Source organism: Pinus tabuliformis, chromosome 3_1 (assembly GCF_031772625.1).
Source record: "Pinus tabuliformis cultivar Carrire ecotype Pingquan chromosome 3_1, CPIR1, whole genome shotgun sequence".
In the NCBI taxonomy this organism is placed as follows: Eukaryota; Viridiplantae; Streptophyta; class Pinopsida; order Pinales; family Pinaceae; genus Pinus; species Pinus tabuliformis.
In genome coordinates, this window is record NC_142301.1 from 991,832,656 (window position 1) to 991,904,744 (window position 72,089).

General features: G+C 34.5%; 1 pseudogene; it reads left to right on the forward strand.

The window, feature by feature from the left end:
* Positions 1-22,024: 22,024 nt before the first annotated feature.
* LOC149191200 (GDSL esterase/lipase At5g33370-like) lies at positions 22,025-47,696 on the forward strand (annotated as a pseudogene).
* Positions 47,697-72,089: the final 24,393 nt, after the last annotated feature.

Below are 72,089 nucleotides of genomic sequence, written 5' to 3' on the forward strand. Positions count from 1 at the left end.
ATCTTCAGGAATAACACTTCATGCATGTGGTTGTCAAGCATATTGGTTTGGTTATGCACTAAATGTATCTTCTTCTTCTCATTCTCATGAGTGGCGCATTGATTCTAGAGCTTCTTATCACATGGCCAAAAAAAAAGCCATGTTTTCTTCTTTAAATGATTGTAACACCAAAAATATATATGCTGGTGATGATAGATCTCTTAGTGTTGTAGGGATTGGAACTCTTCATCTAGACAATGGTCGGTTTAATGATGTATTATTTGTTACAACCTTATCCTACAACCTTCTATTTGTATATCAGATAACTCATTTAGGTGAAGGTAAAATCGTTGAATTTTCACCTCACGATGTTGTAATTAAGGAGCTAAGAGATCCTAGACAGATTTTAGCTACTAGCACTGATGATGATTCTACAAGGTTGTATAAGTTTAACAACTTTGGGTCATCAAATATTCCCTCGGTATTTTTTGCTCATAATGATGAAGTGAGAAAACTTTGACATGAGTGATTTGGTCACTTAAACTACCACTCCCTTCAGAATCTATGTAAAGAAAATATGGTGATCGGTCTTCCAATGGTATCTTGTAGAGATGGTGTTTGTTTTGGATGTGTACTTGGAAAACATCATCGGTATAGTTTTGAAAAATGTGCCTCTTGGAACGCCACAACCCCTTTATAGCTTGTGCATAGTGATTTATTTGGTCCACTTCTAGTTGTTTAATTCTCTGGCTACAATTATTTCTTAACTTTCATTGATGATTTCTCGAGACACACTTGGGTATACTTATTAAAACTCAAAGAGTGAAGTATTTAACATGTTATTGTCCTTTAAGGCTTTTGTTGAAAAACAATCTGGACATCAAATTCTTAAGCTAAGATTTGATAATGGAGGAGAATATGTTAACAACAAATTCATCAACTTTTTCACTGAGAATGGAATTCAAATGCAACATATTGTTCCATATACTCCACAACGAAATGGTGTAGCTGAAAGTAAGAATCGCACGTTAAAGGAAATGACTAATTGTATGATTTAATCTAAAGGACTTAGTCTTAATTTTTGGGCAGAAGAAATTAACTGTGAAAATTACATAATAAATCGCACTCCTACTAAGGTTTTAAAGAATATCACTCTAGAAAAAGCATGGAGCTCAATTAAACCAGATGTAAGTCACTTTCGTGTTTTTGAAAGTGAAGCATGGGCCCATATTCTACATGAGAAACATAAAGCTTTAGAACCTAAGAGTGAAAAATGTATTATTGTTGGATATTTTGAAGATGTCAAAGGATATAGATTTATTCCACTTAAGACCAGAAATGTTATCATCAGAAGAGATGTTAAGTTTGCTGAAAATATATCGGCCTACGAGCCTAGCTCAGTGGATGTGCCACCTCTCTCTGTCCATTCTAATTTTGAAAATATTTCTTCTTCAAATGTTGATAGCGAGGATGAAATTCCTCCCCCACCTTCTCAAGATCCTTCTTTAGCTCCTCAGCTTCCAAAATGGTTCTGTGCTACTCGGGATGCAGCAAGTGCTCTTTTCGATGATCCTACAGATCAACGACTTACACATTCTCAGTTCGATAGGGCCTCTTCTTTACTGGCTCAAGCTTCAGTGAATTATAATCCCAAAACCTTTGCAAAAGCTTTAGGCCATCCAGATTGGGATGTAGATATGAATGAAGAATATCGCTCATTATTGGCAAATGATAAATGGGATGTTGTTCCTCTTCAAAAGGGATGAAAACTTGTTAGATGAAAATGGGTTTATAGAACCAAGTACGAACCAGATGGAAAATTTGATAAACATAAAGCTTGTCTTGTTACTAAGGGTTTTTCACAAGTTGAAGGCATTGACTATACTATAACATTCTCCCCTGTTGCAAAAATGAAATCTATCCGCCTTGTTCTTTCCTTTGTTGCCTCTTTCAAATGGGAAGTTCATCAAATGGATGTTAAATATGCCTTCTTGCATGGGGAGTTGAATGAAGAAATCTATATGGAACAACCTACTAGCTTTATACAAACAGAATCTAGCCTTGTATTTCGGCTTAAGAAATCTCTTTATGGTCTCAAGGAAGCCCCTCAGGCTTGGTATGCCAAAATGTATAGCTTTCTTTGAGAAATTGGCTTTTGTAGGTGTCATTTTAACAACATTGTCTACACCAAGAAAGTGGGAAAGACTCTTATCATTCTTGTTCTTTATGTTGATGATCTTATCCTTACTGGTAGTGATCCCAACCTTATAAACCATGTGAATTCTAGCCTTAAAAAGAAGTTTGAAATGAGAGACGTAGGACACTTGCATTATTTTCTTGGTCTTCAAGTCTTGCAATCCAAGGAAGGTATTTCCCTTTCCCAGTCCAAGTACGCATGTGATCTTCTACACCATTTTCACATGGAAGACTATAAGCTATCCCCTTTTCCCTTCCAGTCTAGAGCCAAACATTCAATCACTTGTACTTCCCCTGAAGTTGATGCTACCTTATACCATCAACTTGTAGGAAAACTTTTGTATCTTACCCATACTCGTCCTGACCTTTCCTTTGTTGTTGGCCTTATTGCTCAGTTTATGAAAAACTCACATGAAAGTAATTGGGAAGCATCTAAAATAATACTTTGTTATGTTCGAGGTACAGTTCAGTTTGGGATTCATTACAGTGCCAACGCATCTCCTCTATTGATTGGTTTCACTGATTCCGATTGGGTTGGTGACCCTAATGATCGGAAGTATACTGCAGGTTATTTGTTCACTGTTGGTTCAGGACCTATTACATGGGCTTGCAAGAAACAAAGTTCCATTTATCTTTCTTCATCAGAAGTAGAGTATTGTGGTGTCGTATAAGCTAGTAAGGAAGCCTTGTGGCTTTGTCAGATCCTATCAGAGTTTGGCTTTCAACAACAACATCTGACTACACTTCGATGTGATAATAAAAGTGCCATTTAACTATGCAAAGATCCAGTCCAACATCAACACAAAAAACACATTGAACTACACATGCACTTCATCAGAAATCCCATTCATGACCATGTTCTTGAAGTTTAATATTGTTCAACAGATGATCAAGTTGCAGACATCTTTACAAAGGCTCTCACAGAGGCAGAGTTTACTAAACTTCAATTTATGGTTGGAGTCCAGGAAGTTGTCACTAAGGGGGGATAGGCTCTAATGCCTCCTTCCTTCTCCTATTGTGTCATATTTGTACATCCTTCAATACTTTCCCAAGTTGTTCTTAAGGGGGGATCTTAGGATATTCCGACACATAGGAAATAGTTAAGTATAACTTGGTCTAGTGTAGAGTTAGGTTAAGTGTGTTTCTTTACTATGTACTTTTGTAACATACAATCTGATGGTCATGATATGTAGTGATCCGACAGTTCATTCTCTCCTTAGTATTACCGACACTTGATCCGTGGCTTAACACTCGATTGGTCCATGATCTCTATTTAAAGAGCATGGAGGGTCATTTGTAGGGTAACCGTTCATGAGAGAAGCTTATGTAAATTTTCACTATTTTATTAACAAATTGCTTGAAGTGGTCGTGTTGGCTTAGGCCGTGGACTGTTTCCCTATTTGAAGGTTTTAACCATGTCAAGAATATTGGTGTATTGATTTGTGATCTGTTTGTGAGCGTTGTCCTCTGGTGTTCTATCTGAGGAACTTACCCTGTAAATTCCTACAGTAATCCATCTCAACCAACTAAAAGGTCCCCATTACACCACGACTATCTGGAAATGGAAAGGTAAGGGTGAAACAACTATCAAACCTGGAAAAACCCATGCCAACAACAACAAGAGAACCAAATACACACATGCATGTACCTTGCATCCATGAACCAACTAGGAAATCATACATGGAACTTGTTACCAGAAAGTATTCTCATTGTTGTTTCTAGATCCAACCTTTTTCTCACTTCATCCTTGCTTTCACTTGATTTCTTTTCCTTCCTTTTCTTTCCTTTTTCCAATGCTAGAGTGTTCCAAGAATGCTCTAAGTGTCCAAGGGTATGAGGGATAGAGAATAGAGAGAGAGCTCCAAAACAGAACGAAAAAAATGTTGTGAACTGATCCTCATAAACCTTTTTATCAATAAGACCTCTATTTTCTTCATATTCCATTATTTTTACTTCATTTTCCTCCTTACATGTAACTTGTGACCTTTCACCTTCCTTTTCTCCTATGTTCCATTATTTTCATAAATAAATTCTAGGTAATTCCTCTTTTCCTTTCTAAAGGCTTTTCTAATGTCGTTGCCAATTTCCCCTTAGCCATAATCAACCATATGAACACCCACTAAGATATTTTTTCTCAACATTCAGTTTGGAATAAATGTCCCATGACCTTGGTCTTATTTTTCCTTTATTAACATCATTACATGAAATTTTAACCTAGGGATATTACAAACCCCTACTCCTTAGGGGAAGACCGTCCTTAGTGTTTTATTACAGTTACAATCAACAAAACCTCTAAAAACCATAACATTCTGCCCATAGATCTTTATAAAAAATTTGATGCAATATTTACAATGATAAATCTGCTGAAAAACAAGTAAACATGACAACATAATAACATGACACCCATACCATTTATTGGAGCTTTATAACAAAACTCATTGTAGTATTTACATACATATACATATATACATATACCAAAAGGGTTTTGCCTCAACCAACAAATAATGAAGCATACATAGCATGCATTTGATCAACTATCTCTCATGTAGCTTCATCAGGCCCAAAGTGCTTCCATTTCAATTTAACCTTCTTGATTTCTTTGTTCCGAAGCATGAGAATATTTCTCTGCAAAATGCACTAAGGTTGCGACTAGAACTCTCCTTCTAGATCCACCTGCAATACAGACCAATCAATAACATGATCAACATCCTTTACATATATTTTAAGAAATGAAACATGGAAAACATCATGGAATTTCATTGTTGGAGGCATTGCAACTCTGTAGGCCACTAGTCCAATCCTCTCAAGGATCTTGAAATGCCTACAATATGGAGGTGAAAACTTCACACATGACTCAACCCTCAAGTAGCTCTTCTTGGTATTGATGCAAAAGTACACATTATCCCCAAACTGAAACTCCTTAAATGCCCTGTCATGATTTGCGTAACTCTTTTGGCTATCCCATGTTGCCTTTAGATTTTGTTTCATAATCTCTCTTTCTTGTTCCATCTCTACCAACATGCCCGGTCCTATCAATACCATGTTCATGGATCATTGTTGTGTTGTGTTATATTCTATCCACGACTAGCCCACATAGTTAACCAGGGGGTTAGAACGGGGGTGGAGCCCCCCCTTTGTTGCACCGATTGTGTAGTGGGGGGAGTCATAGGGGGTTTGAGGGGTGGAGGTAACTCCACTCTATGGGGTCCAGGGCAGCGGCCCGGAATTTTTTTTTTTTAGAGCCTATATTAGGTTGGGCGAACGTACCTATGGATTTTTGCATGATTTTTCGCACATGGTTTTGGACGCGATGGATTTTGGTCCATGGTTTTGGACACGATGGTTTTCGGTCCATGGTATTGGATGCTTCAACATGTATAAATATGTATTGTAACATTGAAAGGAACATAATGAAAAATCAAGCTGGTAGTCCCGGTTTTGGGATCCAGGGGAAAATCTCTGTATATATGTGTTTTATGTGTTATGCTCTTGCATTGTTTATTTTCTATGTTTTAGAATTCATATTCAGTTAATTTCTGTACAGGGTTAAAACCTACAATGGTTCCAACTGATGGGAGTATTACAATGCCACCAATAGAGTGCCTCAAATAGACTCATCCTCAATGGCTCATGATACCCATTGTTATAACCAAACTCAATCAGTTGAAGGTAATCTTCCCACTTTTGTTGCTGATGCATCACATACATCCTCAGCATATTCTCTAATATCCTGTTGACCCTCTTTGTCTGTCCATCCATCTGTGGATGATACTTATCTATCTATCCATTTGTCTATGGATGATACTTATCTGTCTTTCCATCTACCCTCATACTTATTTGAGATTCATCAAGAAGGTTCAAAGACCTCTTAAAATAATTGAATTATCATTTATTAGGTCATTCATTTATTAACATTTCATCTACTAATGAAAACATGATGAGAGCCATAACTCAATTCTGTCATAAAACCATGGTTATAACCAACACATAACTAGGATAATAAAAATGATAGAGAAACCATCAAAGGTACATAATAGCAAGTACATTTACTCATGAAGTAAAAGGGAAAAAAGAGCTCTTATTAACATATGAAAAAGCCAACCAAGTCAGGGACTTCCACATACCACCGACCATAGATTGAGATGAATTAAATGTTTCTTTCAACCAATCACCCTCGTGCCATATTCCAAGCATGAATGTGGGACTCACAACAAAACCAATTAGGGCTTCTCAAGCTTTATTGTGTATCCCACCATTACTAGTCAAGGGATTCCTAATCCCAAAACCCTCATTTATAAATTCATGCGTTATTGTATATCCCTCTGTTACAGGTCAAGGGATTCTTAGGCCCAAGCAAAGAAATTACACTACAAGATTTACCACAATCCCATTATATAACGATCAAGGGATTACTATAACCTCAACAAGCATGGATGCCTCTAGATCTATCCACCTAAAATGTGAGGAATTTTCCCATCTCCACCCTCAGTCTTTATGATGTATCTTGCCATTTACTGGTCAAGGGATTACAAGGCCTATGAAATTTTTCCGGAGACCACCCCACTCAGTTTCGAAACGATCCAGAAATCTAGCTCAACCAAGTAAAGGAACCCCATCACACCATGGATATCTGGAAATGGAAAGACAAGGATGAAACCACTATCACACCTCACAAAGGCCATCCCAATGACAATGAGAGAACCAAATACCCACATACATGTACCATGCATCCATGAACTAGCTATGGAATCACACATGCACCCTATTTCCCACAAGTATTCATATTGCAGATGCTTGATCCAACTTTTTCCTCACTTGATCCTTGTTTCCCTTTTCTTCCCTTTTTCCAATGCTAGAGTGTTCCAGGAATGTTCTAAGGTTGCAAGAGTATGAGAGAGAGAACTCCAAAACTAAATTGATAAAAGGTTGTGAACTGATCCTCAGAAGCCTTTCTATCAATGAGGCCTCTATTTTCTTCAATTTCCATTATTTTTCCTTCATTTTCCTCATCACATGCAACCTGTGACCTTTCACCTTATTTTTCTCCCATTTTCCATTATTTTCGGAAATAAATGCCAAATAATATCACTTTGTCTCTCCATAGCCTTTAACAATGCCTTTGCCAATTTCCCCTTAGACATAATTAAAAAAATGAACACCCACTAGGATGTTTTTCCCAACATTCAACTTGGAATGTGTATCCCATGACCTTGGTGTTATTTTGTCTTTATTAACTTTATTACATAAACTTTTAACTCGGGGTTGTTACAAAATCTCCACAAATGAAATTCCTTACATGTTTAATATGTTGTTAATCAAATTTTTCTCATATGTTATATAAAATAAATGTTGAGTTATAAACATGCCATTTTCCTTCTTATTGTTATTAAATTAAATGATAAATTTGGTTTAGTTAGAGGACCTAAATTAGGTCCTCACATGTGGTAGCAGAGCCTAGATTCAAAATCTAAACCTTCAAACCTACCTACTAGCACTCCCTATAAAAAACACTTGACATAAAAAAACGAATAAAATAAAATAATTTAGGTAAGTATTAAAGAAAAAAAAAAGCATAAAACAATTAAGTCGTTGTCAGGGATGGTGAAGAAACATCCGATATAAAAAAGACAAATGAACAAGGAGTCATTGAGGCTTCATTGTCTACATTTTCCAACTCATAAATGTGATGTTAGAGAAGATCTTAGTATTCTTTTAACATGCTTTGTTTAAAGAGAATTATCATATTGTATAAGACAGCTTGAAGAGAATAGGTTTTCTTTGTGACTAAACCTTTTCAATTGTATTTTTTCTATTTTACTATAAAAAAGGATACAAATTGATTTTCCATCTGGAAAAAAAAAATAATAAATAAATCAATCTCATATGTCCATAACTATTGTTTATAATAAATATGTACTTCATAGAGAAAATTTTACATAAAGAATAGTAATAAAGTTTTGCAACAAACCTAACAAACCTACCATGTAAAGTATATTTCAATAATCATGGTAATAGAATCCAGTTGCATCTTTCATCTTGCAAAAATGTAGGTGTGCGTTCATAACTCCAATTGGCATCATAGCATACCAAATGCCTAAATGGACATTCGCCATGCAAGTACTAGATATTAAGCTAAACAAACAAAAGTATTAGTACTAAATATTAAGCTAAACAAATAAAAGGGAATGGAAAAACTATGTGAAAATGTGAAATATAAAAGGATATTTAGGCTAGTTAGACAATAGTGTAACCCATAGGTTGGTCTATCCAAATTCTAGTTAGGTTACTGAATTTTTTACTATATGGCTCTCCTTATTTCTTAGACTTTTGAACTACATTTATACATCATATCAATTCTAGTAGACATCATTAATCTCCTCTTAATCAATTAGCATATTTGCTGATGATGGACTCACTTGGAAGTTTGAAACACATCATTAATCTCCTCTTAATCAATTAGCGTATCTCATGAGGATGGACTCACTTGGAAGTTCGAAACGTTAGGTTAAATAAACTCGCTAACAGGTTATTCCTCTCTTATTAAAATTCTCCCTATGTGTATGGATTCATTATTTAAGTATATTCCAATCTATGAAATTCTTTTTATTTAACTTTCCAAATTATATGAGGAAAAAAATGTTTGAATTCAGCCAAAATTTTTGTATGCCCCCTGAAAAGAAGTTGTGATTCTTATTTAGAAATAGAGATGCTTGACATCTTAGTTGCTTAATGAAGAGAAATTTTGTGAAATAAATATAGAAATAAAAACTGAACAAAATTATACAATTAATATTTAAAAAAAAAGCTTACTTTAAACGTTTTTACTTTTTCAAAAATAAAATAAAGGAAATTAAAAAGAACTCTATATTAAGTAAAAAATAACTTTGAACTAAAATAATAAGGTAAACTTGACTTGGTGATGTTACTGGTGGTTTTTGAACTCCATGTTTATGTGAACCCATTGTATTAACCCATCATATTCATGGGTCATGTTAGTTGAACATTATGCTTGAAATTGTATGGTTGGTTTTGAGGTGATAACAATAAAATGTATTGTGCAAATTAATGTATACAGGTGGTTAGACTCTAAAATACATTTGATAATTTGTTTACAATAATATTAACCTTGTTACAATGTAACTGGTTTATAAATATAACTGGTTTACTAACTCTTTGATGAGATAGCGTGTCTATTTATTAGTTATAAGTTATCAGCTTACCCTTTAATATTTCATGCTTTTAATTTTGAATTATTTTTATATATTAGAAAAATTTGTTCTTGAAAAAAGAGTTTACATATTCTCCATTTATTACTTTTATGATTTGCTAATATATATGATATGTCTCTAATAATTGTAATATTATTTTTATTCTTATATAACATTTTTTAGATAAAAAAAAAAAAAAAACTACAATTAATTAGATAAATTTAATTGAAAATTACATATACATTTAGAGATTTAAATTAATTGGATATATATATATATATATATATATATATATATATATATATATATATATGAGAGAATAAAGTATCAATGGCAAAGAATATTCATTTAGCTTTTAATTACACATAATATTTGCATCAGAGGCGCTCTATAACCCACCATGGGTAGATGGTATGGGGTATATGGAAAGCGTAAATGTTTAACATTTTACAAATTTAATCTAATGTCATTGTAAGAGCTAATTAAAAGTGGACATAATTATTATGTATAAAAAAATATAAATTCAACATTATTTTTATGGAAAGTGAAGTGGAATTAGTATATCACGCAATGAAAGTGGAATTTTGTTTGTGAGAAAGGATAGTTTATTTAACGTGGGTGGACTCTAGATTTTGAATATAATATTTCTACATTAAAATTCTCTCTCTCTCTCTCTCTCTCTCTCTCTCTCTCTCTCTCTCTCTCTCTCTCTCTCTATATATATATATATATATATATATATATATATTACTCATTTATTAGTTGGAGAGGTGCTCTCCAACCCAAGATGCTAGGTATGTGTAAAACCTTTAACTTGGTGAAAATAAAATAAAAATGACCGTGGTATTAAGAACCCATGGTATTAACCCATAATATTCATGTGGAATATAGCCTATTTAAGGGGTAATTAAACTTCCTAGATACATAATTTATCTGTATAAAATGATGGCATTGACTCCATGTAGCCTATAAAGGTAAAACTTTTTTTATGGATATGTTCGGACCTAACATTTGTATGTATTTTTTGCATGTTTTGTTTCTATCCTTGAACAGATGAATACATAATGTGTATTTGTGCATAGAATATGTAGAGCTTCCTGGAACCTATTACGTGATTCAAGAAGGTGCTTTTAAGAAGTCTAAGGTTAAACAAGATTGTACAAAGTACATAACAATAGTTGCTTCTTCATTCTAATGGCTTCTTTGAAAATCACTTTAATTTAATATATCTAATATATTACCTTAATTTATGTGTATAAATGTGTTATAGAAATAGAGCTTTTCTTGATCTAGGATGGTAAGTTTAGAAATGAATAAGCTTAACTATGGAGGTGAGTTGGGGTGATGGGAGGAGGTGGGAAAAATATTAGGTAAAATGTAATTATTACATTTTATCTAATATGTATGCCTCCCTTCATCCACTTTTTACTAGATTGCAAGAAATATTGGGTAAAATAAATACTATAATATTATATTTTACCCAATATTGCCCCTCAACTGCTTCACTTTTATTGTAATTTTCCTTTATATTGAGTAAAATGTAATATTTAGGTTGGATATGATGGGAAATATTATGTAAAATGTAATAATATTACATTTTAATTAGTAATACCTACCCCTGGCCACTTTTTACTAAGTGAGATTAGTAATAAATATTGCGTAAAATATAATACTATAGTATTAAATTTCATCCAAGGTTTCCTCTCATCCAATCCACTTTTTATTAAAAATATTCTTTATATTTTAAGTTCATAAGTAGAACTAACTTGTATGTAAAAATTTGAATATTTGAATTGGTCGAAATAAAATAAAATAAAACACAAAATTAATAATTATAATTATAATTATAATTAATAATTAAACTAGCCTAGATCCATCTTAACTCCTCATCTACCAAGCGCGAAGAGGGATCAAATTTCGTGAGATGAAAACCTCTTTCAAAGTGAAAATAGATTTGATCTCTCTTGCCCTTGATAGATCCAGAGTTAAGATGGATCTAGGTTTGTTTAACCTTAGTTGAAATTTCTTTTAGAATGTGTATATTAAGGAAGAAGCCATGATTTAAGGGTTTAACATAAGAATATAAATGTTACAAAAATTAAATAAAAGTGATAAGAGATAATATACATGTTATTTTATTTGTGATCCTTATTCAATTAAGACATAAATTTATGATGATATGAGAAGATCATTTGTGAAACTAATATTGCAATAGAAAATATTGTTTCCAGTCATATATCATTTATAGAAATTTAGTAAGAATATGATTACTAGAAAAGTTGTGATATATATATATATATATATATATACACACACACACACACACACTTTAAATGTGTTATATATTCTTTCATATTATCATCATTTAAGATGATTGGGATTTGAAAGGATGACTAAGTTATAGTAGTGTAATTACAAATAGCCACCTACTATTGATCTATGATGTCAATTGATGGATAATAATACAAGATACATTCATGGTTATTTTCTAAAACTTGCTTCAAGGACACTGCCTCTTCAAGAGGGGAGACCAATTGTTTATATGTCCTCTAGGAGATCCTAAGATTCATAAAATGGACATAAATGATTTTAAAATATATTATAAATGTTGGGGAGGGGAAACTAATCCCCATAGAAGGAAGGCATGACTGAAAGGGTATTACTCACCTTAGTATTTAATTTAATTATTTGAACATATTAAACCATTTCATTAATCAACTTTAATATTAACTATAGAAATATCTTTTATAATAATAATTAAGGTTACTAAAGAGAGTAATTTGATGTTAAGAAAAAATCCGAGTATGGTTGATAGGTACATTGCACTAGTAACCTACCTATTATCAGGAGAAAATTTGAAGTTATGTAGAGCTCACACATGAGAGGATTTATTAGATCCTTGGTGATCTACTCAATATTAGTAATGCTTGTTTACGAGCATAGCAAAACAAAAAAAATAACTTATGCCTATCATTTTATATATGTGTGTGAGTCAACTAAGAGAGGACAAGTCCTAAGTTGCATTAATAAGCCTTGTGTGTCATACAAGGCTTATCGAGGAGGGTCATCACAAGGACCTTCTACAAATGACCCATTTCCATCATTAGAGTTGGCTCTCATCTTGTGCTCCTTAGAGGAAAATAATGAGACTTTAAGAGGGCACCAAATAGTTGAGATGGAAGCAGAGCACCCTCCATCAGGTTTTGGAAATTTCAAGGGGTCAATGTACTCAGATAAAGGACCTAAAAATGAGGACATTCCTAGGGAGCTCCAGAAGATTAAGCTCCCATAGTTTGTTGGATGTCATGTCAATGAACAAGTAGAATCTTGGTTAGAGGGAATGAGAAGGTGCTTCGCACTAAAATATTATACTTCCAGTTTAAATGCTAAAATAGTGACATTCCAACTCGAATATAGTTTCATAAACTTGTGCAGTAACATAGAGCGGCAACTACACCTCACTCTTGACACAATTACCTTGGATTTATTTGAGCAAAGATTCAAGAAAAAGTGACTACCAACATATTATGAAGAACAATAGGTAGGAGCCTTCCGTTATTTGGTAGAAGAAAACCACAAAGTAGAATAATATGAGATTAGATTCATGTGATTAGTCAAGTATGTCTCCTACATGGATACTAATTAGCGCTAAGAAGATCGTTTCATTTATGGATTAAACCCTAAGATTAGGGAGATGGTGTGGATGTGGAAACCATCCGTAGTGGTAGAAGCTATTGAACATGCTCACTATGTTGAAGATAACTTACACTTAAAAGGTGGAAAAAAACCATCTTTCCACTGCAATCAAGGTTTACGTGGAAGCCCCCTCGTACCTTCTCCAGGGGAGGAATTTTGTGGCCACCACCATAAGGAAACAAGGTTGTAATAGAGTATTGACAGTGGGGATTTCAATGGTTTCCAGCGGATCTTCATGTGCAGCTTCGAGGACTCGTGCAAATCAAGGTCATACCCAAGGAACCACAAGTAGGGGAAGGGGTCCCATGGGAATGAACTCTTTCCAAAGAACTCCACAACATTCTATTTAGGGTCTACCATGCATCACTTGTTGGGGATGAATGGGACCTCATTACTGGTGTGATTTTCCTTATTTACAAACTGGTCACAACCGTAGAGAAGGAAAATCACCAATGGGGGAGGCAAGAAGCCACCATCGAATCTATGTAGTAGTTGATGAACATAAATTTGAACATCAATCTATTGTGGTAGAAACCGCGAGTATGATAAACCATGTAAAAGATAAAATTTTGTTTGATTCTGGTGCTATAGATAGTTTCATCTCACCAATTGCATTATAAAAATGTGGGTTGGAATCCTATGAGCACAATGACTTTAAACAAGTTGAAATGACTTTTGGGATAAAAGAAGTAGTAGGACATAGTATTTATCAATGTTAGGTGAACCTTGGGGTGTGCACAACACTAGGGACGTAAGCTGTAACCATTGAAATGGACTGGCTAGAGGCTCATTGAGCTTTGGTATATTGTTTCAATAAGAGGGTGATTTCTTTAAATGATGAAGGTAGGTCAATTGAGATATGTAGTATCAAGAGAGGAGTGTCCCTATTATTCATCTCCACAATGAAGGTAAAACATTGTCTCCAACAAGGTTGTAAGCTATATGTGTTCGAGGGTGTAAGTGACCAGAAAGGACCCTCCCTTGATCAACACCTAGTTTTGTCAGAATTTGAGGGTGTTTTCCCTAAGGAATTGTTTGGATTACCATCTGTGAGGGAGATTAATTTCATAATCAACCTAAAACCTAGTGTAGAACCGATATCGAAGACACCCTACACGATGAAAACTCCAGAACTTTGTGAGTAGAAGATGCAGTTAAAAGAGATTTTAGACTTGGGATTTATTAGACCTAGTATTTCACCATGGGGTTCACCAGTGATTTTTGTTAAGAAGAAATATGGTTCCTTAAGGCTATGCATATATTATAGGGACTTGAATTGAGCCAGAAGAAATAATAGGTACCTCATACCTAGAATATATGACCTATTTGACCAAATGAAGGGAGTAACATTTTTCTCAAAGATCTATCTGTTATTTGGATTCCAGCAATCGATGACTAAGGAAGGTGACATCCCAAAAAATACATTTCAAACTTGGTTTAGGCACTACAATTTCATAGTTTCACCATTTGGTTTGACCAATGCACCAACGATATTCACGATTCTCATGAATGGTGAGTTCAGGTAGTATTTGGACCATTTTGTGCAAGTCTTTCTCGACAATATTCTCATGTATTCAAATAATTAAAAGGAGGATGAAGAGCACCTAACGGTTATATTAACCTGCTTAAGGGAAAATCAGTTATATCGAAAATTATCAAAATGTTCCTTCTTTCAGAAGAAACTTCATTATCTTGGGCACATCGTTTTAGGAGAAGGGATTTCAGTTAACCCAGAAAAGATAAGGCCATAATGGATTGGCCAATACTGAAAGATGCTGATGAGGTGTGTAGCTTCATGGGGCTAGTAGGTTATTATCATAGATTTGTGGAAGGGTTTTCAAATATTACAAAACCCATCACCACATTAAAATGAAATGGGATTATACATGAATGGAAATATGAATGTGACACTACATTAACAAAAATAAATAGGTTACTAACTAGTGCATTGATACTTTGTGTACCGTACATGGAAAATGGCTTCACTATCTACACCAATGCTTCAAAGAAAGGATTGGGAGAATTGTTGATGCAAGAAGGTGGAGTAATAGCTTATGCATCTAGAAAGTTGAAGAAACATGAATAATTGTATGCTACCCATGACTTAGAGTTAGCAACAATGATGCGCACTTTGAAACTATGGAGACACTACCTCATCGGGAGAAGCTTTCGATTAAGAACTGACCAGTAGAGATTGAAGCGCCTATTCACTCAGAGATATTTAAATTCTAGCAAGAGGTGGTGCAGTGAATTCATGAGTGAGTATTATTTTCAAATCACATACATTCAGGGAAAGGAGAATGTGGTTTTCAATGCACTAATTAGGAGGCCATGGACCTTCTCCCTAGTACCCTTGAGGGTCAATTTGAGTGAACTTGTGTTGGAGAAACTCTTTGAAGATTATTGCTATATGAAGGTTATATCAGCACTTTAGATCGGGAAGTAGATAGAACCAAATTTTGAGGGTTATGTCCTTGAACTAGATGGACTATTGAGATTTCAAGGGAGAATGTACATCTGTAAGGAAGGGGATATAAAAAAAAACCAACATCGAAGAGTCACATAAAGCACCCTATTGTGCACATATTGGAGTGAACAAGATGTATGTAGACATGAAGAAGCTCTTCTTTTGGGTAGACATGAAGCATGAGATAGTCCATTTTATCACCAAATGTCTTAAATGTCAACGAGTGAAGGTTGATCATTTCCATCTAGTAGAATTCTTACAACCTCATGGCATCATATATCTAAATGGGAAGTCATTTATATAGATTTTGTTGTGGTTTTTCCACCCACTTCATTGAGGCACAATGTTATATTATTTGTAGTTGATAAATTGACCAAATGTGCCCATTTCATCCCAGTGAGAGACACTTACGATGTTACTGATGTGGCATGAGTTTTTATAAGCGAATTTATTCAACTACGTGGGTTACCCATAAAGATCATTTCTAATATAGACTCTCACTATACATCTAGGTTTTAAACAAGTTTGTAGTCATCTTGGGAGGCCCAATTGAACCTAAGCACTGCATATCATCCAAAAACAAATGTGTAGAATAAAGAGTAAACCAGGTTATGGAAGACATGCTTAGAATGTACGTCATGAATCAATCAAAATCCTATAATAAAAATTACCACAGTTCAAATGGGATGCCTCCTTATCAAGCTCTACATGGGAGGCCATGCAAGATGCCATTGAGTTGGGAAAAATTTGAGGACCGAATAATAGTTGGGCCAGAATTGGTCGAAGAAATGGAGGAACACATAAGACTCATTTGACAAAGGTTAAAGGAAGCACAAGATAGACATAGGAGTATGTCAATGCACATACTATTGATCGGAGTTATCAAGTAGGAGACCAAATTTTTTTCTTATCCAACCCAACAAAAGCACCATTTGGTTTGGGAAAGGGACGAAATTTTCATCTCAGTTTATGGAACCTTTTAGAATCAAGGGGAAGATTAGACAAATTGCCTATCGCCCTCAACTACCACCCTATTTTCATAAAACTCATTAATTTTTCATGTATCTATTTTATGACATTATTTTTCTAATGAATATCACAAACTAGATTGGAGGGAATTGCAGTATCGAATGTGGGAATCATAATGGTCGAACCATTACACATATTGGACTATAAGGTTTGACAACTCTTATGTCTCTTGGTGAACTAGGTTAATTTCTAGTGGTACAAATATAGCCCAATATTTTCTACCTGGGAGGATGCAAATACTATAGTTTGTGACTACCCCTCACTTTTTCAACATTTATGATCCCCATTTTGACTTAAAAAACTACCTATGCTAAGGCTTTGTTTGTAGTTTCATGTTTTTTTACTTATGAATGTTGTGTAATATTGTGGCATTTTAGTTTGACAAATAAAACTACTTATGTAAATGGTTTGATGGATTAGGTATTATTTATTAAAATATTTCATGTATGATTTACGTAATGTATGGCTTACTTTCTTATGATTTATCCAGTGTATGACTTATCAAAGTTATTGTTATTTGATGTATGGCTTAAGGGGATATGCTTTATCTAATGAATGACTTATCTAAGCGATGATTTATCTGATGTAAGATTTACTTCTAGTATGTTGATATGAATTACAAAATTGGAACATGGATACTAGACTTAATAACATGATGATTAAGATCTAAAAACTAACCTGTAGATTGGAAAGAATTGTATGGCAACCAAGATCTACAATTCTGATTGGGGAATGTAGAGACATCCAATGAGGAATGGTATGATGTACATTGTTATATTAAATTGTGTATCTACTTGATATACACTATTATGATATGGGTAAAGTGTAAATGGAAGGTGGCATGACTTCATGACTGGATTATCCGATGACAAATATCCAACTAGCATTGTAGTGTGGTCCATATTATGGTGCTAACACTAGCTTTTAAGAGGCGTGGAGGAATTTCTCATCGTGTAACCTCCAAGACTAGAATCGTGGGAGGAAAATGATGGACACACTCCCCTAGATGTGTGATGATGATTTCCAATTTCCTATTGGGGAAGCTAGGTCAATATTGTCTGCACTTCCTCCATATTGGTTTTATCATTGGTTAGATCGATATAGTCGATACCATAGTATATTGCAACAAAGGTTAAATAGGATGGGAGCGGAAGTAGGTTAGGGAGCATAGGAGGCTATAGGTTAGTTGGAGACTCTTGATAGAAAATGGTATCATTGATTGAATTACTTAATTTGACTACTATATCTCTCTCTATTTTTTTTCTTTCCCCCAGGAAAAATAGTAATTTCATTAATATGGGGATGAAAATTACATGTTGTATAATTCAAATACATCATGTCAAGCGTAATTGATGATCATGTCAACAAGCCTCATACTGCCTATCAAACTGTATGTGTATATATATATATATATATATATATATATATATATATATATATATATATATATATATATATATATATATATATATATATATATATATATATATATAGACACACATACATACATATATACATATACATATATGGTATAGTAGAAAAATTGTGTAAATATGGGATCTATACTGATGGAGCTAAGTAAGTACCAAGTACTATAGTGAGATGTATCAAAAAGAAACAATATGGTGTCACTGTGAATCTGTCATTAATGAGTCAAATATAAAAAAAGTCAAAAATTTCATCACTGTGTCTACAATATCCAAAGGAGCTTCGGTAAATGGTCAATGATAATACTGGTAATTCCTTGTCCCTTGATATTTTCTCACGTGCCATATACTGAACGCCTGCTGCAATGCCTCTTGTGATAATTGATCTGAAAGATAGTTCCCATATGTATAAATATGTTGACAGGAAATGTAGTCAAAATGAGTTTTGACTAGCATAAATTCATCCAGAATGCCTCTGAGTGTGTGTGTGTCTGTGTGTGTTTGTAACATGTGGATTTCAGAGTAAACCAATTAAATACCACCTTTTTGTCACCAAAAATATGTAGGTGTTAACAATTTTTTTCAATAGATAAGAGGAGAAGTTTTAAACTATATACATCTACAAAATTATTTGTGCCTTGCCCCAGTCCATCTTTTAATTCAAAATGATGTGATTCATTGAGGTGTAGTACAACACCCCCACCACATCGACCTTGCTGCGATGAGCCATCAAAATATACCCAAGGGATTGTGTGATCAATAGACTCTATGGTGATGATGTGAGGGTTGTGAGAATTTTACTCTTTATGAAGGAGGTTATATATTTCCAATATTTTTGCCACCATAAGTTCTAGAAAGAAAGAATTATTTTGGAAAATATTTCGATTATGCCTAATCCAGATGCCCTAGCATGTAAACAAAGGTATGTTCCATAAAAATTTTTGTGCTTACTCATTCCATGATTTCTCCCAACCCTGTGGGGTATTTTTTCCCTTCCATTTAATTTTTATAGATAACCCCTAGTAAAGTAGATTCCAAACTTGACATGTCACTTTACATGTTAGAAATATGTGCTCTACAGATCCCTAAGATTTTGTACATAAGGCACACCATGATGGACCATGAATGGAGAACCTTTTCATATTGCCACCAGTAGGTAAATTTTTTTCCAGTATGCACCATAGTAACTAATGATCCTCAGTATTGCAACAAGAATGTTGCAACTCCCAAGGCTACCAACTTTAATTATCAACCCATGGTTCGTACAAACTTAAGAGGTATCGACACTATATGTGCGGCATATAATGTGTCCTTCTTTCACTTCCATGAAGTAATGGAGTGAATGTAATGAAATCAAATCCTAAACTAATTTCATAAATGGAAATGTTACTTTGAGAAGAAATTAATCCTAGACAAGAACAACAATTTGTAATTGAAATTCTAAGAGAAGGAATTCAAATAAATAGGCCAAATCTACTTTTTAAAAAGACATGTCCTAATTGGTATTTATTCTTTCTCAATAATGGATTTAGAGACTAGGGGTCATAATTCAACCCTAAGGGACAAAAACCAATATTTTTGAGCAAACTTGGACAAGTATATACGTGCTAGAAGAGTTCAACAGGAAGTTACAAATGTTGCTACAAGAAGTTACAGGAAGTTACGAGATTTGCTACAAGAAGATATAATTCAACAAACGACCAAGAAAATAAAATACAAATTGGATGATAAAATTAATTTTTTTGAATAGAATATATTAGGTCTCCATTCTAATTGTAATCACTCGAAAAATACCCTTGTTAGCACATGCTAAAAAATAGCAGAAAATGACTAGTCTAAAATCTAGAAATTCGAGAAGTCGTGAGCTAGTTAATCTATCAAATTCCTAACCTAATCAAGTGAAAAATAAATGGAGTAAATTTTGTTATTAACTTGAACGTTTTTGTGATATAATTCAAGTGGAATCAACTTAATTGAAGTTCATTAGCATGTTCTAAAAAATGGCAGAAAATTACTACTATTTTCCACAATGGGCTTCCAGAAATTTAGATTTGGGAATAAGGAAACTAATCCAAGTATGTCAATGATTACTATGATATTCCAAAAATGTTCCAATGATGAAATAATTCTTGTAATCCTACAAAAGAAATTACTTCAACCATTTAACCTAATCCTACAACAAGAAATGATCAATACTAAATGCAGAAATAGAAAAAAACAAGAACAAGATATGCATGTGAATAAGAAGTGAAAAGAAGTACAATAAATTACAAAAAAGGGCTCTAAGGCTCCTGGGATGGCCATGACCAAGGAAAATCAGATTCCTATGAAGGATACCAAGATTTATCAGCTGAACATGATACCAATCTTCAATATATCCATCAGTACAATTACATCCCTGCAAGATATGAAAGTGGAGCTACAAAAATACAACTTTTCTCCAAAAGACTAAGAAAATCCCACCCCTAGAGGAAAATTAGAATTGGTACTTATAAAAAATGATTAGGAAGAATTCTCCATGAAATGAGGAATCTTTCCCCTCCAAAATCCCTCAAATAGTGGATCTGGTTCCCAACACTAGGAATTTGCATTAAATGATAGGTAACACATTCCTAGATTTTCTCAATCATTGGAGCTCCAGAATTTGTGCGATAATTTCATAATATCTTGTTGATTTATTAGCTAGTATTGATCTTCCTATAGCAGGGAGAATGTACCTAAATTATCTCCTCCTCCAAGCCTTCATAATCTGCCCAATATTCTACAATATTCCACAAAAATAAATAATATTAGGCACAAATATGAAATCATCTCTAAACCTTCCTAATTAACATATCAAAGCTAGAAAAAATTATTAAGTGTAGAATGAGAGATTTAATAGAACCTTCATGTGCCTAAGAAAGGTTACATGAGCCTTAATTTGTGTCTAATTCGGAGGCCCATCATACCCCCCTACTGAAATTGTTGCTCATCCTCCGAGCAACCTATCCATCCTCCTTGCCTTGTTGTTCTCCTTGTATGATAACATGTTTCATGCTTTGTTTTCTGGTCTATTTAATGCTCTTTCTGCTACTCTTCTTGCTACCGTATTTTTTCCTATCTCAGTTTTCCAAGGAAGCCCTAATGTAGGTCGAGGTTGCTTCTTTCTTTCAGGTCATTCTTCAATTGTAATGAGTTTTATCTTTTAGGGAAGCACCTTGTTTTTGGTTCATCTTCTTGGCCACTTGGATAATGTAAATTTACTACAAACTAAAGTGCAATCTCGTCGTCATACCCCATTACCTTTTCTTTGCACCCTTTTCATTTCCTTTGAATATTTCCTTGGTCCCCAAGGTTTTAGTGGTTGTTTTGGGTGAAATTTTCCTTCCTATAGCACTCTATTAGTTTCCTATAATAGTTTCTCTGCCTTCCTATAGTGCTACAAGATCTCCGTCTAGCAATTACACTCTTCCTGTGGCAATCCAGAGAGAGGCCAAAATTGGATTTTTGAGCTACTGCGATGATGGAGAGTGGTGAGTACATGAGGTGCACACAACGTGAATCTTGTAGAAACTAATATTTTCATGCCAAGATGTGGTGGTTCAACCTTTTCTCTTTTATTTTTATTTGTCATTGATTTTTTTCATTATTTTTTCTTTCTTTTTTTCAAAATGTTTTCTCTTTTTTTTGTTGCATGCAAAATAAACTCAACATGATTTGAGTTAACTGAGTTGGCCCTCATTTATCCTTTCACACTCCTTTTCCTCCATCACTACTAAATGATTACAAACCACTTTCTCAAGTCCTCTTCACTTTTGTCTTGTTCCTCTCCCACACATGTGGGTGTGTTGGCCGAAATGTGAAGTTATTTGCTAGATCATGCCAGGGTTGCTCTACTCCTCATTTTCTCTATAAAAAACCTTTTCCTTCATACACTTGCAACATTTTTCAAGCTAAAATAGGTTCATAGGAAAGTTTTAGAGGATTTCATACCTAAGCCTTACCCTCGACGTATTTTTGCAGGTGATATTGAGGTTGCGAATATGACTGTTGAAGATGCCTTTGGTGGTTCTAAAGCTACTAGTGATGACCCTTTAGTGGTTGCATGCTACTTATGGAAAAAGGTAATGGATGATCTGTTGGATTCTTAAGGTGTCATCTTCTTATGCTTTTTTTCTCCATGCATTGGCTTTTCTCTAAAAAAATTCTTTGGAAATGTACTTAGCTGATCGAATTTTTCATTGCAGGTCTTCTTGATGGTGAATCAAGTTATTATTGTTTAGGATGACTAGTGACCCTGTAGTAGCCCTGTAGAAGTTTTTTGGCTGCCCCAAATTGAGGATATCATCCCTCAATGCTTCATGTTGGTCAATCATGCATTCTGGTGCTTCCAAGTGATTTTGATTGTAGTTCTACAGGGCTTGTGCAGACTGCTACAAGACTGTGTGTCTTCCTATAGAAATCAAATAAACCCTCCTAGGATCATTATATCCTTTAGGGGATACCTTTAAAAATACTGATAATTCATGGGAATATTTTGACAAGGATCAAAGACCTTTTATGTGGTGGAAGGGATGGAGGAATGGGTGAAAATGAAGATGTTTCATGGACAAGGATGAAAATGAGAGTGGAGAAGAGGTCAAGTGGGGTGGAAAATTAATGATGAGACTATGTTGGACCTATATCAACCTTTCCTAAATAAAACACGACCTTTTTAACCCTTTATCCAATCATATTTCCTCCTGTAGCTTACTCTCGACCATATTGTAGCAATTCAGAACTTCCTATAGCATTTCAAGACAACCTCATGTAGCAAAATTATTTTATGCATATATCTCAAATGGTAGACTGGATTGACTTGAAATTTGATGAGAATGTTGCTATCATCCATATTCATCTAGCCATTAAAAGTATTATCCAATAAATGCATGAATCTTGAGAAAAAAATAAAAATGTTTGTAGGTGATGGAGGTCAATTTCTCGAAAATTGTGAACTAGAATTTTCTGAAATTGCTTGAACATGTTATCATCATCCATATGCATCTCCCCATGAAGCAATTCAACAAATGGATGCACGGATATTGAGAAAGAATAAAAATGGTTGTAGGTGATGGAGGTTGATTTCTCAAACATTTTGCACCAAAATTCATTAAAATTACTTGGGCATGTTACCATCTTCCATATGCATATCCCCCTGAAAAATCAAAGCCTCCTGTAGAAAAACAAAGCCTTCTTGTAGAATTTTAGGAAAACAAGGAAAATGAATGGGAAAATATTGGGAATGATGGGTGGATGGTGGAAATAGATGAGGGTGATGGATTGGCATGGCCTTCGTCCTGTTGTAGCATCTGAGCAAAGGAGGAGAAAGTCCAAGTTTAACTTTCTTTGACTAGGCTTTTGATCAACTTTCTTTTGGTAGCTAACTTATTTTTTATGCTTGCAAAGGTTGGAAAGCACCTACAGTCATCAGAGAGATACATGGAGCAAAGAATTTTTCATTTTTCATTTTTTTTTAAGCCTGCTAAGTGCCTCAAAGGATGTTTTCACCTAGGATCTTTTCTTTTTCTCCTTTTTCTCTTTTTTCCAATCCATTGACCACCTCATGGAGGTTTTCAATCAATGAGGCAATCTCAGATGCCTCAAAGGGGGTTTTAACTTCATATTTTATTTTTTCCTCTTATTTTTCATGTTTTTTTCCCTATCCAACTGTAATTGAAAAAAACAATATCATTTCCAAGTGTAGGAATACTTCCAATGGATCCACTTCCATAACTAGATGATAGATAAAATCATATTTATGCTCGAAACATATTCTTTGACATGTACCTGAATGTAAGAGCTTGAATGCTTTGACTAAGATGAGATTAGGAATTGTTGAAGAAGAGTGCATTGTTCCAACTTAACAATTTTTTGGAACCATATTTCAATATAGTTGTGATGCCCTCGTCCACTTGCTGATTTGGATAATCTTGGATGTCTTCTTCTTCCATGAAATTCATATCTTCTTCTTTTTGCTGATTATTCTCTTGAACACATAGAGGATCTGATGGTAAACATGAGGGAACTTTCTCAATCTCTGATTCTAATGTTTGCTCTTCATCAAGTGCATTCCATGATTCTTTGATCTTCTCATTTGAATCTTATTTTTTTGCATGTTGTCCTTCAATGAAATTAAGGCAATCTCATTCTTGCAAGACTCTTCCTGAGCTAAGATGAATACCATTGAGATCAAGAGGGGCTGTTAGGAAGTTTTGTACCTCGGCATTGTAAGTGGGCTGAGTTAATTCCTTGTGTGGGTTTGGAAAGGGTGGTACAGGTAGTTGAGCGGGAGTGGATGTTTGAGATGGATGTGGTATGGTGCAGGTGGATGGTAAGGATATCATGGAGTTGGGTATGGAGGATATTCAGGAAAATAATGAGGATATTGTGGATTTATCTCATAAGTTCCTTGCAGACCTTGTTACCAAGAATGGTTTTGGGGTTGAGATGCACAAGGTTGCCAAGGAAAGGGTGTGTTCCAATTACTTTGAGATGGATGTGCATAAACTTGGAATTGTGAATTATTCTCTTGCATCATACTATGTTGACTAGGTTGCAATGGTCTTCTTGGAGCTACATAACATAGTTTCTTTGGTGATTAACTTGCTCCATTGTCATCTTGGTAAACTTCCTTCAACCTTGGTAATGATAGTAAATATGTAACATCATTTTATTCTACATGGACAACACAAATATCAACATATCCTTTTTCCTTATCTTGCTCTTTTAACGTTTCTACTTGTTTACCTAGATTGCTAAGAGTTTATGTTTTAATGTTATCAAACTAAGTTCCAAGTTCAACTTGACTTACAAATCTCGATGTTGATTTACTTACTCTTTCCCTTCCTCTTGAGATGCACTTGGATATAACAAATTTCTTTAAATAATAATTGGTATACATCACCTTTACTCATAATATCAAGGAGATCAATCCACTCATCCCTAATGGTTCTAAGTAAGTGGGCTTTTAGCATGTCAGATCCTAAATGATGTAATTTTTCCCTCTTAACGTTATACATGAACCTTTCTATTAGATCATAAAGGCTCTCACCTTCTTTTTTATTCATTCTAAAATTTTTTTCCTTAAGATCATGGAATTTATATTTTTCTAGAAATATCCTTCTCTTATCATTCCATGATCTTATTGAATTAGTCCCTAAACTCATGAACCGTTTAAGAGATCTATCCTTCAATGTTGCCAGAGACAATCTCAATTTTTGAGCTTTTAATAAGTAAATATAAGATATACAAACAATTTCAAATTCAAAGACAAAGGTTTTTGGATCCTCTGAACTTAGACCATGGATGTTTGGAAGAAAATATGGAGGGATGTTCTTCATGTGCACACTAACATCAATATCTTGAATAGCAAATCCAAGAGGATCTTCCTCATTGGCATCATCTCCAACCATTTATCCTACCTTCGTTGTCACCTCTTATTCTTCTACCTAAAAAATGAATGGTGATGTGGCTCTTACTGCACCACATGATCAAATGGGGGGGGGTGGTGTTGGAGATTTGTTTTTTATGATTGAATGAAAAAACTAATGCAATGCACTTTTCTATTTTTGAAATGAAAAATGCCTAATGCATTTTTTGTGTAATTTTGGAGAAAGTAAAACAAATGAATCAACTAGGGAAGAAAACAATGTATACTTTGACACCTCCCCGAAAACAGTGCCAAAAAGTGATGAGCCTCTGTATTGCAACATGAATGTTGCAACTCCCAAGGCTACTAACTTTAATTATCAACCGAGGGTTCGTACAAACATAAGAGGTATCGACACTATATGTGAAACATATAATGTGTCCTTCTTTCAATGTCATGGTGTAATGGAGTGAATGTAATGAAATCAAATCCTAAACTAATTGCATAAATGGAAATTTTACTCAAAAAATAAATTAATCCTAGGCGAGAACAACAATTTGAAATTGAAATCCTAAGAGCATGAATTCAAATAAATATGCCTAATCTAATTTTTAAAAAGACATGTCCTAATTGGTGTTTATTATTACCCAATCATGGATTTAGAGCCTAGGGGTCATGATCCAACCCTACGTGTTAGAAGAGTTCTACAAGAAGTTACAAGTGCCGCTACAGTACGTTACAGGCTGCTACATGAAGTTACGATATTTGCTACAGGAAGATACAATTCACCGAATGACCAAGAAAATAAAATCCAAATTAGATGGGACAATTTTTTTATTGAATAGGATGTCTTAGGTCTTCATTCCAATTGGAACCACTCAAAAATAACCCTGTTAACACATGTTAAAAAATAGTAGAAAATTACTAGTCTAAAATCTAGAAATTCAAGTAGTGAGATAGTTAATCTATCAAATGCCTAACCTGATCAAGTGAAAATGCAATGGGATAAATTTTGTTATTAGCCTCAATTTATTTATGATATAATGTAAGTGTAATCAACTCAATTTAATCTCATTAGCATGTTCTAAAAATAGAACAAAATTACTACTATTTGCCACAAGGGACTTCCGGAAATTTAGAGTTGGAAATAAACAAACCAATCCAAGTATATCAATGATTAATTTATGATCTTCCAAATATAGATTTGGCAATAAACAAACCAATCCAAGTATATCAATGATTAATTTATGATCTTGCAAATATGTTACAATGATGAAATCATGCTCGTGATCCTACACAATAACTTAATTCAACCATTTAACCCAATCCTAAAACAAGAAATCATCAATACTAAATCCAGAGATAGAAAAAAACAAGAACAAGAGATGCATGTGAATAAGAAGTGAAAAGAAGAACAATAAATTATACAAAAGGGCTTTGAGGATCCTAGGATGGTCAAGCCCAAGGAAAATTAGATTCCTATGAAGGAAACTAATATTTAGAAGCTAAACATGATACCAATCTTCATTATATCCATGAATACAATTACATCCCTGCAAGAAATGAAAGTGGAGTTGCAAGAATACAACTTTTCTCCAAAATAAGACTAAGAAATTCCACCCCTAGAGGAAAATTATATTTGGTAATTATACAAAATGATTAGGAATAATTCTCCATGAAATGAGGAGTCTTTCCCCTCCAAAATCCCTCAAATAGTGGATTTGGTTCCCAACACTAGGAATTTGCATTAAATGACAGGTAACACATTCCTAGAATTTCTCAATCATTGGAGCTCCAAAATTTGTGCAATAATTTCATAATATCTTGTTGATTTATTATCAAATATTGATCCTCCTGTAGTAGGGAGCAAGTCCCTGAATTATCTCCTCCACCAAACCTTCATAATCTACCCAATATTCTCACAATATTCTACAAAAATAAATAATATTAGGCACAAATATGAAATCATATCTAAACCTTCCTAATGAAAATATTAAAGCTAAAAAACATTATTAAGTGTAGAAGGAGAGGTTTAATATAGCCTTCATGTGGCTAAGAAATTTTAGATGGGCCTTAATTTGTGTCTAATTTGGAGGCCCATTAGTAACATCCTTGTCTTGGCTGGTCCTTTTAACTTCCAGAGTTGCTTCCACCATAAGTGTTGAATTGCAGGTTCCTTTGAGGCAATGATAACTAGGTAACCCAATTTGGGTGTATATGATCCATGTTTAGAGTGTGAACACAAAAGTTAATCTTCTTGATCAAATATTCAGATGTGTGACACAACAAGCACCCCAATGTAGTTTTCCCAATCTTAGTGCCAATGCTTTGGAATTTGCAGGGCATTTACTGATAACCAACACTGCCCCCACATATCAGTATGCTCTGTATCCGCTATCTGATTTATATATTTGATTTCGTGAGAATACAAGAAAGTAACCAAATCTGAGGGGATGATATGTTGATTTCCACAACCATACCATGGATCGATGTCGAATCTAACATGATTTCCTAAGACAATTCACGAGGAAAGACTCGAGGCTATAATGTTGAAGGATTTTAGCGCTACTTTCCAGATAGTGTATATGTTGGTTCACTATTTATTTGGTAGTCAAATCTAATATTCTATGCTTAGAGGATGAATGTATTTTTGGTTCACCACTTCTATCCAGAGACTGTGTGTTGTGATAAGTCTCCATCCAACTTTTCTGTTGAGTGATTGTGAGAAACAATGAAGGTCTTTTAATCCCCAACCCACCCACTTTTTGGAAAGAGAAATTCTTTCCCATATTACCCAAGCAAAGGTTCAACCTTCCTTCACACCCCACCAAATAAAACCACAACAAAGTCTTTGTATGGTAGTCAATATACCTTTCGGGATACAAGATAAAGACATCTAGAAGACATGTGTGGCTTCCAATATAGATTAGGTAAGCACCAATATACATGCTCTAGACAACCAGGTATGGCACTAATATTTTCTTTTCTTTTCAATTTTAGCCACAAGCTACATCCAAACATCCTTATTGTAGTTGTTTGGTCTCACTTGAAATCCAAGTTATTTAATCCCTTCATCGAGGGTCTTCAATTGAAAGGGAAAAAGACTATGAGAAAAAGTTTTTTCAAGCTCCAAACATTCACAATATGTGAGGGTAGATTTCAGGTAATTTGGAGACAAACCTATTGCTACACAAAATAAGTCTAGAATCGATTTGAATTATGCCAAGTCACTAAGCGATCCATCTGGAAATATCAATCCACATCAAAGAACAGAAGGTGAGAGAGGAGTGTTTCCCTCGCAACATGTGCCCCCTTCAGGGTGCCTTGGCGAATCGATTTGTGAATCAATCTGCTTAAACCCTCAATTATCAGTAGGAATAGTAAGGGAGATAGGGGAAAACCTTACTAAATCCATCTCTTAGTGTGGAAGAAATTTGATGTAGCACCATTGATCAATACCATAAATGATGCAGATATGATATAACACATAATCCAGTTGATGACAGAGATGTTGAAACCTAAATGGGTAAGTAATAATCTGAGGTAGAACCAAATAGCTCTATCAAAATCCTTTTATAGGTTTGTTTTAAGAATCATGACCTTCAATTTCTTTGTCTAGAAACTATGGATCCCCTTTTGGGACACACCTATGGCTTCATGTATTTTTTGGTCCTTCAAGAAGGTGAATTGTTCCTGTGAAATGTGTTGTGATATGTTAGGTCTCAGTCTGTTGGAACTGATTTTGGCTATGATATTGTATGTGACATTACATAGAAAAATCAATTTTTAGTCGTCAAAAGTAGTTGAATCATCTGAATTAGGAATAAGATCTATGAAGGTAGAGTTGAAATCTCCATACATCTGACCCAATGTATGACATTCCTCCACAACTTTAAATAGGTTAGGGAAAAGTTGTTCATAAAAAATGAGAAAAAATTCTACACTCCACCCATCAGTGCCTGGGTTATTATCCTTTTTGAACCAATGTAGGACAACCTCCAACTCCTTAGTGGATACATGCTGCATTAATAATTCATTGTATTCATCAGTATCATATCTAGGGAAATATTAGGCAATATGCGATCTCCCAATGACAGGCTTCCCTAGATGTTGAGAAAAGAGATTGGAAATGTTGAACTCCCATCCTAGCAAGATCTCTAAAGTTTCATACCCTATTACCAACATCATCTATAAGGGACAAGATAGTATTAATGTCTTTCCTCCCTTTGCATATTGTTAAAAGAATTTATTTTTTTTATCCCCTTCCTGTAGCCATATCGACCTACTTTTTATGCTCGAAGACTCTTCTCTAGCTTCCAACAGTCTCCATATAGTTGTTTCTAATTGTATAAGATCTAAATTTGATTCATTTGATGAATATCCCCTCCTTTGGGTTGTTCCAGTTCTTCCAATTCTACATCAATTGTCTTGAAGGCTTCTCCATCCCTCTATCTTTTACCTTTAAGCCACAACAATGTTTTCCTTTTTATATTACAAAGGTTCTCATTAAATTGGGAAGCCATCGATCTATCCACCCTATAATCACATGGACGCTAGTTCCCAGTAACCAAATTCCTAAATTCCTCCTCCCTAAGCTAGGTTACATTAAGTTTGAAAGGGGCTCTAGGCTTCTCAAATTGACCTGCTAGCTGGAGAAACATAGAATGGTGATCAGATTGTCCCCTAATCCAACCCAATGTCTGAACTAGGAGAATTGTTCTAGGAAGGGTTCTTTAATCAAGAAATGGTCCAGTCTTCTAGAAATCATATCCTCCCCCAGACGTCGATTTCTCCAAGTAGGAATTATTTTACCCATATCAATGTCAATGAGGTGATGATATTCAAGTAAATTGGAGAAGAAATCCAAGAGAGAATCTTCTTATGTACAATTGCCCCAACGTTTCTCCCTACAAATAGAGAAATAGAGATCCCACCCCTATAACCAGACGATCAATATTCATGAAATACATCTTGATCATATCATTCCAGAAAGAGACTCGGTTTTGGCAAGGTCCATAAATATTAACAAGCCTGAATTGCACACCAAATTCTTCTAAAAAGATGTCAGCTACAACATAATTGTGTTGTCCCCAATTATTTATAGTCTTCATGGTTTTGCGATTGATACCAATTGCAACCCCCTTGGAGTGACCCCTCATGTCAAAAGCAAATAAGTTACAGTTCTTGAATAGAGGAGTCAAATTATTCTCAACCTCAGTGCAGAGACCCAATGTTTCTTGTAGGAATATGATATGAATACCATCTGTAGGACCAGGTGTTTGAATGCTAGCTTCATGGAGGGGATAGCTAACCCTCGACAGTTATAAGATAACCACTTCATGGGAGAACCGAAGATGGGACATTCCTTTCTATAAGAACCCCTCCCAATGATAGTTGTCTACCTGCAGCAATATCTAGTTTGGTCTTATTCATGGCTTTGGATATATGTGATTGTCTCCCATGAGTGATTTTAGGAACCTTAGAGGGGGAGAGAGGTCCAAAACATATCCCATGGATGGTGATAAATACAGATCGAATAGACAGTATATACATGGATTAGAGATTATATCTATTCCCCTTTTGTGACCCCGAGGATGAGTCACTAGGAGCTGGAAGAGTAGGAGATGGAGTTGGGAAACAAATAGATATATTATTTACCAATTAGGATAGAACCCCCAAATTTTGTGATGCGATATTATAGCTAGTAGAAGAGGGTGCAGTTGATGAGAGAATACATACATATACCTTAGAAATAATGTTGCAAGAAAGATGAGGGTAAGGAGTAGTAGTACCCGAATGAGAAGTTGATCATGGTTGGGTCATCCTTGAGTATTCTCCTCCCTTGTGTAGTCCAATCATAGAGGTCTATGGGATCATTCCTTTTGTGGTGTTGTCACTGATCAGAGGGACCGAGCATGTCTGGGCAATATTTCCAGGTGGTTGTTCCTCTACAAACACCAAACCCCCAATCAATGAATTTTCATTTCTATCATTGAAGATACCCAAATTTGTATTTAGTAATAGAGGGCAATCTTTGTAAACATGTGCCACCTAATGGCACTGAAAAAATCTGAAGGGGATGCTTTCATAATCAAGGATTTGGTTACGGACAAGACCTCTATAGTGCAAAATCAAATTCTCCACCAAACCCTCATTGGTGTCTAGATATACCAATATCCATGTGAAAGACATTCTGCCTGTCACCAAAAAAGATCTGTCAAAATCCAAATACTGCCCTAAATTATCACTAATGAAGCGAGATACATCTTCTATCCAGAGTTGAATGGGAAGGATCAGAAGTTAGGCCCAAATGGTGCGAGCACATAGTTCTTCTCTCTCTAGGTCAAACATTGGGGACGAACACTTCATTAAAATGGGTGCCATCTCAATGTTTTAGTAACGTGAGAGGACCCATCTCACGTGTTATTCTCTATTGAATCTTAATGAAAGCCATCCCACTTTCATGGTGAAAATCATAGGGAGGGCTTCTAAGACTTGACCCCATATTTCCTGAGTCCATTTCATCACCAGGGAGGAGGAATAGTTCCTTCCTCTTACTCTGTCATCCAAAATCCTACAGGTCATGTCCATAATATCATGAATGTTTATGCCCTCTCCTAACACAGGTGCCTTATTTTTTTCTTGACTTTGGAGCATTTTTTTTCTTTGAATTTTTCTTATGATTTCCCTCCTGATCCCAGGAAGCTATGACACCATGTTGAAATTTCTCCCCAGCTAGAGTGTCATCCCCTTCACATGTCGATGTAGGTAATTTGTTATATGCCCTAATTCCACTGAACTCGCCCACACACTATGAAACCCCTACCCCACCAGGGTTTGTGGGTGTCGATGTATTTTTGAAAGTCACGGAATGTTGGATAACGTCAGGAGACCCTTCCTTAATAGTTTCCTTTGTGCGTTGATATCCTTGGTTATTGCCAATCACACCAACTTGTGAGTCTCTAGATCTTTGAATTTCTGTAGTATGGTATGGACTGCTAGGGTTTATGAAGATATCCATGAATCTTAGGGCTTTTATTGAAAAATCATCTAGAAGCTTGGTTGCTCATGTGTTGCCAACCATCCTAGATGATTGTTTTCAAAGGGTGTTTCGTCTTTGGACTGAGAGTGGGTTGTGAGAAATTAAGCGGTCTGGGGAGGAAAGTAGAGAAGTTGAGAGCTCCTTCCAACAAATTTGATAGGGAAGCAAATATTCCAATATTTTAACCTCCTAATGTCATATCCATCACCATCCCTTAGTGTTGGTGCGGAGGGATTGTCCAAATGGAGGTATTGGGGGTAGGATCTTCTAAATAGTCTACCAGCTTCTCCTCCATTTCAAAATTCCACTCTGTCATAGAAGATAAATTCAAGAAAAAGGAGGGTAAGTGTTTGAGGTGGGTGAGAGTAAGAGACGTAAAGAGAAGGAGGATGAGAGGAGAAGGGTGAGATCCTTGTTCTTGATTTTTGGCATCAGAGGATCTTTTTTAGTAGAGTAATATGGAGAAGGAAAAAGAGAGAGAATGGAGAGGAAAATGAGAGAACTCAAACCTAGATCTGTTGGGGAGTGCTGGTTTTAACTTGGACACACTGCAACTGGTTTGAATTGGGCCTAGAGGGCTAGGGAGCTTGTCGAGGTTTCGTGAGCTAGAAAATCGTTCCTAATTGGTTGGGAGGTAAAATCAGTTGGGCAGCCAGGAGAAGCATACCAACAGAGTCAAGAGAATCCCAACCAAACCACTAGAACATGTATACTTCCATTTGTTGTTTTATATACATAAATTGTTGTAAATGAAACTCCTTACATGTTTAATATGTTGTTAATAAAATTTTACTTTTATGTTATTATCAAATAATTTTGAGTTATAAGCATGTTATTTTCTTTCTTATTGTATTTAAATTAAATGATAAATGTAGTTTAGTTAGAAGACCTAGGTTAGGTCTTCGCACAGAACATCCACATACAAGACCAAAATAATAACAAAATCACCAACTCATTTATAATATGCGTAGTCATCCACTTTTCTCCTTGTGAATCCAAGTCCCTATATATATGTATCAAAATTTTAATACCACATCCTTGGTGATTTCTTTAACCCATATAGAGACATATTTGACATGCAAACTAGTTCTTTCTTGTCCTTCACTACAAAGCTTTATCACGGCTTCATGTAGATATCTTCTTCTACAACTCCATGTAGGAATGTTGTCTTCACATCCATTTATTATACCTCAAAATAAAAAGCAACATCAACAAACAAAAGTAACTAATGGAATCTAACTTGGAAATAGGAGAAAAAAGATCACCAAAATCAATTCCTAGCACCTGGGAATAACCTTTCACTACTATATGAGCTTCATATTTCTCCACTTTTCTTTCTCCATTCATCTTCTTCTTAAACACCCATTTGCTTCCAATTGGTTTTCTAGCTAGAAAGTCTACTAGATCCCAAGCCTCATTTTTGTCCAAGGCTACCATTTCTTCAACGGTAACCTTTTTCCATATTTTTCCATCCACTTAATCCATTGGTTCCCTAAAAGTTATGGAACCATAATCTTTAATAGATAAATAAAAATTTCAATGGAAATCGGATGGAGTATACTTCTATGATTTCCTTCTTTCCCTAATTATTCTCCTCAAAACTAGAGTGTGTGGTTCTTCTTCTTCTTATTCTTGTTCTTTTGTGGAGTCAGATTCTTCATCCTTTAGATCAAAATCTATCTTCTCTAGTTCCTTTTTCCTTGGTAGGACTTCTTTCTTCATGAAATTCTTCACTTCTTTAAATACCACATCTCGACTATAAATTATATTCTTTGTTTATGGGTTTTAAAGCTTGTAGCTTTTTAAACCATTTTTATACCCAAAAAAGATGCAACCTTAAGATTTACTATCCAACTTGGTTCTTTTCTCCTTTGGATCATGGAAATATGCGTCACAACTAAATACCATGATATGTGAGAGTGAGGGTATCTTACCAGTCTATACATCATGTGGAGTTGTTTCCTCCAATGATGATGAAGGTGATATGTTAAATAGGTAACATGTAGTATCCACTACTTCTGCCGATAATTCCTGCCCTAATCCAGCACTAATGAGCATGCTCCTTACCTTTTCCATTAACTTCTTATTCCTTCTTTCTAAAATTCAATTTTTTTTAGATGTGTATAGAATAGCCTTTTAGCATGATATACCACACTTATTACAAAACTATTTTAATTCCTTCTTGAATAACTCTACCATTATTTGTCCTCAACACCTTGATCTTCTTCTTTGTCCAATTTTCCACCAGAGCCTTAAATTCTCTAAACCCGTTTTTACAACACCCTCCAAAATTTAGCCTAAATCCAAATTTTGGAGCCTAGTTTGAATTTTCTATCATTTATAGTATTAAAAATCATTATATGTGTTTTCTCTAAGTGTCCCAGTCCCATTTGGAAGAAAACCAAGTTTCATCTTTTAGCATGGCAAGTGTCGCATATCACACAAATGTAGTTTTCGTTTGTTTCAAGGAGTAATATTGGTGCTAATGACTCATACTTACCATGAATACATGTATTACACTTGTTCCCAAATTTTCAAGCATTATCACAAAAGTGTTGTCATTGTCATCACAAAGTGTATCTTTACTGTTGCACTTGGGGAAAGTTACTGCATTGGGGGAATTATGTTTTTCATGTGTTTTGAGTGATCAATATTGTGTCATCAAATGTTCTAAGTGTGTGATCATGGTCTGGTTTTATCCTCATCAACATTGGCCTTACCGATCCCACACTTAGCCAAATCGAGAAAAGTGGCTTCCCGAGCAACTTGACCTCACTCAACCTTCCTGAACTACGCACTATGCAGTCTCACCCCTCAAGCTTAGACTTTGCCTCTTGGAACTACAGAATGCATAGTTCCTTCCTTCCCGAACTGCGCACTGTGTAGTCTCAGTACCCAACCTTTACCCTTAAGCTTGAAAGCTGCACAAGCCCTGCCTTCTATTCACCTTCTTCTATGCATTGTGCAGTCTCAAGAAACAAGCCTCCAACTTGTCCTATTGAACTTCAAAACTAAACAAGCCTTCAGCCATTATCCCTATAGAACTGTGTAGGGGGAAACCTCAAGCCTGAAGCCTAAATTTTTCTTCATTGAGCCCCTCAACTCATAGTTGTCTTTCCCTGGCCTACGTGAACTATGCACCGCACAGTCTCAAGGCTTAATCCTTTCCCCTCAATTGTGCGATCCTTGAGCTACTATCTCATCTTATCACCCAGTTCCAACTTATTTAATGGTTGTCATTAACCATGTTAGGCTAGGGATTTATCAGACTAATGTCGCCTTCTCATGAGTGGATTTCAGTTGCAGGTATTATATCATGTTATGACAGGATGATGATTAAGGATATGAGGAAGGAGACACTACTAGAAGACATCATTACAGCTGCAAATAAAAGTTTGCCAATTAAGAAAAGACAAAGGGACACTTGATTCTGACAATAGCTAGAGTTCAAGATCATATTGAAGACTCCCTACCTTTAATCCTTATGGAGGAAGAAGAGGACAATGTTCCATCTTTCTGTTGGGTGTGGAGCCTGATTATCTTCTTTATTCAGAGGTATTGCCAGATTGGACCCCAATTCGTAATGTGGTGGAAATGATACCCGTAAAATGTATGCTGTCAGGGGGCTCCAGGGGGAGACGATGATTATTTGGAGCCCCCCTTGGTGGGGGATCGGGAGCAGCGCCCTCGAAGCTAAAAATAGATGTAAAATTGCCTTGTAAAATGTTTTAATTTTGTAGTCAATCTAGGCCATTCATTAGGTGAAGATCTAACAGTAGAAGTTATGTTTAATTAAAGGTTTTTTTCCCTAGAAGGCAACCCCTCGCCATATATGAGGGAATTGTATTGCGTCTATCTAGATATGTATTCTGAGTGAGAAAGAGAGAGGAGATTATGTGAGAGAGAAGAGGGAATTATAGTGGATCTGTTGCAGATTGTATCTCTTCATTTTGTTGGATAATATAAAAGGAAGGACTGGTTGTTTCTCCATGGACATAGCCCAATTTGGGTGAGCCACGTATATCTATGTCTCTCTTGTTTTATGAGTTTTTTGTGTTTATATTTCTTCAATATATTTTATGTGTTCCATTTCTCTGTAATATATAATTTTCTAACAACTGGTATCAGATTCGAACGTCTATTTGGCTGATAAACTCACAGGAGAGAAGGGTTCCTCATTTGAGTGGGAGCAATGGAGGAAGATGGTAGGTTTAGGGTTGAAAATTTTAACGACCAAAACTACTAGCTATGGAAGATGCAGATGGAATATTATCTGTATTAGAAGTATCTATACCTACCATTGAGTGGAAAGACAAAGAAGCTGATGAGTATGACAGACACAGAATGGGATATTCTCGACAGAAAGGCACTTGGAACAATACTGCTATGCCTAGTCAGTAGCCTTTAATATTTCAAAGGAAACGAAGAAGTCATTGTGGCACATAGGCTTGGGCACATGAGTGAGAAGGGGATGCAGATTATTCACTCAAGAAATTTGTTGCTAGGTTTGAAGCATGTTGATTTAAAATTATGTGAGGATTATGTCTATGGAAAATAGAAGTGAGTGAGATTCCTCAGAGTTGGGAAAGAAAAGAAGAGTGAAAAGTTAGAGCTTGTGCATACAGATGTATGGGGACCTACTCAGGTATCATCCCTTAGTGGCTCTTGTTATTATGTTACTTTAATTGATGATGCAACCAGAAAAACCTGGATTTATTCTATTCGAAATAAATCTGATGTATTTGATACTTTCAAGAAATGGAAAACTTTGGTTGAAAATAAGACAGGAAAAAGATTGAAGTGTCTCAGATCAGACAATGGAGGTGAATATTGCAGCAAAGAGTTTGATAGGTTCTATTTAGAGAATGGAATCCGCGGAGAGAAGAAAGTTCCAAGAACACCAAAAGAAAATGGTGTGTCAGAAAGGATGAACAGGACAATCATGGAGCATGCAACGTGCATCAGATTGCATGCATGATTGCCTTAATAATTTTGGGCAGATATTGTATATACTGTTGTTTATCTAATAAACAAAGGGCCTTCAAGTTCCTTGGATGGTGGTATTCCAGAGGAGGCGTGGATAGTTAAAAAGGTAAGCTACTAACTTTTAAAGACTTTTGGTTGTGAAGCCTTTGTCCACATTAATAAAGAAAATAGAACAAAGCTTGAGGAAAAATCAAAGAAATGTACCTTTATTGGATATGGTGTTAATGAATTTTCTTATCAATTTTATGATTATGAAAAACACAAAATCATTAGGAGGAGAGATGTCATATTCAATGAAAATGATTTTTTATGAGGAATAGATGCAGGAAAAGAAATAGCAAAAAGAAAACAGAGAATACACAGTGCTTGATGAGATCAGAGAAAAAGTGAATGTGCCTAAAAATCATAATGATCAACAACAAGAACAAAAACAACAACCACAATAGCAACAAGCACCTCAAATGCCTGAAAGTGGTGTTAGAAGATATACTAGGATAAGTAGACCCCCTAAACGATACTCTCCTTCATTATATTATGTATTGTTGACTCATTCTGGTGAACGAGAATGTTATGAAGAAGTAGTGTAGGTAGAAACCAAGAAGAATTGGGAGAAATCCATGAAAGAAGAGATGGAATCCTTAGCACATAACCAGAACTGGGACTTAGTCAGGTTGCTTACAGATAAAACAACATTGCGGAATAAATGGGTTTATAGGATTAAGGAAGAAGATGGAGGTAGAAAAAGGTATAAAGCTATACTTGAGGTGAAGGGGTTTGTACAGAAAAATGGTATAGACTTTGATGAGATATTTTCTGCTTTTGTTAAAATGAATTCAATCAAAACTATTTTGAGTCTAGTAGCAGCTCAATATTTGCATCTTGAGTAGTTAGATGTAAAGATAGCCTTTCTCCATGGGGATTTGGAGGAAGAGATATATATGTAGCGACCATAAGGATATGATGTAAAAAGGAAGGAGAAACTAGTGTGTAGGTTGAAGAAGAGCTTGTATCACTTGAAACAAGCTCCAAGGCAGTGGTATCTAAAATTTGATAGGTTTATGTCTGAAAAAGGTTACACTAGATGTCACTCTGAACATTGTGTTTATCTCAAAAGGAAAAATCATGGCAGCTATATTATATTGTTATTTTATGTAGATGACATCCTTGTTGTACGTTCTAACATGAAGGAAATAAACGTGCTCAAAATAAAATTGGCAAACTCATTTGCAATGAAGGATTTGGGTGCTGCAAAACAAATCCTTGGTATGAGAATAACTAGAGACAAGAAGAATCGAAAATTAACATTGTCTCAGAGTGAGTACATAGAAAAGGTGTTGAAAAGGTTTAATATGCATAATTCAAAACCAGTTAGTATACCTTTGGCCAGCCATTTCAAACTAAGTAAGGAGGTGTGTCCCAAGACTCATGAAGAAATGGCCTATATGTCCAAATTTCCATATGCATCAGTAGTTGGAAGCTTAATGTATGCAATGGTCTACACAAGGCCTGATATTGCACATGCAGTGAGAGTTGTAAGCAGGTACATGTACAATCCAAGAAAAGAACATTGGATGGTGGTGAAGTGGATTCTCAGGTATTTCAAAGGTACCACAAATCAAGAATTATGCCTTGGTGGTTCAAACATTACCCTAGAGGGATATGTTGATGCAGATATGGTAGGTGATAGAGATAATAGGAGGAGAAAAACATGGTATGTGTTTACTGTAGGTGGAACAAGTGTTAGTTGGGTTTCAAAACTACGAAGTGTTGTGGCACTCTCAACAATGGAAGTAGAGTATGTTGCTGCTATAGAGGCTAGTAAATAAAATATTTGGTTACAAACATTTCTGGATGAATTGGGTAAGAAGCAGGAGTTGGGCAGGTTATACAGTGACAGCCAGAGTTCCATACATATTGAAAAAAACTTTGCATTCCATTCCAAGACTAAACATATATAGCTCAAGTACCATTTCATATAGTCAGTGTTGGAAGATGGACAGTTGAAGCTAGAAAAGATACACACTAGCCACAATCCTACAGATATTTTAACAAAAGTTGTAACAAGGGAGAAACTAAGATTATACTAAAATTCAATTGGTCTTCAAGTATGATGAAGAAGATGAGAAACAACCAAGTCCAAAGTGGAGTCATTGTCCAGCAAATGAAGCAGTGGTGGAGTTGCTATAATTAGTCTCCAAGTGGGAGATTGTTGGGTGTGGAGCCTAATTATCTTCTTTATTCAGAGGTATTGACACATTAGACCCCAGTTCGTAATGTGGTGACAACTCCATCCATAAAATTTATGCTTGCTGGGGGGTCCAGGGGGGGCGACAACGATTATTTGGAGTCCCCCCAACGAGGGATCATGGCCAGTACCCCCAAAGCAAAAAATAGATGTAAAAGTTCCATGTAAAATGCTATAATTTCATAGTCAATCTGGGTCATTCATTAGGTAAAGATATGATGGTAGAAGTTATGTTTAATTTAGGGTTTTTTCCTAGAAGGAAACCCATCGCTATATATGAGGGAATTGTATTGCGTCTATGCAGATCTGTATTTTGAGTGAGAAAGAGAGAGGGGATTGTGTGAGAGTGAAGTGGGAATTACATCAGATCTTCTCTAGGTTTTATCTCTTCAGTTTGATGGATAATATAAAAGGAACGATTGGTTGTTTCTCCATGGACATAGCCCAATTTGGTTGAACCACGTATATCTGTGTCTCTCTTGTTTTATGTGTTTTTTGTGTTTATATTTCTGCAATATATTTTATGTGTTCCATTGCTTTGTAATATATAATTTTTTAACACTTTCAAGAAGACACAAAGATAACAAAATCAAGAGTGGCTTGAAATTTCCATATCATATGTAGTCCATGCAATCAACGTCATGTCTTGTCTTGTCAAGGTGTCATGTCAAGATCTATATGAGTCATCATTTACCACATCATTTATGCATTATGTAATTTCAATATGTGATAAATTTAATGTAAAGTGGAAGTCCAATAGTCATCTATAGAATGTGAAAAGTCATGAAGGAATCAAAAGGTCATAGAGAAGTAAAACATTCATGAGTGTAGTCCAAGAGTCACAAAGGAGGTGAACAATCGCCCCATTTGTTATATATAGACCCTCATATCTCATGCAAAGGACTCTTCACCTATGCTCCTCCTACCAAGAATTAGAGAGGAAGATAGTTCTTTTGGAGGAGCAATTGGTTTCTCTAACACTCCAATATTGGAGCTAGTTGTGTTCACTGTACTAATGTATCTTGGAAGTTTTTCTTAATTTTAAAGCTTGTTGACCTAACACACTTTCATGCGTATGCTGTAAATATTTGTAAGATTATTCTTTGAATGTTTGTGATGTATGTGGTTTTCATCTGTACTAAGGAAATTGAACTATTTCAATGAATTTGGTACTTATCTTGTTGAAAGTGTGTTGTATGTTTTTAACAATCATTGCTTTCGATAGAAGAACCTTGATATATTATGCAGCTGAATATTACACAAGGCATACTCACTTGTTCATATGAAAGTACATGTGCATTACTCTTTTTTGTTGACCATTGTAGCAAAGGAAAATATCTAAGAACAGATGGCAGCTCGGCCTTATTTTCAGAAGGGCTCCTACACCAAATGGTGTGAAGTCTAATTAGGACTTTTCATCAAAGAGACCCCCTTGCATGTTGGTGGTATCCAACACCGTCAACACTTATCAAACACTTCATATTTCATCTCGAGGAGATATATCCATGTATTCCTTAAGAAGTCAACTATAAATGAGACATAGCACACATATTTACCTAGTGATGGAACTGGTATAGGTCCAAAGACACCACTTTGCACAAGCTATAATATTCCTTACACCCTCTTAGCACTAGAGTAAAACCTCACTCGATTATGCTTCCCATATACACAATATTCACATAAATCAAAATATAGAGATAAATTAGACATACCTTATACCATACAATTACCATGTAGTATATGAAGGCCATTCTCTTTAGTATGTCCCAATCTTTGATGCCACAATATAGTCTTTTCACCAAGGAATACAATATTTTCAGGAACAATAGAAGTATTTCACCCTTCAATAGCAATAATACAAAAATATTGTACAGAGTTCTAATCCAGACTATATGCATCAACACTAATTCTCCTCAAACCATACTACATGTATCTTTCTCGAACATTGTGTTTACACCTGCATCATCTTTCTTCCTTGCAGAAATTAGATTTCTAGCTAATCTTGGAATGTGAAGAACACCAAAAAGTGTTTTAATCCTTCCACTTATTAGCTTTAGCTTGACCAGTCCTTGTCCTATGATTTTGTCTTATTGTGATCACCTAGGAAGACATCACCACCATCAATTTTCTTTTGCTCACAGAACCACTCCCTATGGGAATTTATGTGATAGGATGTACATGATTCAATCAACCATACCTCATGATATACATGTGTATTGGAAGAATCCAAGTACACATCCCCACCTTCATTTGAGGTAGTTTTCGCCTCAACAAGAGGAGCATCATTAGATCCCTTTCCAATCTCAAGAGTTTTATATCTACAATATTTCTTGCAACTCGTTTCTTTTCCACATTTCCAGCATACCTTTGCAATTTTTCCTAGAGAATTAGATATTCTTCTAGATCTAGATATCCTAATTGAGGACTTATTTCTATTTCTCTTTTGGAACCATACTCTTACAAACAAGGCATCTCCATTCTCGAGCTCCGTGTTTTTCCATTTCATCTATTCTGACAACAAGAATGAGACTTTTTCATCAAATTTCAAGGTATTTATGTTATTATCTATGGAAACAACCAAATTATCCGATGAGTATAGTAGAGAACACAATAAGCTGATGCAGTTATCTTCATTTAAATTTTTAATATAACCAGATAATGACTAATTTACCACAATATTGAAAGTGTTCAGATGCTTTGTTACTGAGTTTCCATCTCTCATCCTGAGGTTATCCAACTTCTTTCGCAAGAACAATTTATTTATAAGGGACTTAAACTGATACAAAGTCCCTAAGTCTTCCCACAAATCTTTCATTGTAACTTCTCCTGAAAAATTCAATAACACTGAATCTGAGACACATAGTCGTATGGTGCTCTTTTCCTTATAATCCAACTTCGTCTAGTCTTCTGTTGACATTTTCGTTGGTTTAATACTTGCGTCCACTATGATCCATTGATATTTATCCACCAATATATCCTCCATATTGAGCTTCCATGGCTCAAAAATATTTTCGATGAGTTTCTCCATTTCTATCTTTCCATTATTCATTGTTCCTTTTCACCACAAGAATTGATCACATAGATCTCCCATTGTAATAGGGCCGACAACAAGCTTGAGAAAAACCCCTTAGCCACAAAGGCATCCCCTTGAAGCCAAAGTGCTTTGATACCAAATGAATTTTTAAAGCCATACATAAATTACCTATAAATGAATTCTTTAAAAACCAAAAAATATACAATGGCAAGAACAAAAATATACATAGAGATTTTTCTCCTGAAACCCAAAACTAAGAAAACTAGATTGATTTTTCATTATATTACTTTCAATGTTACAATTCATTATATGCATGTTGAATCATTCATAAACCCTTAATCCATTAACCCTATATTAGAACATAACCATAGTTCATATCTACAAAATACTATGGGAACAACCATCATGTGTAAAACTACCTGCAAAACCATGGGTGGGTTTTCTCGATAATCCTTAGGTCTACCCCCCCCCAAAAAAAAAAAAAACGCGCCATTGCCAAAAACCCTACGCATGGGGTCTACCACCCTCCCTGTGACCTCCCCATTGCATCTAGTGCAATGTCACTATGTCTCAAGCTAGTCGTGCAAAGAATATAACACATACCCAATAGTGTAGCCATGCCACATCAAGTAATGTGTTGTAGGAATAAATCAATTGGTAGGGGAGCTAGAAGCTCTCTTAATAAAAGGAGGGCCCAATTTGTAGTGCAACAATACCATGAAGCCACCCTTGAACACATGTAGCACTTGGTAAATCAAGAAACAACTGAATTCATGCATGCATAGAATAACCATTTTGATGAAGATATCCTCTCACACTCTGTTGATTGGATTCCTAACCTAAGACACACTCAAGGTATTTAGAAATAGTATTCATGCACAATAGGACTCTACTAGCACATTAAAACACTCATAGGAAAATCTCTCAAAGAAAAGGAAGGCTACAATTTTATCACTTTTCTTGTGCTTACAGAACCACTCCCTATGGCAAGTTATGTGATAGGATGTGCATGATTCAATCAACCACACCTCATGTCTACATGTGTATTGGAAGACTTAAGTACACATCCCCACCTTCATTTGAGGTGGTTTTCACCTCAGTAAGAGGAGCATCATTAGATCCCTTTCCATTCTCAAGAGTTTTAGATCTACAATATTTCTTGCAACTCCCTTCTTTTCCACATTTCTAGCATACCTTTACAAATTTTCGTAGGGAATTAGATCTTCCTCTATATCTATATCCCCTAATTAAGGACTTATTTAATTTTTTGTTTTTGAACCATACTCTTACAGACAAGGCATATCCATTCTCGATCTCCATGTTTTTCCCTCTCATCCCTTCTGACAACAAGGATGAGACTATTTCACCAAATTTCAAGGTAGTTATGTTATTACCTATGGAAACAACCAAATTATCCCATGAGTCTAGTAGAGAACACAATAAACTGATGCACTTATCTTCATTTAATTTTTTGATATAACCAGATAATGACTAATTTACCACAACATTGAAGGCATTTGGATGCTCTGTTATCGAGTCTCCATCTCTCATCCTGAGGTTATACAACTTCTTCCGCAAGAACAATTTATTTATCAAGGACTTAAACTGATACAAAGTCCCTAAGTTTTCCCACAAAGCGTTCGTTGTAACTTCTCCTTAAATATTCAATAATATTGAATCTGAGACACATAGTCGTATTGTGCTCTTTTCCTTATAATCCAATTTGGTCCAATGTTCTGCCGGCATTTTCGTTGCTTTAATACTTGGATCCACGGTGATCCATTGATCTTTATCGACCAATATATCCTCCATATTGAGCTTCCATGGCTCAAAAATATGTTCGATGAATTTCTCCATTTTTACCTTTCCATTATTCACCATTCCATTTCCCCACAAGAATTGATCTCGTAGATCTCCCATTGTAATAGGGTCTATAACAAGCTTGAGAAAAACCTCTCAACCACAAAGGTGTCCCCTTGAATCCAAAAGTTCTTTGATACCAAATGAATTTTTAAAGCCATACATAAGTTACCTATAAATGAATTCTTAAAAAAACCAAAAGATATACAATGGCAAGAACAAAAATATACATAGAGATTTTTCTCCTGCAATGCAAAACTGAGAAAACTAGATTGATTTTTCATTATATTACTTTCAATGTTACAATGCATTATATACATGTTGAAGCATTCATAAACCCTCAATCCATTAACCCTGTATTAGAATATAACCATAGTTCCCTTGACCATATCTACAAAATACTATGGGAAGAACCATCATGTGTAAAACTATCCACAAAACCATGGGTGGGTCTACCCGATAATCCTTAGGTCTACCCAAAAAAAAAAAAATCAAGCCACTTCCAAAAACCCTACGCATGGGGGCTACCACCCTCCCTGCAACCCCCCCATTTTACCTAGCGCAATGTAACTATGTCTCGAGCTATTCTAACCATTAAAATTATTGTATTTATTAATCTTAACTTTTATCTTAATATTGAATTGAGACTTTTGTGATCCATATCAAATTTTTTAAGAATTCTTCGGCGAAAATCACATGGAGAAATTGATCTTAACTTTAATTAATATATATATATATATATATATATATATATATATATATATATATATATATATATATATATATATATATACATATACATATACATATACATATACATATACATATACATATACATATACATATACATATACATATACATATATATAATTTAAATAAATAAATAAATTACCTTTTTAAACTAACCATTGAAATTATTTTATTTATTAATCCTAACTTTTATCTTAATAACCTAATATTATAACTTTAATATATATATATATATATAGAGAGAGAGAGAGAGATAATTAGTTAATTTAAATAAATAAATAAATTCCTTTTTTAAACCAACCATTAAAATTATTTTATTTATTTCCATAAATAATAATAAGAAAAATAATAATAATATTAAATTAATAAATAATAATTTGACATGGGTCTTAAGGTCAAAATTAGCCGTTAGTCAATTTAGCCGTTGGAGACTCCGCTCAGACTATTTAACATGCTAAGCTGGATTTGTTTCTTCAACTTGTCCTGAAGATGAACCACACTAGTTGGTTCGAAACGCGTCAACAAATGTCTGTCTACATGTTTGTCTATCTACATGTTATTTACGCCGAAGTTATTCTTTCAATTTTTATTTTGTAAAGAATGAAAATTCTGAAAACTTTACCTATTATCTTCATATATAAATTTAACACCTTAGAATGTCTTTAACCCACCTAAATTATATAAATTATACATTTTACAATTTTTTCCAAAGAATATATATATAGAATAACTGATTATATAAAACAGAAGCATATTCTTTCTAGGTTTTAGTTTAAAGAATGGGAGATTTATAATTTTTATAACATAGTGGGAAAATATATTATAATTAAGTTGTGAAATTAGTAGGGAGACTGAGAGATTGTTATCACTCACTGCTATTCTCCAATCTAAGCTAACTCATCACAGTTATTCAAAAAAATTATATAATCTTAAATTGGCAGCCTGTAATCTGGATGTAAATCTATCTAAACTAAATAGCCACATCAACCAAAAAAGATATATGTAAATCTACTAAAAGTTACCTGGCACCCAAATATATTTAAATATATATATATATATATATATATATATATATATATATATATATATATATATATATATATATATATATAGATATAGATATATATTTTTTTAAACTGTAGTTCTAAATTCTTCTAAAATATTGTTGTTAGGATTATATAAAATTTAATAAAAATATATGTATTATTCTTATGATTGGTATAGAATTTGAATAAATATACGCATTTCAGGCCTGAAACTTGGATCCGACCTGGTGCTGCTGTACTTAGATCCTTCACTCCAGGGCAATGAATTACTGAAAGGTGCCAACTTCGCGTCTTCAGGCATCGGCATTCTAAATGATACGGGCGTTCAATTTGTAAGCACAAATTCATCGTAATACCGGACTTTCATTAAACTCCACATATTTTCATAATGATCTGCAGATATTGATGAAATGAATTATAAGGATGAGAATTTGGTTGCATACATACAGGCTGAAATTATAAGGATGCCTCACCAATTCCAACTTTTCCAAGAGTATAAAGGCAAAGTTGCAAGTATCATAGGACGTAATGCGACCAATAAACTGGCTGCAGAGGGGTTCTTTTCCATAGTACTTGGATGAAATGATTACGTCAATAACTACTACCTTCTGCCTGTAACAGCGAGATCACTGCAGTTCTCTCTACCTGCGTATACTGATTTTATCATCTCCGAGTATGAGAAGATTCTGGCGGTAATTATTTTTCTGTATTCTATGAGATCGACATTCAGGTTTCGGTAATTCATTTCTATCACATGCCTTGTAAATTGACTCATGAATTTGCAGCAATTTTACGATCTGGGAGCACGCAGGGTTCTGGTTCTGTCGTCGGGTCCTTTGGGGTGTATTCCTATGGAGAGGGCAGTGAGGTCCACAAATGGTGAATGCGTGCCGGTGCTACAGAAAGCCACGAAGCTTTTTAATGATGGACTAACACTCGCAATCGATCGACTCAACAGACGATTTCCTACTCCGATATATACAATAACTGGAAAGTTTCCGATTTGCATGAACTTGTACACCAATCCTCAAGAATTTGGTAATGATTCTTCCTGAATTGTCGATTTTTGTTCTAAATTCAACAGCTAGTGCTCATTACAAATACCTTACCTTTCTTTTCAGGGCTTGGGGATGCCAAAAATGCGTGCTGCTGACAAGGACCCTACAACGGTATTGGTCTCTGCACTGCCCTGTCAAATTTGTGCCCAGATAGGGCAACAATGTGTGGTGGGACCAGTTTCATCCAACTGAGCGCGCTGATAAAATCATAGTTGACCAATTCTTTTCCAATCCATCCTCTGTGAGTCCTATCAGCTTGAAAGATCTAATGAAACTCGATGTTTGATGGCCAAGTCGTATCTCTGTGATGTCTGAAGAAATCACATCTCGAAGATTCGTTAATCATGGGCTCTATTTTCATAAAAACAAATATGATGGCCCTGTCATCATATTTGTGTGCGATCTCCTTCGTTATCAAACCCTCAAGCGATCTGTAGTAAAATTGTATTAGATTTCTACTTTCTGTAATGTGGAGCAGCCAGTAATGTTTGTCTGAGACTTACATGTTTACATCCATGGGTGATTGGTATAAAATACTAAATTTTCTCGTTTATGTAGGTGAATTTTTGTTTCATTTTGAGAGCTTTATGTAGTTTTTTTTTTAGGCTGGCACATTGGTAATAGATCTTAATTTTTATAAAATGAGTTTATTTATAAGATGGATTAGGAAAATAATATATTTTGTGGTTAGATATGGAAGTTTCAAATGAGTGGTTAGTGAGGCTATGTTGTTTATGACACATTTACACATAAACACAACTCGGGTTGTGGCTTTTAGGTGTTAGCTTGGTCAGAAGATTATGAATTTCTCCAAAATCTATGCCTAAATATTATTATTCCTTGAAATGTTAGAATCCTCGCAAATTCTTATTTAAAAGTGGCTTCAAACTTGTATTATTATTTATAAGGTTCTCTTTTTTAAGTCCAACTCATCAAATTATAAGCTAATATTTATGGTTCCTCTTCAAAATACATTACAGTTATTAGGTTAGACCAAGTTAATTGAAAACTTTTCAAAGATGGTTTAGCATAATTTGTAAACCCTTTGAAATTATGTAAATCATGCCTATACATAATTCCACCAAATCATCGGTTAGCTTCAATTAGGAATGAACATGGTTGAATATGTTTGATCTTTTTAAAAATAATATAAAACATATACATCTATGATATTACTTGTTAAAGATTATTTTAGGTTCAAGTTAGAATATAAAAATTTTCTAAGAAAAACTTATATTAACAAAAAAATGTTCTGATATTCACAACAAAAACACATAATACATGATATTTAGAATATGGGTAAAAAAATCAAAATTCATGCATTGAAGGAAAATTAAAAAAAAAACCATTAAATTCATGCCTTGAATCCATTATAAGTATCAAAACACTTACCTCATGGTACATGTAATGTTGGTAAAATTAAAAAATGTATATAAAAAAATTAACTTAATTATAACTTTATTATTATAAAAAAAATTAATACATAAATTAAATATATTTACATTGAGAAAAACATGTGACAAAATTCTTAATCATAGAGATTCTTAATCTATAAATAGGATTCATTACAATACCGTGGGCCAATAACATGGCTTATCAATATCACATGTCCAAAAAACTATAACTCATTTCATATGACATTTTTTTAATTAAAAAAATAAAAAAATGTCCTAACTAGTTTGGAGATAAATCTCAACTTTTAATTTGCAAATACTACTAAGAATAATCTAGAGTATTTCATGGAGGTTAAATCCCTACCGTCCAAATAATAATTATTGAAAATCAAAATAAAATTCTGGAAGCCCTATTCCAAAATAGACACATAGACACGTCTATCTACATAATTGCATTGGAGATAAATCTCAACCTTTGATTTGTAAATGCTACAAAGAATACTCTAGAATATTTCATGGAGATTAAATCCCTTCCATCCACATAATAATTTTTTTATAAGCTACGGAATTCTATTGATGAATAGAAAAGAGAGTACATCAACTCATATTAGTGTTCTTCATGCCATGGTCTGCCACTAAGGAAACTAGACCAATGACGGTAGAGGAGGCATTTAGTCCAAAATAATACATCGATAACATAAAAAATGAGTTCATGACATGTCTTTGCATATCATGTGGTAAACATGGATAAAAATAGAAGATACAATGTTATAAAATTGTAGCCTTGTTGGCAAAACTTTGAGTGTTGTAGACATTATGTTGGAGTGTTATTGATAGAAGTTGTGGGAACCATGGTGTTGAGTAAGTAGATTTGGATACATCTATGGGTTTTGAGGGAGTGCCCGGGGAGGCTGGACTTTTTCCCTTGGATAGTAGGGCCTTGATTCTTGCCAATCTCATTGTAGTGTCACGAAGCTCTAGCAACATTTTTAAAATTTCAGCATGAAGGATGCTAAGTTGTAGTGATAGTTTGCTTTTGTTATCTTCCTTTTCCTTGATAGATTTTCCTATGAGTGTTTTAATGTGCTAGTAGAGTTCTATTGTGCATGAATACTATTTCTAATGAGCTTGAGTGTGTCTTAGGTTAGGATTCCAATCAATAGAGTGTGATAGGATATCTTCATCAAAATGGTTATTGTATGCACAGATGAATTCAGTTGTTGCTTGATTTACCAAGTGCTAGACATGTTCAAGGGTGGCTTCATGGTATTGTTGCACTACAGATTGGGCCCTCCTTCTATAAGGAGAGTTTCTAGCTCCCCTACCAATTAAGTCATTCCTACAACACATTACTTGATGTGGCATGGGTACACTGTTGGGTATGTGTTATATTGTTATTAAAAAGATAATTTATTTATTTATTTAAATTATTTAATAATATATATATATATATATATATATATATATATATATATATATATATATATATATATAATTAAAATCATAATATTAGGTCGAGAATTTTCATTTATTAATTTAATAATAATTTTTAATGGTTAGTTTAAAAAAAGTAATTTAATAATTTATTTATTAATAATCAAATATATGATGATGATGATGGTGGTGGTTAACGTCTATTCACACCAAACTTTGGTCTATCAGACCTAAAGAAACGAATTATTTAGTTTGATTTAAGATTTTATTCCTATGCTCAAAAAGCTTGGAGAGAAGCCTTCCTAGCTCACTAAAATTTATTTAAAAAAAATTATTATAACCTTTTACTTTTGACAAATTAAATCACCTACTTATATCTCTTTTAAACATGCTCTGGATCCTTTCTTGGAATATAACAATTATTAGGTTGAAAACCACTTCCTCTTAGAGTGCCCCGCGTATAACCACATTAGACCTCAGTTTCACAATCTTTGTTACAATACTGACCTTCCTAGCCTTTTACAATCAATAGCAGTTAAACATGCTCCGGATCCTTTCTTGGAATTGTCGGGGCTTCCCATGGAACAAAGGCCCCAAGCTAAGTTGGATTTCAAATGATGTTGATATTATTTTGCTTGTTGAAACTTGGAAGCACGAAGAATCTAAGGTCCATAACATAGATGGCTTTACGCTATGGTCTACCTGGAACAAGCGATCCTCCCATAGAGACATTGGGGGAATAACTTGTTACGTTAAGAAGAACATCTCCCCCCATGTTAAGATTTATAAAAACAACCCTCACAACCAATATAGTTGGATAGAGATCAAAGATGTTAATAATAAAAAGTCCTACATAGCAATATGTTATTTTCCCCCTATTAATTATAATTTCTGTAAGAAGAAGAATCTAGATAAAACTAACCCTTACAATGGTTTAGAGAATGATATTTCTAGCCTAAGGAATGACAGTAATATCCTTTTAATAGGTGACTTTAATGCTCAAACTTCAAACAACCAAGCTATTATTCTACGCAATCATTCCAACCCTAATCCTCTTTGGTTAGACGAAGACCCTACTCTGGCTAGCAGGTACAAAAGGAGCTCTGAAGATCTCGGGGAAAATTTGTTTGGGTCGGAGCTAGTCAAGCTCTGTAGTGCTCAGGATCTCATAATTTGCAATGGTCTAAAGAAGTGGCCCAATTCCAGTAAGATGACTTGCATCCATGGACTTAGTAGCAGCGTGGTAGGCTAAGTTATTTCCGATCTCCCATTATACAATGAAATAATAAATTTTGACATCTTAAACGACCACGAACCTGACTCTGATCATAGGCCTTTACTTATAACTCTCAATTTTGTCATGCATAGAGTTCCCATAGAAAATAATACTTATAGCCAAAAGAACTTAATATTTGATAGAAATAAAAATGATCTCTTTCTAAATGAATTAAAAACTAATTTTCTTCATTTATCTAGTATAGACAACATAGAAGACCTCTATCATAATTTTACTACAACCCTCTCATATTCTATTAACAAGTTCTCAATTGAAGTTTCAAATAATAAAAGAAATAGCAAAACCAATCCATGGTATGAAAAAGATTGTAAAAGTGCGAGGAGAGCAATTAAGGAAGCTGTTGATGAATCTCTTAAAATGGACAAGATAAAAATATACAAATCCCTAACTAAAAGGAAAAAGAGGCAGTACATTCATCAAAGACAGGAGAATCTCTTACACCTCTCTAAGGTAGCTCCTAAGAAATTTTGGAGGCAGATTCTAACTAGGAAGATTAAGGATAATAATAAAATTGCTCTTCATGATTGGAATTCCTATCTTAAAAAGCTTTATGAATCTCCAAATGTCATGAATAATTTGGAAACCCTTCTCACAACGAAAGAAGTTTTCTCTTTAGAAGACATTAAGTTTGGGGTTAATCGCCTCGCTAATGGGAAAGCTAAGGACATTGAAGGTTACCAAGCGGAAATCTTAAAAATTGGAGGTCTTGTCCTCATCCCCCACATCCACAACTTTTTCAATCAAGCAGTCAAGCAAGGGTTCCCTAAACCTTGGATTGAGAGCCTCATTATCCCTATTTTTAAAAGTGGGGATACAAATAACCCCTCTAATTATCAAACAGTTATGATGAGCCCTCTCTTAGCCAAGTTATATGGTAGTATTTTGGAAAAGAAGCTAAGCATATGGCTTCAAAGTGAAGGTAAGTGGGCTAAAGGCCAAGCAGGTTTCAGAAGGCATCACTCAACAACATACCACCTTGTTACACTTAGGATCATTGCGGAGGAATGTCGTAATGATAAATCCAATTTAATTTGTTGCTTTGTGGACTTTAGAAAGGCTTTCGATACGGTTCCTAGATACAACCTTTGGAATAGATTAGAAGAGCTAAAGGTTCCTCTCGAGTTGAGAGCTACTTCTATAAGGTTATATGAGAATGTAATTGCCAAGCTAAAGAGCAATGAGGGGTGGTCGAAAGATATTAAGTGTAACATCGGAGTTAAACAAGGTTGCCCCCTCTCCCCTACCCTATTTGGCATTTACATTGATAAGCTCGAAGGCTATTTAGAGGAAGTAGGATGTGATGGCACGATCTTAGCTGGGATAGTCATCATCCTTCTTCTTTATGCTGACGATATTGTTCTTTTGGCAAGGTGCCCATCTGATCTTAATAAGCAACTCAGACTTCTTAAGGATTTCTGCTCTACCATGGGTATGACTGTTAAAACTGACAAAACAAAAGTTATGATTATCAAATCCAAGAAGGACACATACGCTAATTTTATGTATGACAATAATAACTTGGAGGAAGTGTATTATTACAAGTACCTAGGAATTGATATTCATCACAAGCTCAACGGAACCGTAGCATTGAGAAAAGGATTAATGGGGGGTGGAAAGCTTATTTTGGTCTTGAAAATAAATGTAAAATAGCAAACCTTGTAATGTGGGATAAAAAGAAGTTCCTCTTTGAAACATTAGTCACCCCTGTTATCTTATATGGCTGTGAGATTTGGGGTTGTAGCATCTCGAGAGAATCATGGAGAAAGATTAAGCAAATCTAGAAGCGTTTTATAACTTATAACTTGAAAATTAAATGTAATACACCCTATCCTATTCTCCTTATAGAAGCAGGTCTTTCCCCTATTGAGAGCCTAGCTATGATTAGGTTTCTGTTGTACAAGCACAAAATCAGTAACATAGACGTTCATAGACTTCCTAAGCTAGCTTTAAATTCTAGCCAAAACCACCTAAGGCTCAATCGAGGGTGGCATAAAGACACAAGGGCCTGGTTAAACTATTGGGAGATCAACGAAAATGATGCATTGCAAAACATAAATAACATTAAAGATATTGTTACTTCTAAGTTCAAAGAAAAAATGTGGTGTGAGAAAGATTTAATGGCTAAAAGAAAATTAAGTTATTATAAGAAGGTCATCAACCCCACCCTAGAAGATCAAAAATATCTCTCTATTTTAACTAGCTCAAAGAAGAAAATTAATATAGCAAAGATTAGAACGAATTCTCATGAACTCCATAGTGAAACAGGTTGTTGGGCAGTTCCTAAAACGCCACGGATGGAAAAGATCTGCCATATATGTGAGAATAGGAACATCGAGGATGAAAACCACTTCCTCTTAGAGTGCCCCGCGTATAACCACATTAGATCTCAATTTCACAATCTTTGTTACAATACTGACCTTCCTAGCCTTTTACAATGTCAAAATTATAGTGAGCTCGGGAGGCTTCTCTCCAAGATTTTTGAGTATAGGAATACAATCTTAAATCAAAATAAATAATTTGTTTCTTTAGGTCCGATAGACCATTGTTTGGTCTCAGCCGACGTTAACCATCATCATCATCATCATTTAATAAATAATTTAATTAAATAAATAAATTACCTTTTTAAACTAACCATTAAATTATTTTATTTATTGTTTTATCCTAACTTTATAATTTTAATTATATATATATATATATATGATTATTAATAAATAAATTATTAAATTACTTTTTTTTAAACCAACCATTAAAAATTATTAAAAATTATTATTAGATTAATAAATGAAAATTCTCGACCTAATATATATATATATATATATATATATATATATATATGCTATTGGAGGAAGTGTATTCTTACAAGTACCTAGGAATTGATATTCATCACAAGCTCAACTGGAACCATAGCATTGAGAAAAGGATTAATGGGGGGTGGAAAGCTTACTTTGGTCTTGAAAATAATTGTAAAATAGCAAACCTTGTAATGTGGGATAAAAAGAAGTTCCTCTTTGAAACTTTAGTCACTCCTGTTATTTTATATCGCTGTGAGGTTTGGGGTTGCAGCATCTCTAGAGAATCACGGAGAAAGATTGAGCAAATCCAGAAGCGTTTTATAACTTATAACCTGAAAATTAAAAGTAATACACCGTATCCTATTCTCCTTATAGAAGCAGGTCTTTCCCCTATTGAGAGCCTAGCTATGCTTAGGTTTCTATTGTACAAGAACAAAATCAGTAACATAGACGATCATAGACTTCCTAAGCTAGCTTTAAATTCTAGCCAAAACCACCTAAGGCTCAATCGAGGGTGGCATAAAGACACAAGGGCCTGGTTAAACTATTGGGAGATCAACGAAAATGATGCATTGCAAAACATAAATAACATTAAAGATATTGTTACTTCTAAGTTCAAAGAAAAAATGTGGTGTGAGAAAGACTTAGCGGCTAAAAGAAGATTAAGTTATTATAAGAAGGTCATCAACCCCACCCTAGAAGATCAATAGTATCTCTCTATTTTAACTAGCTCAAAGAAGAAAATTAATATAGCAAAGATTAGAACGAATTCTCATGAGCTCCATAGTGAAACAGGTCGTTGGGCAGTTCCTAAAACGCCATGGATGGAAAGGATCTGCCATATATGTGAGAATAGGAACATCGAGGATGGAAACCACTTCCTCTTAGAGTGCCCCGCGTATAACCACATTAGACCTCAGTTTCACAATCTTTGTTACAATACTGACCTTCCTAGCCTTTTACAATGTCAAAATTATAGTGAGCTCGGGAGGCTTCTCTCCAAGCTTTTTGAGCATAGGAATAAAATCTTAAATCAAAATAGATAATTTGTTTATTTAGGTCCGATAGACCATTATTTGGTCTCAGCGGACGTTAACCATCATCATCATTATCATCATATTAAATAATTTAAATAAATAAATAAATTATTTTTTTATCTAACCATTAAAATTATTTTATTTATTAATCCTAACTTTTATCTTAATAACCTTATATTATAACTTTAATTTATATATATATATATATATATATATATATATATATATATATATATATAATTTAAATAAATAAATAAACTACTTCTTTAACCAACCATTATAATTATTTTATTTTTTTATATATTTTTACCTAATTTAATTTATTTCCATAAATAATAATAATAAAAATAAACTAACCATTAAAACTATTATAGAATGAAAATATTGGCCACTTAACAACCTAATATTATAATTTTAATTAAAAATATATATAATATTAATTATTAAACAATTTAAATAAATAAATAAATTACCTTTTTAAACTAACCATTGAAATTATTTTATTTATTAATCCTAACTTTTATCTTAATAACTTAATATTATAACTTTAATTAATATATATATATATATATATATATATTAATAATTAATTTAAATAAATAAATAAATTCCTTTTTTAAACCAACCATTAAAATTATTTTATTTATTTCTATAAATAATAATAAGAAAAATAATAATAATAATATTAAATTAATAAATAATAATTTGACCTTGATCCTAAAGTCAAAATTAACCCTTAGTCAATTTAACCAATTTAGCCGTTCTCTGGTCAGATTATTTAACATGCTAAGCTGGATCTGTTTCTTCAACTTGTCGTGACTATGAACCACACTAGTAATTCGAAACCAGTCGACAAATGTATGTCTACATGTGATTTACGCCAAAGTTATTCTTTCAACTATTATGTATAGCAGAAGCCTCAATTCAAAAATAAAAATTGTAAATGTTCTAGATATAATAATATGAATATTGTTTATCATATACAAATCAAGAACTTATAAACTGTTTTTCTGTTTCTTATTTTTAGTCTAATCACAAATTCTCAACTTTAAATATTTTGATTACCATCTATTTATTACTAAATATTATGATTAGTATAAAACCTTTTTTCTATTTCTTATTTGCAGTCTAATCAAAATTCTGAATATTTTGATTACCATTTACTTATTACTAAATATTATGATTATGGCGATTTAAAAACCAGAACATAGAAGTTAAACTAACCCGTATTCCTGATTATTATCTCAAACGCTAACGTGTGAAATCCGATATTTAAGACTAAGTTAAATAAAAAAGAAAATTGAAACTCTCTGTAAGTCTGAAACACTAACAGATAAAATCGGCGAGATTTAATCCATTGGAAAAACGTCCAGTCGGTCGACGGTTGGGAAAATCAATCCCGTAAGGATGACGGTCTGCTCTAGCAATCGAAGCGAGATAATTGTTGTTGCCAGTATCGAACAACGAGTCTCCGAAAATGAACTGAGCCGGGCCAGTTGTAGCTGCCGTTGTTATAGAGACAGAAAGTAGCACTGCAAGAAACGAGGCAGTATAGAATTCCATTCTCTGTTGACGAAAAAGATCGAACCACTTGGTGAGAGAGGAGTTCGAGTGATGGTGGAAAATGCAGGCGGGAATGTTATATAGGGAACCCAAGAAGACAGAATTCATTGATGCATTTATGAGAAGTAGCGATAAATCGTTCTCGTTGTTGCTGCTATTTATTGACGTTGGCCCCAACCATGTGGGTCGTAAATTAGTCAATCGCTCTGTATTTGGGTCGTTGTTAATCACAACTATGACTGCCTGGCTACCGACTACCTTAGCTCGATGCTCGAGGGTGGTGTGTTTGTGAAAGTTTAGGATGTTGCATTTTTTTGAGTTAATTGGAGGAAAATTTGTTGATATGGGAGATTTGAGTTATTCCATCCGTATGGAATGAGGATTATTAGGATTTTCACAACTGTCTTTATGATTTTTAAAGTCCATAAATCGGTGTGTAGGGTTAAAAATGGTGGCAAATGTTATTTTAAAGTCTATTATAGAAAGGTATACAATTATTTTTTTGGTTTAAATAAAAAAAAACTATATTGAATTTAATGAAAAATATTTTGGATTTTTTTTTTGAAGAATAAGGAATTTTTTCATAATATATTTTATTTGTCATTATTTTAATGATTATTTTATTTATTAGTGAATTTTTTATATATGAAGAGAAAAAAAAAATGTTAACAAAATTTTTGGGATATCATATATTCAAAACAAGAAAAATTATCATATTAATATAATAAATCTTACTATTGCCTAGTTAATGCATATACAAAGTATTTCTTAAAGTTACATTTCAATAGAGGGTACTTATTTATTAAAGTTACATTTCAGTAGAGGGTATCCAGATCAAAAGTTTTGTTTGTGGTGAATCTTCCAAGTATAATCAACTCCCCATTTTCTTACTATCTGGATTTACAAATGATACCTATCAATTTTTAATCTACTAAAATTTTAAGGATAGAAATTTATTTTAAATTTTAGATATCTTAGCAAATCTTACTAGTCCCCTCACATGCAACCTATAAAACCTTGGCCGTATTTTTGTAAAAGTGTTCAATTTCTAATGATTTTATATAGTCTTTAGATTTTTATGATAGAATAACTTTATACTATAACATTTGGGTGAATTTAGAAAAATGGAAATTGAAAAAAAAAATTGTGGAAAATTAGTCCACATGTCAATATTAGCCCCTGCATATTTCCCACTCTGCCATGGCTCCAACCACTTGTGTTTTTACCTATTCCACTTCTTTGTATCTAGGGTCCACTTGACTTGCTCCATTTTAGTTTGTCTTATCAATATGTATACATTACTTGGATTTATGAACAGTACGTCATAATGTACATGTACACAATCATTAGGCCTATAATTATTAGGGCCAAAGACTCTAGTAACCTATATTTATTTTATGGAAAATTGTGTTGTTAGATGTTTTAAATAGTTTTATTATTATTATTATTATCATTATTATTGGACATTATAGTGATATCAATAAAATAATACTATATATTGATTGTCTTTAAAAAAAAAGCTCATTGCAATTATTTGAACAAACCCTACTAATTACCCTTGCTCCACTTTAGTTTGGTTTATGAATAGGCATATTTACTTACATTTATGAATAGTACTTGCATGTCTTCATTATGGTGAGAACCATAAACTAAATTGATCCAATGTAGGCTTCACTGCTTATTTTCCTAAATTCAACAGTGAATTACTATTCAATTTGAACATTCATTTTTCTTGAAAAAAATGTTATCTATGTTTTTTTGTAGACAATCATTAGGCCTATGATTATTATGGCAAAAGACTCTAGTATGTTATATTTCTCTTATGCCAAATTGAGTTGTTGGAGGTTTTATTAGGTAATTGAGCATTATAGTGATATCAATAAATTACTACCCACGGATGTGGGTGGTTAAACAGATATCACTCTGGATGGGACAGAGGTGGCGCGAGGCGGCACGACACCTGCCCACACAGTATAGCATGATCAAGTGGCTAATAAATGAAGGTTCTGGGAATTTGGTATATGCAGAGTTCACTTGCTCGCTGTTCATCAGCTCTGATCCTCCATCCCTGTCTGGCACCATGGTTTATGCGCTCGCATGCACCGACTCGATTCAAACCTTGGCTCCATTTACTGCGGCAGTTATGTTGGATGATTCTCGAGACCTGAAGATGATTGATGTTTTAAGGCTCAATTATGAGCTGGCGGGGGAGCAAATCTCGGTGATTCATTCGCAGAATTCTCCAAAGTCTGGTTGGAGCTCTAATTTTGGCATTATTTATGCGAGTCTCATCCTCACTGATGATTATGGTGGCATGAACAGGGAGGAGACTATGTATCCAAGCTCTGGTCTAAAGGCAGAGATGCCTCCATCCTCCTCTTGGTTTTTATCCCGGGCACCAGGCCTGCGAATTGTAGTTTTCCTGTTATCCGCTAGCCTAGTCTTTGTGGCCATGCGCTCCGCTGGCTTTGTCATCATTATTGCACCGCCTCGCTCTCTCACCACTTCTTTGGTCATCCCGATGCCTCACCGTTGCCATCAAATGAGGTCTCGTCAAGGTCAGCATAGGCAGGTGCCTTCCAGCCCGTCCACTGAGTCGACCTCCCCTTCTAGCTACTTCTCTATTGGGCACTACGCTCGCACTCGAAGTGGAAGAGGGCATCCCTCATATGGCTCTGCGCTCTTCACCTTCTGCAGTGCGCTGAATCGTCCAAGAATCACGACGCATATTTAAGTGGTTTTCCAAGAGGAAGCCCAAGAGGGAGCGCTGAGTGCTCATCAGGAGGGCCCGGGACCTATTTCTATTTCGACATTGAGTATCCAGTCAGAGATTGGCACAGAGTCTCTACAGGTTCCTGAGGCACCAGCCAGCAGCACTACGAATGTGGCTATGGCGCGAGACGACCCTGGTCCATCCAACTCAGCAGCAGCTCTTGAAGGGAACATGTATGATACAGGTTGGTGCCAGATTATTGAAGAACATCCTAATGTTTAGCTTGGTTTTTGATGTCATGATAGTTCAACAGGCAGCCCATACTATTCGGCATGTTTTTGTTCAAATGGTGAATTGGAATTTCAGCTCTTTTTTGTTTTTTGTAAACTCAGTAAAAGGTTCAAGGCTGAGCTCCCTGAACTGGGGCAATCTCATTCCATGTCTATCTTGACACCTTTGCCTTTCTTCAAGGCAATGTATCAGACTTCGGTCTCGCTATAATTTTATTTCCTTTTTGTTAATAAACTAATCTTACTTAGAAAAAATAAAATACTACTATATTTCGATTGTCTTAAAAAAAAAACTCATTGCAATTATTTAAACAATTGTACCAATTTCCCTATAAGAAACTAGTGTAGGAGCATTAACCCCTAGCCACCCATTCTTTACTAGACCCAAGGGGGTCAAGTAATTCTCCAAATCAGAAGAAATTCCCTCAATGGTTGCATTTGTTTTAGTTAATTGGAGGAAAATTTGTTGATATGGGAGATTTGAGTTATTACATCAGTATAGAATGAGAATTATATGGGTTTTCACAATTGTCTTTATCAATTGTATATTTACTTCGATATTATGAATAGTACTTGAATGTTTTTATTACAATGGGAATTATAAATTAAAATTGATCCAATGTAGGCTTGACTGTTTATTTTAAAAAATTCAATGTTGAATTAGTATTCAATTTGAATATTCATTTTTCTTGAAAAAAATTGTTATTTTTATGTTATTTTGTAGATAATTATTAGGCCTATGATTATCATGGCAAAATATTCTAGTATGTTATATTTATTTTATGCCAAATTGTGTTGTTGGAGGTATTTTTTTTTTTTGGTAATTGGGCATTGTAGTCATATCAATAAAGTACTACTATATTTTGATTGTCTTAAAAAAAACTCATTGCAATTATTTTAACAATTGTACCAATTCCCCTATAAGAAACTAATGTAGGAGCATTTACCCCTAGTCACCCATTCTTTACTAGACCCAAGAAGGTCATGTAATTCTCCAAAGGGGAAGAAATTCTATCAATTGTAATTTCTATAAAATTATCAATTATTTTATATAAATACAAGTGTATGGATTGTAGAAGAATATAGGTGGTTAGGGTATTTTTGTGAGCCGGTGTTTTAGCTAAATGGGCCTTTGTAAAAAGGACAAATGTTCAGTTGAGGTGTTAGGCATTTTTTAGGAGTTGCGACAAATGTCTAAATAATATTTGTTCTATTAGGGTATTTTCTAGCTAGTAAGAGGATATATATGTAGTGGAATAAGATTTGGGAGTAGGAGCTTGAGAAAGGGGCATGACATCCTGTAGCTCGAAACGAGAGATTGAGACATTCTTTGCATATATCATGTTTTGAGTAATTAATTGAAATTGGGGTTTTTCCTGTATGTCTCTTTTGTGTTTAATTCCTTCTAGAATTGTGTGAATGCTATGTAAAATTGGCATATGTGAATAAAAGTGTATGCACCCTGAATCTCCTTAATGTATGTTCTAGTATGGTGTTAATATATTATCCTAGGATTTAACAATTTGTGGTCTTGGGATCAAGTTACTATTGAGAAGTAAGTCATACATCATTATTATTTCAGTTTAACACCTTTGGGCCAACCCTATGTGAAGTGGATGAGTTTCCCTATTATGTTTGGTGCAACAACTAGGTCATCGTGAAGATCAATTACCAATGTCCTAGAAGTCTATGACTTGTCACCCTCCTTATTCTTGAGAAGGGTTTAGGGGAGGTTTCAAGAGAAGGTTAGACTTGAAATGTTAAGGAAATTCAATGTTATGCTCGAAAACCAAATTGTAAGGCTTTGTGTTGAACCAAATGACTAGTAAAAAGTGTTCAACTGAGCTAATAAGAGGTTTCAAATAATGAGGAAGAATACTTATCGGTTTTAATGCGAGGATGGAATCAAGTTGTGGACCCCCCAGTAGTCCATAAGATTCGTGGATCTTGCCTTGCGAATCCTTGCCATTAGATCATTATGTGGGCCAGAGCTGACTGCACTCCCCACCCAAGTTACGATAGGCCATCATATCTAACAATTTCGATCACATGGTAGAAACACAGTTTAGCCAAATTCGAGGCAAAGTGCTTAGGAGTTGTTCCTATGGAGTAAGGAAGGGACCACGGGCTAACCATCAAGAGTTGAAGCTATTTAGTGACTATTCATGAACAATAATGCAATAATGGGAGGCAAGGTCGACCATTGTGAGTGAGACATTATCTGAAGAAATCTCAACACAAGTTAGAACACACTTTTTCACTACGTCAAAGTGGTAAGAGAGCACAATAATGCTCTTTAGGATTGGAGAAGGAGAAAAGATTTTTATTACAATAGATTTGCATCTAGCAAAGAAGACTTGAAAGATTCCTCTTGGAGGAGATAATGAGGAAAAGAATCATGTGCAAATTGACGAGATTTCGAGCTAAGAAAGAACTAGAAGTTGACAGTCATAACACATTTAAACCAAGGAATGTAGGAGATTTTGAGTTCTCATTATTGATGAGGCTTAGTAGGTAACCGGTCTTATGTTTTTATTTTAATCTAGCCAAAGACGTTGGTGATTGTAGGTAGAAGTCGGAGAAAGAGAACAATGGAAGAAAACCATTGCAACGAGAGAAGTTGCATAAGAAATTGTTCCATCTAAGGTTTGAAGAGAGTAGAGAGTAAAGGAAGTCCTTAAGGGAAAGGAAGGTTAGTAGAGTGCAACAACCAAGATAGTCGAGGAGGCTTGATAGGTTCCTGTGATACCAAAAGGTAAAGCCCTGAGTAGATAAGCTTGGTGAAATGTCTTGTGGAGGCTTGTTTGCAGCTCAAAATGCCCAATAACCCTGTACTAATGTATAACTTAACTACTCAACTAGACAAGCATTAGAATGAATATCATTTATGGCCATGTGAGTTTAGTTAAACAAGTCGAGTGGTCCACTTTAAATGTTGAGAGTTAGGTTTATATTATTTATTATCATGTGACTTAAGGTTAAGGTGCACGATTTTTTGGGTCTAACAATTACATTTGATTTCTTCTAATAATGTAGAGATTAACATAAAATTAAATTCTAAGTGAATATCCTTTATGGCCATGTGAATTTAGTTAAACAACTCGAGTGGTCCAATTTAAATGTTGAGAGTTAGGTTTATATTATTTATTATCATGTGACTTAAGGTTAAGGCGCATGAATTTTTGAGTCTAACAATTACATTTGATTTCTTCAAATAATGTAGAGATCAACATAAAATTAAAAAGAGAATTTAGTTATCGAATAATAAATTTTATAAAATATTAAAAGTTTAAAATAAAATAATATAAAATAATATTATTTAGCTATATAATTTACTTATATTATTAAGAATTAGTTTAGATCTATTTTAATGTTGGATTTATCAAATGTTGAGAGGGTCAAATTTTTTGAGGAGAAAATTTGTTTTTTAAGTATAAAATATGAGGAAATGTTTACGCCTCGAGAGATTTGATCCCTTTTGATTCTTGATAGATTGAGAGTTAAGATGGATCTAGATTGGTTAATAATATTAATATTATTAATGCCTCTTGGAATGTTTCAAAAGAATAAGTTGCCAGCCTAGATCCATCTTTTGAAGCATGTTGTCACTAATCTAAGTGCAAATGCCTTGTAAAACTATAAAAATCGTTCATCCATATCAATTAAAAATGAAATGCTATAAAGTTTTTAACTTTTCAATTTTCTATTAATTATTATAACTATTATAGGTCATTTTGTCACATCAGGTCAATAGGCATGTTAACTTGATAAATCAACATTGTTTTACCCCTTGTCATCATCTTGGTACAAATCCCTAAGCATGACTCTCCTAATGGCAGAGTTTCTACCTTCAACTGCTTCACTTTAGTGATTTTAAAGTCCAACGTACCCTAACCCTTTGAGAGGTTGTGTTCACCAGTAGGTTGAACTTCTCTAGACTTGCGTTGATTACCAGCAGATTTCCCCTTGCTCAAGATGCATTAATTCTTGAAATTCAAGAAAAATAAAAAGAATCCTGAAGCATCCTCTTCCAAACGCTTTTAGGATTTGTTATAACCATTTCCCTTGGATGAAAGTCTCGAATCCCATTCTATTCTATCCTACCTTGAATATTTCATCGCTTATCCCTTGAGATCATCCTCCCATCAAGAGTGGATCTCAAACCTAGATTGGTAAATGGATAAGAATTCCTAACCTACCATCCTTTCCTATGTATTTAATTCCATCCACAAGCTAAGGGTTGGCTATTAGGGGTAGATTCTACCCTTATGTTGTTGTTGTGAGATTCATTATTCCATGCATTACGGTGACATAGAGACACACTTTCTGACAAGGAAGGACAAGTCAACTTGGAGGAGCTCTTCCTCAAGATCAACTCTGTATTTGTTTATAAATCTCTCCATTTATATTAATACAATGATTTCACTATTTTCTTGTATGTGATGTTATGATTTCATGTATTTCAATACAATGTTGATATGTTGAATGAAGTGATTAGACGATGCTACATAAATGTCATAGATATTTGGCTTGTGTTGTCTGATTGTGTAGGTTCTAATTATAGAGATCGAAGCTAGGATTGGAGCATATAAGCTAAGAGAGGAATAAGGCTTACAACAAATTCTAGGTAGGATTCATCCCATTGTCCATTTACTTTAAGGAAACATTTGGTTTCTTTGGTTTCTATTGTTCTATACTAGGCCACCCGGTCTAGGGAAGATACTTTTGTCCACAATCGTAGATTTTGTATAACAAATCGGTGGCTCAACTGGGTATCAATGTATTCTCTTGGTGGTTTCCTTATCCTTAGTTCTTTTTTAACTCTTCTTTAGACCTTCACTATCTTACTTAGTCAAGAATGGACCTAGGAAGACCTTTCATTGAGTTTCAATTGGAATTTGTGTCGAAACCTTGCATCCTCTAATCAACGCTCCCTTTGGTCCTGTGACAAAGCATTTCAATGCTAAAGAGCCTTCTTTGTGCCTTCATTGAACAACACTGCTACCCCTTTAGCACATGTGTTGGTCCATGTTCGTGCACACGTTTTCTTTTGTCTAAATTGCTCTTTGCCTATCCTTGTTCTAGCTACTCTTCCTTTAGTCCCTGAGTGCCTTATAGTCTTTCATAAGCCTCCATTTGGTTTTCTTTCGGTTTTGAGTCCCTTTGATAAGGATTTATTTAGATTTTACTTTGTTCTTATCATTAGGTCATTAGAAAACTAATTTGTTTGATCATTGAGTGCTTGAATGAATTGGTGTTTTAGTCATTGTTCTGAAAACTTTGCATTTATCGTTGATTAGACATGCATCTTAGTTTTCATCATATTTGAGAATTAAGTGGAATTGAAAAGAAAACTCTCTTTGCATTGGCATATAGGATTTTGTATGTGCATCAATATTGGAACAGTTGCATTAAAAGGGAATTACGCTTTTCATATTGTTTGTTTCATTTTGTATGCTTCATACTCTTTGTCTCTTCCCTCCATTAGATAGATTTTCATTGAAAGTGAAAGATTTCATTTCTTCATGCTAGCTTGTATCTTGGGGAATTCAGGTGAAACTTATCGTGAACCCCAAAACAGAAACTTAATCAAAGATAAATTTGAAATTTATTGAATCAACCTAAGAGGCATTTGTACCAACAATGAAAACACTTAAAGGTCTAGGCTAGAGACGTGTTCTGGTGTTGTTAAATGTAGGAGTTGGCATTGTTGGCTAGTGTTGTATCTCGAGGGTGATATCCTATTCCATGTACGTAAGTGTATCAGATTGTATTTTACGTAACTTTGGGTATATTTGATGGTGCCCCATGCATGATAAGTATATGGAAATGTTCTCATTGAAAGGTTACACATTAGAAAACACTACTACTAACTACACTTCCATGTATAGTTGAATATATTTTAGAAGTACACCATAGTTTTCTATCCTCGCCATAGGTAACTGATTCAGCTGCCTTATATACTGTGATACTCCGAACACAACATTCGAGAGATTATTTGCATGTATTAAGTCCTTAGTTCGCCAAGGTGTATATTTCAGTTCACAGTTGCTTGGTAAAACTTTATGCCTAGTTTACCCCTTTTTTCGTTTCATTTTTGTGTTAATTTTTAAAATTTATTAATCCAACATGGAAGAACAAACACCTTTCCCCCATCATTCACGTAGAATTCAAAATAAGCCTCCTTTATCACCAAAGGAACTCTTGGCCATCCTAATAAGCATAAGAAAATGAAAACTACTAAATCAGCGACATTAGGAACTACTTCTGGTCCTCCTAAAATTGATCCAACAGAATCATCGTTCCCTTTGAGCTCTAAGCCTGAGATTACATCTTCTCTTCCCGGTAAATTTGACACGATCGAAACAGAAGTACCAAAAGCCTTATTGTGTGAGGTTATTAAAATTAATTTACTAATTCAAATACCTTATTAATGGAGGTTATTAAACCTAATGTACCTCAACCATCTTCACTTGTTACCTCCGTACCTTCCCTTTCTCTTCCTTTGTCTCAGACACAATCGTTGACTATATATCCAGGACGCGGCGGTGAACCCCTTCCAACTGGTCTTGTGAGTATTAAAGGGATCCCATAAGAAGAGCGTTGTCCCTCTTCTCTCATTCATTTGAGAGGACTTCATCATTATCAGAATTATCCTCTTCCGCATCTTCAGACTCCATCTCAGCCTTCTTTGTTAGATTTTTTCCCTTTTAGTTCACCCTTGAGTTTTTCGCAACAATCATCTTTGGGATTTTTAACCATGACTGAATCTGCTATGGTTTCCCAACCTGCTACTTTGGTTGAGACAGCCACTGTTGCTTCCTCATCCATGCTTATGACATCACTAGAGACACATCTATATGTTGGCCCGTCTGTCCCACCTACTTACCAATCATTGCTAGTACCTTCTCTGGTGTGACGTCTAGGCCCTGGACGTCTACCATGATGTCTACTTATGGATTTTTTTCTAAATATTCTCTAATGAGAACTATGCAGTCTACTCCTTCTCCTCAACTACACCTGTAATCAAACAACAGGTTGGTCCCTATGTTAGTGAATGCCTCTAATAACCTAATTCTCCTTATATTGGGCACCATTCACCTAGTGGGAAATTTTCTCCATCACCCCCTCCTCCTTTGGCAGGGGGAAAACCTATCGTTGGTATGCCAAATATTAGTGCTTCGCCTCATTTTAATCCTCCTTATTCTGGTTTGGTTTCTAATGTTTGGAAACCTAATTTTCCAATCTAGCCTGGTTTGGTTTTGAGTACATCCATGTATTCTTAATATATGCCATCTGCACCCCACATTCCTACCTATTAATCTATACCTTAACAAGCTCAAACGAATGTGAGCCAAACTTTACAGGTTGTCACTATGACTCAATCTATTCCAAGAATATCTGGTACCTCTCAAATCCCATATAATCACACTCTACAATGTGCCTCATAGTCTCAACTTCTTGGACAAGGTATTCCTGAAATCCCAGTAGGACATATTGCATATGGTATGACATTATCTCCACCAACTTTGCCTTATGTTGGAATGATGCAAAATCCGACAGGAAAATGGTATCAACCTTTTCAAGGTATCCCTCAAGTACCTTATCAAGGGAAAAAAGTCTAAACCTATCCACTCCAGCATATGCAAGGTTATCCTCTATCTGGACAACAAGGATATTAGTTATCAAAATCCTCCCTATCCTAGTAACTAGGTTCTTCTTTATCAAAATCCTCCTTATTATGTAACCTAGATTCCTATCGCCTAGGTTATTCCATCCTATCTAGGATATCCTCCTCTAGATTTTAATAGGAACACACCTTTTGTGGCAACTCTTGAACTACCAGATTTGACTCAGTTCACGAATGATCCTATTCCTCATTCTCCTTTCTGGTCGATAATGCCTACTAAATTTCCTTTTGATATCCCAAAATTAAATGGTAATCTCGAAGAAGACTCATCCATGCACGTGATGAATTATCATCTGTGGTCTTCCTCGAACTACCAAAATGATGATTCTATTGGATTACATCTTTTCTAGTGTACGCTTATGGATTCTGCAACTAAATGAAATTACCTAAATCTTGATTCAATAATTTCAATTCCTTAGCCACTGCATTTCTAACACATTTCCAGTTTCCCATACGATATGAGACTTGAACATAACTCTTGATCAAATTTAAAGATAATAATGCTACTCAAATTTCTGATCATATTCATGAGTGGTGACATTGTCGTCAGTTGGTTAAAACTTATGTTCCTTATCAATTGTTAGCAGAAAGGTTAATTAAATCTTTGTTTCCATCAATCACAAAAGATATAGCTAAGGGTGGAGATGTGACTAGAGAGCAAGTGATTTCTCTTGCCCAGTATTGGGATCTCATCTATACCCAATCTGGCACACTTGATGAGAAAACACCAAATGCCCTGAAACCCTCAAATAATGTTCCTCAACCTCCTAGTAAAGAATCATGTGTCATTAATGTCATGATTGGTTCTTCTAGTTCACAATCTGAGAGTAACCATCTGGTACTACTCCTATGACTACCAAGAACCGTCCATCCAATCCTTCTGTGACTTATACTTATGAGGTTAATACCATCTAGTCTAATAAAGGTAAATCTCAACAACAACCAGGAAGTAAGAAGAAAGATAAAGGAAAAAAGAACAATGATTCTTCTCTGCACGATAAACAAACAAATCAATCCTCTGATGAGGAAAACAACCCCCGCTATCCATGTTTGATATCTAACAAGGAGCACTTCATTGGTGACTTTTCTCACTAGGTAGACGTGAAATAATTTTTGAAATATTCTACTTGCCCTACTGTGTTGACTGACCCGTTTCCCGATTAGGATATTCACATGGTTTCTCAGCACCCTACTTCCTCTAAATCGATTTTAATTCTTTCCTCCACAAAGCCAATGTTTTATATTATGGTGGCTACTCGAAGCAAAGTCTATGATAGTGTGAATCCTATGAACGATCAGGCTAATGATCAACCTACATGTTCAACTCCATCTCCATCGGATCCGATTCATAGAAAATTAACCATTAAGCCTCAGAAGGGTGTCATTCACAATTATTATTTCAACCACCATACACGAGACTTCCAAAATTATATTTTAGTCTAGGACCTCGCTCAGTCTCTCTTAGCTATGTCCATGCTTGAGGTGTAGCAAAACTATCCCACCCAAACGAAGGCTTTTCTTTCTACCATCAGATGTATTGGTCCTTTAGATTCTAACCTAGTCATTTTCAATCATGAGAACTATTCACCTCGACTTCCGGCTAAATTGGCCATTATAATCCAAATCATTTCCCACGGTGAGAACATCCACCATTCTATTGTACACGAAGGGGCTTCGACCTGCATTATGTCTTTATCCTGCTGCAAGGCTGTTGGTTCTCCTCAATTGAGTAAGTCACCCACCACCTTAAAGGCTTTTGACTAACAAACGTATAAACCTTGTGGTATTTTGAACTCCTTACATGTAGAATTAGGAGGTAAATTTGTATCCATAAAAGTAGAAATTATTGATGGACTACTCAATTATAACATGATATTGGGTTGAACGTGGGATTACACCATAACTAATATCGTTTCAACTTATTTTTGGATGATCGTCTTTTCCCATAAGGGTGGCATTGTAGCCATCGACCAACTAAACTTATTTTCCTCTATTTCTCAAGTTACAAGAAGTGCCCCTCTTGTAAGGGAAACTCTATACCCATATCAAGACATTAGGGTTGGATTCCTTAAGGTTTCATCTCTCATGGGAAACTTTTTTCTTCCTCCTCCTTTGCTTCCTGACATCTCTCCTTTGATTTCCTATATCAATATCATATCATATTCTACTATCCCAATGGATCCTTGGGTTGTACCATATAAAACTAATATCAACAGTTTTTGCAACTGAATGTCATTGAGCCCTATTGAGCTTGATTATGAACCCATTTATTTTGCTTGTGTGACTCATCCTGATCTTACCTCTTCGGTTAATTAGATTGATAATTCATTGGATTATGGAATTTATTCTGATATTTTCTCTCACAAATTCCCTACCGATGAGAGCATCATGGAGATCATGATGCCAAATGACAAGTCGTGGGATGATCATCACCATCATTCCTCCTTACCAGATTCCATTGAGGATAATCTCAGTAACCTGTATCAACCAAATATCATTGAGTTTCCTATGAATTCAGTTTCAATTCAGAATCTAAAAAGAATGTTATAGGACAAACTAACCTCCTCATCAACTCAAAGGTGAAAGACAAGATGACTGAAGCAATGACCACAATTGCAGACCCAGAACCCACAATAACGCTCTCTATACATCGACAAGCTGCTTTATAAAGCTTGTTACCAAGCATAAAGGAGCGTTAGTCACCCTGCTAACTCATGTTGTTAGACTAGGGGGAGTGTTAGGGAACTTAAGTGATGTTCAAAAGGTCATGCCAATGAATCTACTCATAAATATCTAGATATTAAATCCCCAAATTTGTGCAAGAAAAGCAAGGAAACTCCAAAAATCAAGATATTTGGAGAAATTCCATTCTGGGAATGAAGGCAAATGGGAAAAAGCTTGTAAATAGTGTAGGTTCATGGCTTTTTCCGTAATGAACTCTAGGTGAAGCTTGGTAGTCGTAATTTGATTGCTACATAAGCAGCGAAAGGGCCATTGCAAAAGGGTAAGAGAATTTGGAAGGATAGCCCATAGAGTTGTTGTGAATTGTCATATTCTTGAAGAAGTTAGCTGAAACAGGGAGAGAGAGAGGAAGAAGGGGTAAGGAAGGCTAATATAATGGATTGTTGTAATCACTCTTCCATTTTGAATATAGAACTGTAGTTGTGTTCCCTACTCAAAAGTGTCGGTGATATTGTTCATTTATTTGTTCATTCTAATGCTTGTCTAGTTGAGTAGTTAAGTTATACATTAGTACAGGGTTAGTAGGTAATTGGGCATTGTAGTGATATCAATAAAATACTACTATATTTTGTCTTAAAAAAAAACCTCATTGTAATTATTTAAACAATTGTACCAATTTTCCTATAAGAAACTAGTGTATGAGCATTAACCCCTATCCACCCATTCTTTACTAGACCCAAGGGGGTCAGGTAATTCTCCAAAGCAGAAGAAATTCCCTCAATCATTGCATTTGTTTTAGTTAATTGGAGGATAATTTGTTGATATGGGAGATTTGAGTTATTACATCAGTATAGAATGAGGATTATGGGTTTTCACAATTGTCTTTATGAATTGTATATTTACTTCGATATTATGAATAGTACTTGAATGTTTTTATTACAATGGGAATTATAAATTAAAATTGATCCAATGTAGGCTTGATTGTTTATTTTAAAAAATTCAATGTTGAATTAGTATTCAATTTGAATATTCATTTTTCTTGAAAAATTTGTTATTTTTATGTTCTTTTGTAGATAATTATTAGGCCTATGATTATTATGGCAAAATATTCTATTATGCTATATTTATTTTACGCCAAATTGTGTTGTTGGAGGTTTTTTTTTTTTTTTTTTGGTAATTGGGCATTGTAGTCATATCAATAAAGTACTACTATATTTTGATTGTCTTAAAAAAACTCATTGCAATTATTTTAACAATTGTACCAATTCCCCTATAAGAAACTAAAATAGGAGCATTTACCCCTAGTCACCCATTCTTTACTAGACCCAAGAAGGTCATGTAATTCTCCAAAGGGGAAGAAATTCCGTCAATTGTAATTTGTATAAAATTATCAAATATTTTATATAAATACAAGTGTATGGATTGTAGAAGAATATAGGTGGTTAGGGTATTTTTGTGAGCCGGTGTTTTAGCTAAATGGGCCTTTGTAAAAATGACAAATGTCCAGTTGAGGTGTTAGGCATTTTTTAGTTGTCGGGACAAATGTCTAAATAATATTTGTTCTATTAGGGCATTTTATAGCCAATAAGAGGATATATATGTAGCGGAATAAAATTTGGGTGTAGGAGCCTGAGAAAGGGGCATGACATCCTGTAGCTTGAAACGAGAGATTGAGACATTCTTTGCATATATCATGTTTTGAGTAATTAATTGAAATTGGGGTTTTTCCTGTATGTCTCTTTTGTGTTTAATTCCTTCTAGAATTGTGTGAATGCTATGTAAAATTC